The 52,259-nt window shown below is 35.0% G+C and overlaps 4 protein-coding genes, 1 long non-coding RNA gene and 2 pseudogenes across 5 annotated transcripts; 5 read left to right on the forward strand and 2 right to left on the reverse strand.

Annotated features, from left to right (window-relative positions):
• The first annotated feature begins 9,069 nt into the window (after positions 1–9,069).
• On the forward strand, positions 9,070–9,713 carry LOC145627362 (uncharacterized). The gene is made up of 3 exons (XR_014111384.1): positions 9,070–9,177; positions 9,287–9,400; positions 9,656–9,713. It is a non-coding gene; the product is annotated as an uncharacterized LOC145627362 (long non-coding RNA).
• A 6,291-nt stretch (positions 9,714–16,004) lies between these two features.
• On the reverse strand, positions 16,005–18,577 carry LOC145627363 (G-type lectin S-receptor-like serine/threonine-protein kinase At2g19130 pseudogene; annotated as a pseudogene).
• Positions 18,578–19,342: 765 nt separating this feature from the next.
• Positions 19,343–21,537, reverse strand: LOC145627364 (G-type lectin S-receptor-like serine/threonine-protein kinase At2g19130 pseudogene; annotated as a pseudogene).
• Positions 21,538–23,722: 2,185 nt separating this feature from the next.
• Positions 23,723–29,689, forward strand: LOC145627365 (uncharacterized). Its single transcript, XM_081679755.1, has 11 exons — positions 23,723–23,829; positions 23,901–23,993; positions 24,109–24,173; positions 24,648–24,702; positions 25,960–26,049; positions 26,165–26,249; positions 26,370–26,465; positions 26,932–27,116; positions 27,193–27,281; positions 29,166–29,265; positions 29,357–29,689. The coding sequence occupies exons 1-11, from the start codon at positions 23,776–23,778 to the stop codon at positions 29,399–29,401; spliced, it is 957 nt and encodes a 318-aa protein (XP_081535881.1). The 5' UTR covers positions 23,723–23,775; the 3' UTR covers positions 29,402–29,689.
• Positions 29,690–36,222: 6,533 nt separating this feature from the next.
• LOC145628230 (14-3-3 protein 9-like) lies at positions 36,223–38,996 on the forward strand. The gene is made up of 5 exons (XM_081680529.1): positions 36,223–36,295; positions 36,624–36,930; positions 37,123–37,210; positions 38,588–38,697; positions 38,801–38,996. Exons 1-5 carry the CDS (start codon positions 36,223–36,225, stop codon positions 38,955–38,957), a joined length of 735 nt encoding a protein of 244 aa, XP_081536655.1. The 3' UTR covers positions 38,958–38,996.
• A 1,198-nt stretch (positions 38,997–40,194) lies between these two features.
• Positions 40,195–44,540, forward strand: LOC145627366 (putative tetraacyldisaccharide 4'-kinase, mitochondrial). Its single transcript, XM_081679756.1, has 8 exons — positions 40,195–40,367; positions 40,515–40,638; positions 41,604–41,837; positions 42,073–42,222; positions 42,336–42,545; positions 42,899–42,958; positions 43,142–43,222; positions 43,864–44,540. Exons 1-8 carry the CDS (start codon positions 40,195–40,197, stop codon positions 44,029–44,031), a joined length of 1,200 nt encoding a protein of 399 aa, XP_081535882.1. The 3' UTR covers positions 44,032–44,540.
• Positions 44,541–47,750: 3,210 nt separating this feature from the next.
• Positions 47,751–50,911, forward strand: LOC145629392 (5'-adenylylsulfate reductase 3, chloroplastic-like). Its single transcript, XM_081681989.1, has 4 exons — positions 47,751–48,105; positions 48,214–48,576; positions 49,275–50,067; positions 50,296–50,911. The coding sequence occupies exons 2-4, from the start codon at positions 48,527–48,529 to the stop codon at positions 50,524–50,526; spliced, it is 1,074 nt and encodes a 357-aa protein (XP_081538115.1). The 5' UTR covers positions 47,751–48,105; positions 48,214–48,526; the 3' UTR covers positions 50,527–50,911.
• Positions 50,912–52,259: the final 1,348 nt, after the last annotated feature.

A 52,259-nucleotide genomic window follows, 5' to 3' on the forward strand; every position in this document is an offset into this window, starting at 1 on the left:
AGGTGATGAGGAGACTTTTGAAAGGGAAAGGTTGGATGTACACCTTCTTACTTGGTCAAAGTTAAGATTATTTTCTTAGTTTTAAATTGAACTCCTTTGAAATAGGACATGAATGTGTATGATTATTAATTATTGGTCTTATTAGCTAAATTAGTGGGGTATTTTGTACACATCCTTGCCCTATATAAGGAAGGTTTGAATTGTCTTATTTTTGCATTTGGGTCTTTTGAAGGGATATAGATGTTGAATATGAATACGTTAACGTGAAAATATTCATCTGGTTGTGTTGACGTGTTTGAAAAGAACGCGTTCAGGTTCTGAGAGTGATTTATGGGTTTGAAAAAAAAAGGTGCTCTTACCAGCAAATGAAAATAATCGAAGCCGACAACACGAGCTTGTGCATCTCCATTTCAGCAAAGAAAGAATAGGTACCATAACACTAGTTAGAAATATTGAGGGTGTGAATAGGCTCTGTTTACTTCATCTTAAAAAAAAAAAATTCAGTAAAAATAATTTCAGTTCAGTAAATATAAGTTCAATTCAGTAAAAAAATAATTTAAATTCAGTGAAAAATAATTTCAGTTTAGCAAAAATTAGGTGAAGTGAACGGGCGGAACCTTATTCACCCGATTTTCACTTATCTTATCTTATCCGAATTTACATAAACTTATATTAGTTGTAATATGAACTTGGGTAACCCATATTGAAACTTATTTTCCTTAATTTTAACTTATTTGAAATTATTAGACCTAAAATAAGTGAAGTTAAGGTGAACAAAACATGCCCTAATGCGAAGCATGAAGTATATGAAAGTGTGAATAATATGATTTGAGCTCAACACTAAAAAGAAACTAGTTAAAAATCTTATCCTAATTGCGCTGTTATTATATGTTTATGATTGAGATTTTTTTGGGGGTAGCAACGGTTTGATCATGATATTTATTGTAATATTTTTTTTTTTGTTATTCTCATTATATACTTATGTCTTATAACTCAAATACTTCGTATTATAAATTTACAATTCGAAATTAAATGTAAGAACCCAAGGCATTGTCTAAGCCACGCATAAATGCTCTAATGTAATGTGTAGATAATTAATGTTTGTTATGATTCATCCAATATCCACGTCATCATAGATTCATTGGTGTAATGAAATTAATCAAATTATGTAGCTCCCCATGTTTGTTGATGAAAATATATTTATGTTTTTGGATTCATTAAGAAAGATCATCAAAGATTTTTATTGAATGCGTCCTACGATGAAGACAAATAAGCCGACTTGATTGGGGTACTCCTCTAGGATATTTGTAATAATAAAAAAATAATAAAAAAAAAAATTGAAAGTATATATCTTCATACTACGTATTACATTTACAGATCTCATAAGAAATATCAATAGGAAGATTATTGATTTGATTTATGTATATTATTTATTTATACAAAATTACAAAGTGTATAAATATATATATATTTTTTTTAATATTTTGAGCTTCGCTCGTGAGTGTTCGTGGTGTCATAGTAGCGGCCTCAAGGTTTCAATCTTCAACATCTCACTGCATGTACGTGGTTGTCTAAACTTTTAAGTGCATGTGGAAATATGTAATAAAATCTTGCTCAATCATATAAATAAATATGATTTATCTTATGGAGTATATTATATGGAGTATAAAACTAGTTAAGAATTAATCATGCTTTTAATGAAATATTGTATTTAAGTAACTCAATATATATATATATATATATATATATATATATATATATATATATATATATATATATATATATATATATATATATATATATATACTAGCTATATATATATATACTAGCTAGTATTGTATTCAAGTAATTCAACATAGTAATAACATACCAACCATGCATAACATGAATAATAGACTCATCCCACATTTTTTTTTATATAGACATAGTCAATTTGAATTAATGCATTTAATAGTTTTTAAGGTAGTATTACCTTAGTCTTGAATCTTTTTTATTTTTTTTATTTTAAATTTTCTTTAATTTTTTTGTCTCTACACAAGTATTGAACTTACTTTATCTTAATTTACCTTAGTTATTAATTAGCCCTTATCTTTATTCATACTAATTAAGTGTCATCTCATCTTACCTTATACTGTATTACCTTATCTTATCTTGTCTTATTATTATATCTTATTCCTCTTGCCTAATCTAATTAAAACTTATTATCCTTATGTTATTTTGTTACCATTATTCGAACTTATTAGTTGAGTGAAAATGAGGCGAGATAAATATTAAATAGAGCATAAGTATACGAAATTTGAACAAATTTTAATCTTTATCTTAACTTACATAACTTTATTGTAGTTGTGAATTGAGTTTGTGATATTTCTCATCAACTCAATTTAATTATATGAAAATTTCTCAGTTTTTTAGTTAATGCGTTTTAACTTTCAAAATTATCCACATATAATACAATTTTTATATGATAGAATATAATTATGGCGAATCATGTTTAAATCTTCTCAAGAAATATACTATCATTTTTTTTTCCCGATTCACCCTTAAGGGTAATTCGGATTTGGGGATCAGTCCTTGGTTATTAGCTTATTAATTAATTATTAAACTTATGCATTTTCAAATAAGATGAATTGAGTTTGTGATATTTCTCATCAACTCAATTAAATTATATGAAAATTTCTCATTTTTTTTAGTTAATGCGTTTTTAACTTTCAACATTATCCACATATAATACTATTATTATATGATAGAACATAATTATGGCGAATCATGTTTGAATCTTTTCAAGAAATATATCAATTTTTTTTTCCCGGGTCACCCTTTGGAGTAATTCGGATTTGGGGATCAGTCCTTGGTGATTAGCTTATTAATTAATTGTTAAACTTATGCTTTGTCAAATATGACGAATAAAGTATATATCAACTACAAAATAAGCGAAGAAGTAAGAATCTTATTACCTCCATCCGTTTCATATAATTGCAACACAGGAGTATTTTTTACATTTAAAAAAAGAGAATTATTTATGAGAGATAAAAAAATTCCTTTGTTGCAATTAGTACTTTATGAAACAATGGTAGATTGGTAGTACAAAGAATGAGTGAGATGATGATCCTTTTTATTTTTTTATTTTTTAAAATTTGGTTGTTGTCAAAAGACTCACAACTCACTAGTACGTCTAATAATGGCCCAATCTTCTCTGTTATCCACTTCAGGAAGCCAACACAGCCCAATATATAGATGACCAAATTGTGATCTTAATCAACTTTCTAGGCATCCAAATTTAATCCTAGCTACAATGCCTACAAACTCTAAGGACAACAGGAGTTTGGCCTAAAATTCCAATAAGCAAGTGATCCTGAAGAAGTCTTGGTTCCCCAACGGCAACAATCCAATATAACATCAAGCCATCAACTCATCCAAAACACTCGATCCGTCGTTATTAATAGATTGTGTACAAACTCCACGACAAATTTTGACCATGTATAAGTAAAAGTTTTAAAATTTTGAAATACTCCATATCATACTGAAACTAATCTAATAAAGATCGCGATCTCACATGATAACCAATTTTCTAATATATTGGTAAGCTCACTCTACTCGTAGTATCAAAGTTTGCAAAGATTGGCCATTAAAAAAATTTGTTGCTATAAAAAAAAATATTGGAAGTACTTCGTATTATATGGAGTACAAAACACTTCTTATGCTACTTTGTGTAGATTTTAGTTTATCTTGCTAGAACAAAATCTTAGAAAATGCATCACTTCATTTTTATTTATTTATTCTAATATTATCAACTTGAGGTCTTCCAATATTGGGATTTTAGTTCCAGCTAGGTCTTCCAATACCCCTCTTCATCTTTGGTGGCAATATAATTCTTTCATTCTGACTTTCTGGCCATTGTTCTGTATCAGGAACAGGGTTAATACCAACTCTGTAAGTTTGCCTATATGTCTTGACAGAAAACCATGAACTGACATATGCATGAGGATCTAATTTGGTATCAACTAGTGCTCTGATTGCATGCCTACAAGGTATTCCTGATAGTTGCCAAGCCCCACAAGAACATACTTTCTGATTCAGACTTAAAGGGAATTGAGACCTTCCCTCATGTATCTCATACTCCCCAGGCTTAGACTTGAATGCCTTACATGTTGAGCTTGCTTTGCCAATCTTCTTTACCATTTTTGCAATTTTAGGGCAAATGTCATCCTCCTTCCAACTGATGCCATTTTCATATCTAGTTGCAAGTCTCACCATGCAAACTCTTCTTATTCCTACAAAAAAAAAAAAAAAAAAAAGTGTACATTTTTAGAGGATTAAAAAAAGGGGAAATTGAACATCATAAGAGTGAACATGTTCAAAGTAGCACAAACCTTCAAGTAGTGTAAGAACAGGTCTGCACCTGTCAATTCCTAGTGTGGAGTTGAAACTTTCCACAAAATTTGAGGTGTTTGAATCATTACAGACATTGGGATCAAACTTGTGCTTGGTCCACCTGGATTGCTCACCCAGATCAGCAAACCATTTCATCACCTCATCCCCTCCTTCTTTTTTAAGCCTTTCCATGGCTTTCCTAAAGGTGAAAAATGATGTGGCATTGCAAGCCCTCCAGAACAAGATGTACATAAGTGGTCAAGGAAAAGCTTTTTTGTAATTTATGCTCAAATGCCTACAACAATACCTCCTGTCTGCTTCAGGCCATATCTGAGTCAAAGCTAAGTCAAAACCCTAAATCAATCAAACAATGTTAGAACATATAAGATAATTAAAACGTTACATAAATAATAACAAGGCAAGTTAACATCTTACCTTTTGCCTGTCACTAATGATGGTCCAATGCTTCCTTGAGGACTCTTTCACAATGTTCAACAAATGCCAGAAGAAAAATGACCAGCTATCCTTATCTTCTTGGCCCACTATGGCATATGCAATGGGAAATATTTCATTATTTCCATCCAATCCAACTGCTGTAAGCAATATACCACCATAGTTTCCTTTTAGATGTGTACCATCCACACCAATTAAAGGTCTGCATCCCCTCAGAAACCCTTTCCACTGCCCAGTGAAAGAGATGAATAAGCTGCTAAAGAGAAGGTGTTTGTCAATGTACTCTGTCTGCCTCCAAGCAACAAAAGCTTTAGACTCTGGGTTAGTGTGTTTGACAACTTCAACATACATTGGTAACTTTGAGTATGACTTATCATGCCCTCCAAACAATACACTGATCACATAATTCTTCAACCTGTATAAAGTTGCCTGCTTCAAGTAAACTCCAAACCTCTGAAACAACAACTCATTAAGTGATTTACCAGGAATGCTTGGGTTAGCTCTAATGTCCTCCATAACCTTATTAGCAGCCCACTTAACATTACATATGGGATTATAAGTCTCCAACCCCCTACACATATGCTCACTTGGCCATATCTTTTTAATAGCCCATGTCCTACCATCAGGTAATCTGCTAGCATGCAATCTCCAACCACATGCTTCAGAGTTACATATCACAGTATACCTCCTGTTATCTGCAGCCTCAACATTGATGGCAAACCCCTCCTGAACAGCAAAGTCCTTTACAGTGTCTTTCAAGTGAACCTTCACTACAAAAAAATGTCCATACAGAAACGGAATTCTAGCGACGGAATTTTATCCGTTTCTAAATTAGAGACGGAATCAAAAAATCCGTCTCTAAATTAATTTAGAGACGGAATTTAAAAATCCGTTTCTAAATTAGAGACGGAATTAAAAATTCCTTCGCTAAATTAGCAACGGAATTGAAAATCCATCTCTAAATTAGAAACGGATTTTTTTTCCGTTACTAAATTAGCAACGGATTTTTTTTTTTCCGTTGCTGAATCTAGCAACGGATTTATTTTCCGTTGCTAAATTTAGAGACGTATTATTTTTCCGTTGCTAAGTTAGCAACGGATTTTTTTTTCCGTTGCTAAGTTAGAGACGGATTTTTTTTCCGTTGCTAATATGAGCGACAGATTTTTGATTCCGTCTCTAGATAATTTTTAAAACTAATTATGTAAAATATTACATTAGAGATGAATTATGTAAGTTAAATTCATCTCTAAACTAGAAACGGATTTTCAATCCGTCTCTAAACTAGAAACAGATGTTTAAATCCGTCACTAAATTAGAAACGGATTTTAAATTCCGTTACTAAACTAGAGACGGATTTTAAATTCCGTTTCTAATATTTCTTTCATTTATTATCAATTATGTGCGTAAAAGTAAACAAATAATATTTGGTATAGTTGGTAAGAGTTTCACTATTTGACATTGAGGTCACGGGTTCGACTCCTACTAACAGCAATCTTGCGATTGGAGATCCAAGGAGCGTTACATGGAAAGCGGAGTCGCGTTGACCCGAGTGAGGTCGAATCAAATAGCAGCTCTTTTTTAGATTCAAAATGTTTTTTTTCCGTTGTTGAATCTAGCAACGGATTTATTTTTCCGTTGCTAAGTCTAGCGACGGATTTTTTTTTTCCGTTGCTAAATCCAGCGACGGATTTTTTTTTCCGTTGCTAAGTCCAGCGAAGGATTTTTTTCCCGTCTCTAAATTCATTTAGCGACAAGGTTTTTATCAACGGAGTGATTCCGTCGATATATCCGTAGCTAGCTATGTCCAGCGACGGATTTTTAGTAATTAGTAACGGATTTCACCTGTTGCTAAAAGGCCAAATTTTTGTAGTGCTTGTCAGTAAAAATCATCCAAGGTCTTAACTCTATCCTTCCAAATCTCCTTTCTTCATACATCTCTCCATTTTTGTACAAAGTGTTAAAGTAAGCATCATCATTGTCATCATCTATGAACCTATACCATTTTCCAAGTTTCCAGTTATCTTTCACTTTAGGAACTGTCTTAAGCCCCTCTAGTTCATCTGCAGGTACTAGACCAGTTGGTATAACCTCATCACCATCAGACACATCATCATTCCTAGTTGCAATAAAGTCTGCATCAATATTGTCATATGAACCATCTCCTTCAGAATCAAATGAAACCTTCCTCCTCACCCTTGAACTTGCTCCTTTAGACTTAACATTTTCAGAGACCGTAACCTGCTGCTCAACTTCAACCACTGGAATAACAGGTAACTTTCTAACACCTTTCCTAATAGCCGTGGTTCTAGGGATTCTTCTATTAAAGACAGAGGACTCTAATGGCTTATTAACTTCTGAAGTTGCCTCACATGTGTTTACATCAGTGTGTCCAAGGGGGGAAAATCTAGGACTCCTCCTAAGAGGCAAGGTTTTGAATGCAGTGTTTGGTGAGATAGGTGATGGAGGTAATTTCTCTCCTTCCCTAAGTGGTTGTGTCTGTTTGTTTAGATTGGATTTGGAAGTGGTACCCTTGTTAGACTGACCCTTTTTTCCTTTTGCTATCTTCTCCATACTCTTCTCAAATTCTTTCCTGCCTTGAGTATACTCCTTTTCTGTTTGCTTGCTGCTCCTCTCATTATACTCTTCTATGTAATCAATCCAAGTCTCATCAATGCCTAGATAAGGTTCATCATCAGCTAAAGGGATATAAGTAATACTATTCCTCCTAGGTGTGATTTTATAAACTGCTGATTTTGGTGGTTGATTTGGGTCATCATGTATTGTAGGTGGTGGTGGAAGTGGAGGTTCATTTGCAATTGGTGGTGGTGGTGGTGGTGTACTCATTCTGCAAAATAAGAAAAATACATCTAAAATCTTACAACATGCACCAATATTCAAACAAAAAAAAAAACCACATCATAATACACCTAATAACCCTATAAATAAAGGGTGTGGACCGAAAAAGTGCGAGTTAAGCATACTATTAGGACCTAAAGTTTCACAATTTTTATGGTTTGGGACCTCTTTTTTAATTTTACATGGTTTGGGACCTCTATCTAAACTTCCGTCCAAGTTAGGTTAAAATAACCCACATGAGTTAAAAATAATGGTTCCCATGAATTAAAACCTCAAATGGCCAAAAATAATACTTTGTATGTGCAATTTTTTCGTGGGATTTGAACATCTGTTAAACTTGGCCTTGTTTGGTAAATGGCTGTTGGCGGTTGGCTGTTGGCTGGTTCACTTGGCTTGTTTGACCAGTTGGAATGTTTGGCTGTTTATAATGGCTTTTGAAATTGTCTGTTTAAGCTGGCTGTTTATAAAAGTGTTTGGTAAATTAATTGTTGGTTGTTGGATGTTTATTAGATAATTTGTGGGCCAATAAGCCAAAAGCCAACAAAAAAGCTACTCAAAGCAGCTTTTTCATTTTGGCTTAAAAGCCAGCTTTTTCGCTGACTAAAAAGCCAATTACCAAACACATTTTTTGGCTGTTTGACCACCTAAAAAAGCCAAAAGCCAAAAGCTAACCAAAAAGCCATTAAAAAGCCAATTACCAAACATGGCCTATCTCTTCTAAAGTTTTTCAATATTCATCTTTCATCTACTGTTAAAAATATTGATCTCTTACTAGCAATAAGCAATTCTACAAGTATACTACTTCTCCTTGTGTTTTTATTTCAAAAAGCATATGAATTGATTTCCTTTTTAGTGGGTTTTGACTTAAAGGGATTAATTTAAGGGTTTTGATATTGAATTACAGAAAACGAAATTAGGGGGGTAAGATACAAGTTATTTTTGCTTGGTAAATCTCAATGTTAATATTTGTAATCTACAAATTTTTGATAATGTAATACGGTTCAATGGTAAGGCCTTGATATATTTACGTAATTGAATTAATCTAAATAAATTGATAGACAGATGAAAAATAATGTATATAGAGTACAATTAATATGATGGCCTGCATCCCAATATGATTCTATACAGGCTCCATTGGTTAAGAAAATTAATCACCGACCGACCGTTAAAAGAAAACTGTCATTGGGAGAGGTTGATGGAAACATGAGATTGAGCAAGAAAGGGAGTATTTTTCGGTGTAGTAATTGTAGACAAGAAGGTCATAACAAACAAAAGTGTAATAAACCTCATGTTGCTAACAAAGAAGGTCCATCAGCACATCCCTTTAATGATCCATTTCAATCTTTACAACAAATGAAGCAGAAACTAAAAAAGAAGCAAGAGCAAAATAAGACGGCACGAGATCTTCCAACTCAAGAGTCACAAGATGAGGTATCAAGGCATAATAAGAGACATGGTCTTTATAACTATCCAGATGGATTTCAAAGACAAGCTCTAGTAAGTAATTATTTTAGTTTTCTTTTATGAGCCATGTTATTATATTATATTATATTATATTAATCATTACATGAATACCCTGATGTTCATTTCTCAATATTATTAACAGTCTAAATACACAATTGATATGCAAGCAAGCACACCATCAAGCATGACAACTCAATATCATCATGCAAAATAAAGAATCAAGATTAAGAAAGGGTGAAGATGTTTCACAAGTCAGGTACCTAAACAATTATTTCCTTGTTTTTTATTACATGCAATTTGGTATTAGTTATATATTCTTTGAGTTACTTTATGTGCAGCACAATGGGGGAATGAAATCATCTTGGAATCTTGTTATATATTACATATGTTTGCATTGCTTGGTGTAAATATATATTGTTGGGGTATAATAATTGTACTTATAATAATGATACAGAGTACTTGTGAACCTCATTCACAGATTTTAATTATTAAATTAATTTAATTTTTGTAGGGATTTTGAGCTGTTGAAGATGAGTTTTTGGTGTTGACAACAAGTTGATGGGTTTAAGCAGGAAAAATCGGTAGTATATTATTGCCTAGTATTGTGGATTTGTGGCAGTATTGTTTTTGTTTAATGTAAAAACCTTTTTTTTTTAAGGATGTTGAACTAATTCTCCTTTTATGAATAGTTAATTATATCTTGAGTTTACCTTTGGTTAAAGTAACAAAAGTTTGGATAGAGGTCCCAAACTATACAAAATTAAAAAAGAGGTCCCAAACAATAAAAATTGTGAAACTTTAGGTCCCAATAGTATGCTTAACTCGAAAAAGTGCAAAACCCATTTAACATCTTCTTCCCCAGAAAATCTCCATCTTTTTCAACAAATCTACAATGTCAGGAGAAGAAGAAGAGAATGCAACAGAGCTTAAATTGGGCGAAGATTTCGTCAAAGCAAAGTGTTTGATGAATGGAGAAGTAGCCATGATTCTAGAACACAGATTAGAACAATTACAACAAGTTTCAAATGATCCCTTAAATTAGATGCTACAAGTTTTCGAGAAATCTCTGCAATATGTTAAGCGATTCAGTCGATACAAAAACCCAGACACCTAACACATCCAATACCTCCATCAGTCAAGCATTTTATTCAATCCAACAAAAACTCAACCCATGTCAAATTAAGGAACCCAAAATTCAAAGATATTGCATAATTATACCATGTAATTAAACCAAAGTGCATAATTCACGCTCATAACTACACTAGACATTGAAAATATGCAAATAATAACTTAATCACTTAAACATAATTCACATATTCAAGAAATTCACAAAATTTCGCAACAATATACAACAATAATTCAATAAATATGCTAAAAACAGATCATAATATAGATTTTTTGAGATAAAATATCAAGAATGGTAGTGATAAATACCTTCTAATTAAAGTCGATTTCCCTTATTTGCACTCGCAATATTGGAATTTTCTCTGGATGAAAACCCTAGCTTTCGTGTTCTACAATTCAAGCGCAAGATATATATGAATGAAACAGAGTACGTGATAAATGAATGCAGAAGAAGGAAGTCTAATCATCATAATGGAAGGGGGGTTTAATTATGGCAGAAGGAGGAAAAAAGGGCTTTTAAAAAAGGCTATTGTAGTCTTTGTCATTTTTTATTAACCTTAACTTATAACATTAGAACGTTATTAACTTTTTTTTAACATATTAATCACGGTAGTTAAGAAGCCCAAACCATGGATGTACCGTTGATAATTAAAAACATAGTAATGGTACCATTGATAAAAGTCGGAACTTGAGGTGTATCAATGATAATTTCCCAAACTTTTTAATATTATTTTTTACTAATTTTGACAGTGGAGCTGTGGAGCATTATGGTATTGCAACATAATAAGAACCGTGTTTAGTCCCACCTTTCTCAAGACTAATAGAACTCATTGTCTTGATATCTATTTTAAATGTGAAATCATTAGAACTATAAACTCTGCCACAGAATCTTGTTAGGGTCTGACATACTTTTAATCACTAGATTACCATTGTCCTCCAGAATTAAGTTAAGTTCATTTAAATACAAGTCATTAGCTAACAATTGGGGCACAAAATAGCTAAATAAAAAATTAGTAAAAATCCTATGTTGCATGGCAAGCTTATTTGAGAATTAGCTTACCATTAGAGATGCTCTAATAGCTAGACATTGGAGCTCAAAATAGATATAAATCTATAATGATAATTAGCTTAAAAGCTTATGTGGCATGCAAGCTAATTGTCAAATTAGTTTGTCATTGAAGTTGCTCTTGAGTATACTTATTTCGTTAAAAGGGCTTAACCAGTTATTTACGACTAACCTTTTAACTCTAACTAGCTTTTGGGTTCGTTCTACACATGGGCTATGTATAAGTTATTATTTAGGCAAAATAACGAAAATAACTTTTATAATCTTATACGGAGTAACATTTTAACATGCATGGTAGTTATATAAAATCAAATAACTGATGATCAAATTTTTGTTATAAACTTACATTTTGCATTAAATATGAAATTAAAATCTATTCTAAAAGAAAATATTTAGTATTTTGAAAGTATGCATGGTCTTATGTCATGCAAGCAATGTCATCATAGAGTATGAGTTATCTACATATTCTTTTTTCTTGCCATTCAACTTTTCCTTATTTTTATTTGAAATTTAATTTATCTCCTTTCAGTCACCATCTTCAAGTAGCACAAATTTGGGACAACATTTTTAGAGATATTTTTATGTCAATTTAGTAGGGGAATTTAGATGATGTATAAAAATGCTTAATTAAAAATTTGTATGAGGAAACATTGGTAGATGATAACTATTGGTCAATGAATTAAATAACATATTTAATATTCAATTAAATTGAATTTGAAAGATGGAGGGAGAAGAGGAAAAGATTAAGAAATTCAAAATGCTAAATTAAAGAGGAGGTTAAAAATTATTAGAACTATTGATACATAAATGGGAGAAGATGAAAAAGTTCTACAATAACTAATGACATAAAAAGAAGGCAAAAAAAAGGAGAAGGATTATAAAGAAACGTAAAAGAAAATGTACACATGAAAAAACATTATAACGAGGTAGGAAAAATGAAGGACATGTGGCAAATGGGGTTTGTGTTTTAAAATTTTAAGTATAGATATAGATAAAGTATGGATTTTTTTGTGAAAAACTACCTTTTTTAAAAAAAAATTGTTGTAAATGACTACTTCTTTAAACAAAATGTTGTAAGGGACTACCACTTGCCGGAATCTGGCCGTTGACTCACTTTTCCGGCGTTGACCACCAACGTGCCGGTCACATGACCTTTAATTTTTTTTTCTTTTTCTTTTTTCTATGCATGCACCACCAGCATTGCCGACTTGTCGTCATCTTCTCCACCGTCCCACCACCGCACCACCTCAACCCACCACAAAACTCCCTTATAACCACTGTTACGTATCCCAAACCCAACTCAACCTCACTTGAAACCGCCTCCATCCCGTCGAATCCAACACAAACCCTCAATCGCTCCACAATTTCGTGACCCTCAAACAACAACATCAATAACTTTCTCAATTGAGGAAAGGAAGGGAATGGTTATGGTTTTCAATTCGAGGGGGTTTTGTTGAAGTTCGATCTTTGAATTGAATTGCGTACCCAACTTCTTCCCCAAGTCGGACCCCCGTTTCTTGGGCGACGCAACGTGCGATGGAGATGGTGGCGTCACGGCGAGGTTGTGTGACGCAAATGGTGCCGAATTTGACAAAATCTTGTTGGAAGAGGACACTACTAGAAATAGGCTAAATTCCGACGGAAAAATTCCGTCGGAAACACCCTGAAATCCGTCGGAAGCGGTTGTCGGAAAAGCATTTGTAGGAAAAATGAACTTTTCCGACGAAAATTCCGTCGGAAACACTATTCCGACGGAATTTTCCGCCGGAAAATTCTGTTCAGGTACAGCAACAATCCGTCGGAAAATTCCGACGGATTCAATTCCGTCGAAAATTTCCGATGGAATTTCCGTCGGAAATTGCTTTCTGAATTTAAAAAAAATACGCCGCGCCACCACCGGCACGGCGTATCACTACCTCCAACCACCAAAAAACGCAACATCAGACACAGCCACAACCACCAACCCCTAACCCGTATCAGCAGTCCAGGACCACCCCACCACCCACAACCACCAGATCTACCACCAAACCCGAAAAAATTAACAAAAACAAACAAAAAAAATTAAAATGAAAACATAAAACCCGGAAAATTCTTTGAAAACAGAACAAAAAAAAAAGAAAAAAAAAAAACAAAAAATGAAAACAGACCTACCGCCACCACCCACCTAAGACCACCGTCGAAACCCACCTAAAACCACCGCCGAAACCCGGAAAAAATTAACAAAAAAAAGAAGAAAAAAAAATTAAAATCCCAACACCCTAAACCCGAACTTCAACAGCCACCATAACCACGTATTTTAGATCTAGTAAACTTGAAACCGAAAAAAAAAACCCCGAACAAAATAAGTTGAAATTCAGACCAAAAAACTTACCACAACGATTCAAAAACTTGAAATTGGTCTGAAAATTGGTTATATAAGGCCAAATTCGACCATGAAAACGCTAGATCTAGCATTTCCATGGTCGAACTTGACCTTAAAACCATAAACGCCAGGAATGTGGTCGGGAATATGGTCGGAAAAGCTTCGTGGGCTAGCTTTGGTAATGAACAACAAATTAAAGGAGATCAAGAGAGGAGAAAAAAAGAGTAGATCGAGAAGGAGTATCCAAGTATGTAGCAAAGGAGATCGAGAGTAGCTTTGTTGTTAGGTACTGCGCCGCTGTTTGAGGTTGATGATGGAGGTGGTTGTTGCAGTGGAGGTGTTGTGTGAGGTTGATGTTGGAGGTGGTTGTTGCAGTCGCGGTGGTGGGAAGAAAGAGGGGAAAGCGCGGAGAGAAGAAAGAGCGGCGGTGGTAAGAAACAGGGAAAAGAAGAAGAGAGAAGGAAGAGGAAAGGTAAGAAGATCTGGAAGAGAAGAGAGAGAAAGGGGAAGGTGAGAGAAAGAGAAAGGGGAAGGTGAGAGGCGGAAAGAGAAAAAGGGGTAGGAGGAGCTGCTTTAGGGTTTCTTCATTAAATGTGTTTTTTGTTTTTTTTTTTAAAAGTATTTTCCGACGGGAGAAATTTTCGGTACCGACGGAAAAATCCGTCGGAAAGGGCATATATTCCGACGGATTATGATTCCGTCGGAAATTTACGACGGATTTGCGACGGAAATTTTTAATTCGTCGGAAATATCCGACGGAATATAAATCCGTCGGAAATTTCGGCTTTTCCGACGGAATTACCTGTCCGTCGGAACTAATCCGTCGGAATTCGACCCGATTCTTGTAGTGGGATTTGGGAAAGTTGGGTACTTTTGCCGAACTAGTTTATCCGATTATGGCAATGACGAGTTTGTTCTTGACTGTTTCAACGATTTTGTCTTCGAATTGAAGAATTGAGAGCTTGTCCATTGGATTGGAGTTGCAGTAATGGCGGAAACGGTGGTTGCGCCGCCGTTAGATGGAGTATTTGGGCGGGACTGAGGTGGAGGTGACGACGAGGGGGTAGGACTGTAGGAGTGGTCGAAAACTAGAAAAGGGAGGAGGAGGAGAGGGTAGGGGTGGTTGAAAACGGGGAAAAGGGCCGCCACATGGTCTAGTCAACACCGAAAAAGTAAGTCAACGACCAGATTCCGGCAAGTGGTAGTCCCTTACAATATTTTTTAAAAAAGAGGTAGTAATTTACAACAACTTTTTTTAAAAGGTAGTTTTTCACAAAAAGTTGTATATAAAAGGTAGTTTTTCACAAAAAATCCATAAAGTATAGTTAGAGACTTAATTTTTTTAGTTGATACCTTTTTATCATCACGTTTGTCAACGCATGTTTTTAACCATTAATATCTCTTGAAACAAGATCCAACATGACCACATATATATATTTTATCGTATCTATAAACCACAAAAGTGAAATAAAGCGTGTTGTGTAAATAGTGTAAAAGTCAAATGGTATTAACTAAAAAAACGAAGGAAGTATATATTACTTTCGACTTTTTTTTTTAATGTGCAACTTTGAAATTTTTTATATCTCACAAATAATACTCCAAAGTTGAAAAAGAAAAAAAAAAAAAAATAGTATAGATAGACTAATTAATTTACAAACTTACCCCCAGTTAAATCTCTCCTTTCCTCCCAAATCATAATTGATGATCAGCCTTTCATGTTCTGTGACAGAGAATGAAACCTTGATCTCCAATTTAATTTCAAGTTTGCAGAAATTAATCGAAAGGTGTTCTCCTGATTTTATCACGAATTTACACAAATTGGCTCTGTTATTATTTTGTGAGTTCACGATCAATCATTTGCGGGAGGTAATTGCAACTGGAAAATAGGGTTTATAATCGGGGATTTTACGAGATTTAGGCATTTGCTCTTGACAATTAGTTTCTGGGTATATCGAGGTAAAAGTTGAAACCTTTTTACTCTTTGTATTGAATTATGCAAATGTAATTAAGTACATTAGGTTAATTTGGTGCTCTGTTTTTCGACTGAATTTTGGTTTTGTGTTGTTGTGTAATCTTGAAATTTGATTATGCTTGTGAGGGTTTGTAAGAGGGATTTAATTGGGAGTAAGTTAGTGAATTAACTAATTAGAGTTAAAAGGTTAGCCTTAAATCACTGGTTAATCCCCTTTTAATGAAATAAGTACACTTAATAGACTTAGTTAAATCTTTATGTCCACTAGAAACTATGACAAAAAAAATGTTTTCACCAAAAAGAAAATCCAAATGTTTGAGGCCACCATTTAGAATTTCCCAAAAAATAGTGGAATACTTTTTTTTGCTACTTTGCGTAGATTTTGATTAGTTTATCTTCCTAGATCATGCATGGCCTATTACAATTTTATGAAAGAATAGTGAAATTATCATTTAAATGACTAACATACAAAATTTGTTCGATTTGGTAAGTTGGTTATCATTCAGTAATGCATGAAAGATAAGCTGTAGAATCCATTGGAATTTCTGCAACATAGTGTAAAAATCTTGGAATTGGAGGATTAACCACTTCCATGACTCCTTCAAAAATTCGTATGACATTCACCATGGACAATCTATCCTCCTCGTTTTCTTGTATACACCAGCCTGCAACTCTACAAGCTCTGATTAATTCTTCTAAGTCGACGTTTCCCTCTAGTTCACTGTCTAGCAAGCTTATAACATCTTCAGCATTAACCAATTTCTGCATGACTTGAAGTGGGAAGTAATCATTTTCCCCATTGATTCTCATAGACCAGTTTCTTCTGCCTGATATAATCTCAAAAAGCATCATTCCGTAGCTGTACACATCAGCCTTTGATGTAATGGGTGCACCTGAAATCCACTCGGGTGCAAGATAACCTCTTGTTCCTCTCATAGTTGTCAGTACTCGACTGAAGTCTCTGCATAGAAGCTTTGCAAGGCCAAAATCAGCAATCTTGGGATTATATTCGTCGTCTAGCAGTATATTCTCTGGCTTTATGTCACAGTGTATGATACATTCTCTGCACTCACTATGTAAATAGGCCAATCCTCTAGCAATACCTAGTCCAATTTGATATCTTGTTTTCCATTGTAAATTTCCGGGGTTTTTACAAAATATATGCTTATCAAGTGATCCATTAGGCATATACTCATAGATTAAAAACCTTTTTGAGCTCTCAACACAAAAACCCCAAAGGCGCACAAGATTGGAATGATGAATTGTTCCTAAGGTGCTTACCTCTGCTCGGAATTGCTTCTCTCCTTGACATTGAACCTTGAGGTCCTTAACAGCTATGTTCGCCGATGAATGTGGCAAAGTTCCTTTGTAGACAGTCCCAAACCCTCCTTCACCCAACTTACATGAAAAGTTCTTTGTTGTACTCCGGATAGCACTGTATTTCATGAGAATTAAAGAACCCTCCTCTGCCTGTAACGCTTGTACAGAGTTTCTTCTTCTGCTTTTCCAAATGAAAACCATTGTTGTGACTATTAGACTTAATCCACCTAGAGCTGCTCCTATGATTGATGAATTACTTATCGGCTTAGCCTTTCTCGCCTTAGTTGTAGCAAGTCCGGCCTTGATCCAATTAGTTGTAGCAAGTCTGACATATACATCTGTTCCTGGAGAATAATATAGGCCTAGCGGGCTATACCACATGTGGCACGCGTTAATGTGATCATCATATCGTCCATATGCTTCACAGTTGCAATCTCGCATACAAGGTCTACTGCAACCGTCTTGGCCTCCTATTGGAAGACCATTCTTCGAAGGAAGTGTCGAATTCTGAATCATTAGAAAGCCTTCTTTTGTGCCATCATAACATTGGAAAGGACTAGTGTTTACACAATCAGCTGTAGAAAAGCATGTGCAATTTTGCGAGTTGTTCTGTTGGCGGTTGTAGACTGCAAATTGATCACAGTATTTGTCAGCCAACTTCCATTTGGATGGCATCCAGACTTGGGAATCTTCAAACCACACAAATTCACTTAAAAATCCAGTGAATCCGTCTAGGACAAATCGTGTTAAAATGGAGGAGTTTGTTGGCGAATACATGAGATACGTTTCATTTTCATTTGATACACGAGAGATGGTAGTGTGATCAAGTAGAAGCATATCGGCTTTCCCATACCAATTTAACTCCATAAAACAAGAGAAAGATTTTCCTTTAAGCCGACAAGAACCGTGTTTAGTCCCACCTTTCTCAAGACTAATAGAACTCATTGTGTTGAGATCTATTTTAAATGAGAAATCATTAGAACTATAGACTTGTCGAGTGTTAGTAAGCTTATCGAACCCGACCTTGGCACCAGGTAGCCATGTATCAGTAGGGTGATCAAAACTCTGCCACAGAATTTGGTTAGGTTCTAACATACTCTTGATCACCAGATTACCATTGTCCTCGAGAACTAACTTAGTAGAGTTAAGCTCCGAGGATGATCTGCTTGACCAAATTACAATGGATTGTCCCTCGCCGTTGGTGAGTGTTAAGTTACCATTTAAAGATAGTGTAGGTGAGGATGATTTGATAGACAGGGGATTTCTGATATTTCCTGTCCAAACAATATCTTGTGCAGGAAGGTTATTGTATCGGATTACAATGTAGCAGTCTATGTACTGGCTGCTCTCGTAAATATAGCAGCCGTACAATGATCCTGGTGTATAGAAGGCAAGTTCAAAGACTCCATTTGTAGACGTTATAATGGTATTGGTATCATTGGAGTTAGATTGACCCGAGTAAATGGTATTGGTTCCAAAAGAAAGAAAGAAAAAGAGATGCAAAGTATAAACATGCAACAAAAGCTTGGTAATGATGATTTTACCCATCTTTTGTTGTGGTTTATGTTTTTAATATTTTTTTTTTAGAAACAAGGATGGATTTAAGCACTGGCAAAGAGTAGAGAGCTAAGGATAGATGTGAGTGAAGAAACTTGTTGGAAACTTGTACATTGACTAGTAAGTCAATAACAATCCATCTTTGCCAAAAAAGTCTTAGTCCTACCTTATGATTAATACTTCGTCATACCCTTAAGATTTCACCAATTTCTTTATTGATTCGTGTTTTCAAGTTTCATCATTTCTATAGAGTGTACTCCGTAGCTAAAAGAAGAATACTTTTCAAATCGGACCATATTATTGTCTGATTTCTGCGTCAACATTAGTTAAGTTGATTAGTTGAACATACTTTTGTCTTTGTATCAAGTCTCACTCTAATATCCTTTTCAATTCAGCAACCTTGTAACTTCTCCGCTTTTTTTTTTAGGCCAATCTATATAATTTCAGTCTTTGCTAAATGTCATTGACTGCATTTAATAAAAAGGAGAAAAAAAACTCATGGTAGGGGAGATGCATTTGTTTGAATATTCGCATTATGTATTTATGATATTTAGATACATTCATTATGGACAATATATGTTGCTGTAGAAAATAAATGGAAGAAGTATATTTTGTCGGAGTCATAATCTATGTATTATTGATATAGTTGCATTAGTCATATGTTAATTTGTGTAGCTTAACATAATCCTGATCTTCAGATTAAGAGGGTAGATTATTGATACACTTTAACAATCACTAAAAAAAAACTAGTACTAGTACAGCTTTATGATAGCGTCTTTTGTATGGCAGATAAGTAACTCTAACTGCAACTTTCACTCAACAAAAGAAATGCAGATGTCTGCATTTGATAAAGAAATACAACTTCGAGTCTTGTACGTATCCATTAGATTAGGAGTACGTTCAGACAAACATAGGAAAGAAACTTTGGCCTTAATTTTGCCAATTATACCAAGTAACATGGATATATATGGCCTATTACAGTTTTACAATGAATATGAAATTTTCATTCACTGTCATTTTGATGACGAGTTGGTTAGTTATCACTCAACAATACATGTATGGTAAGCTGTAGAATCCTCCGGGATTTCTGTAACATGTTGCAGAAATCTTGGAATTGGAGGGGTAGCCACTTCCACGACTCCTTCCAAAATTCGTACAACATTTATCATGGACAGTCTATCTTCCTCATTTTCTTGGATACACCAACCTGCAGCTATACAAGCCCTGATTAATTCTTCTGCATTGATAGTTTCTTTTAGTTTACTGTCTATCAAGCTTATAACATCTTCATAACTCATCAATTTCTGCATGACTTGGATAGGAAAGTAATCGTTTTCCCCATTGGTTCTTACAGACCAGTTTCTCCTGCCGGATATAATCTCAAAAAGCATCATTCCGTAGCTGTATACATCAGCCTTTGATGTAATGGGTGCACCTGAAATCCACTCGGGTGCAAGATAGCCTCTTGTTCCTCTCATCGTTGTCAGTACTCGACTGAAGTCTCTGCATAACAGTTTTGCAAGGCCAAAATCAGCAATCTTTGGATTATATTCGTCATCTAGCAGTATATTCTCCGGCTTTATGTCACAGTGTATGATACATTCCCTGCACCCGCTATGTAGATAGGCCAACCCTCTTGCAATCCCTAGTCCAATTTTGTATCTTGTTGTCCAATCCAAATTTCCGCGGCTATCACAAAATATATGCCTGTCAAGTGACCCATTAGGCATATACTCATAGACTAGAAATCTCTTTGAGGCTTCAATGCAAAAACCCAAAAGACGCACAAGATTGGAATGATGAATTGTTCCTAGGGTGCTTATTTCTGCTCTGAATTGTTTCTCTCCTTGGCCTTGGATCTTGAGATGCTTCACTGCTATACCACGCGATAAATTTGGCAAGGTTCCTTTGTAGACAAAACCAAACCCTCCTTCACCCAACTTACATGAAAAATTCTTTGTTGCACGGCGTAGAGCACTGTGTTTCATGAGAATTAATGAGCCCTCCACTGCCTGAATGGCTTTTCTGCCTCTGCTTTTCCAAATTACAACCAGCACAGTAATAATTAGACTTAATCCACCAATTGCTGCTCCTATAACTAAATATATGCTTCTTGGCTTAACCATTCTGTTGTTAGATTTAGCAAGTTTGAGGTATAGATTTGATGATCCTGAAGTATAAGCAAGACCTAGCAAGCTATACCAATTCTGACAATTTAAGTTACCGCCACCAGCATAGGCTTCACAGTCGCAATTTTGCATACAATCTAAGTTGCACATATCTTTACTACTACTGAAATATCCATCATCCGAAGGTAATGTCACATTGTGCAGCAGTAGAAAGCCATCTTTTTCGCCATCATGACATTGGAAAGGACTTGTGTTAACACATCTTGTTCTAGTAAAGCATGTACAGTGTGGCAAATGATTCTTTTTATTGTTGTAGACTGCAAATTGATCACAAAATGTGTCAGCCAACCTCCATTTGGATGGCATCCAGACATGGTAATCTTCTAACCACATATATTGAGTTAATAACCCAGTGCTTTCGTCCATCGTAATTCGTGTTAAGATGGAGGTGTCTGTCACTGAATATGTAAAATATGTCTCGTTCACATTTGACACGAGGGAGATGGAGGTGTGATCAAACAGAAGCATGTCTGCTTGGCCATTATACCAGCCTAATTCCAACATACAAGAGAGAGACATTCCTTTAAGCCTGCAAGAGCCATTCTTAAGACTAATAGAGTTCAATGTATTATTATCCATTTGAAAAGAGAAGTTACCGGATTTGTAGCCTTGCTGTTTGTTAGTAAGCTTATTGAACCCGACCTTGGCACCAGGTAACCACGTATCGGTAGGATGATCAAAACTCTGCCAGAGGATGATGTTGGGATCTGAAATAAACTTAAGCACCAGATTACCATTGTCCTCGAGGACTAATTTTGTGGAATTGTACTCTGAGGATGAACTGCTTGACCAATTCACCATGAAATAGCTCTCGCTAAAGCTGCTCTCGCCATAGTTGAATGTTAAGTTACCTTGAAGAGACAGATTAAGTTGGGGCAGTTCGCTTTCAATGTAATATTCCTCTTCCGCTGTCCACACATTAGCGTAATCAGGAAGTTTGTTATACCTTATACTAAAATAGTCAAATGCAAAAACGCCATTGCTTGAGGTTATCGTTTCGTTGATATATTCGCCGGGATAAATGGTGTCTTTTCCTAAAGCAAAAACAATGAACAAGTGCAAAATGTATAGTTGCAACAAATTCTTTCTATTGATGATTGTGCCCATCTTTTTTGGAAAAGGGGAGGGTGGATTAACACTTCAGAAAATAGAGCAGGCAGGGATGTGAGTGATAAACCTTAAGCACCGTCAAGTTATAATAAGGGGGTGTTTGGTAAGTGAGAATTGACGTGGGATTGAGAGTTTTAATCACAATATAAAAAAATAAGCCTTGTTTGGTTTGTGGGAATAGGAATAAAAAGGGGTTTGAAAATGGAATTATTTATGGGTGAACTCCCACCATTTTATTACTCCGTACCTAGGGAGGGTAGGTAATAAATGAATGAAAATGAGAATAGGGGGAAAATGATATTTTTGCCATTAATGAAAAGAATGAAATAAAACATGGTATTGATATATTTTCATGTATTCCCATCAATTAATTATCAATCTCATTCCCACCTTTTAATCCTCAAACTCACATTCCCACAATCCAAACGTCCCGTAATTGAAGAGGAGACTCTGTCATTTCATAAGTCAATTTTATTTTTAATCTACTAGTATATTGGTTAGCATTGGCGGAGCTAGGCCTAGGCTAGGTCCCACACCTTAAAAAATCAAGACTTTAAATTAGTCAAATATAATACAAAGCTCATATATGTGCTCTAGTTTCCGGCAGCCTAGTCGTTGGAACACTGCAATTTTTTCCAAAGATCATGAGTTCAATTCTTCCTACGTAGAATTTTCAAGGCATTTAATTTTGTACTGGATTGACAATCCGAGTGGTGATGAAAAGTTAGTAAAGAAAACTAGAAAAGAGAATTCATTATTCCACAAAAAAATTGACATGTAGGGAAGAATGGATGTTGTATTGCACAATTACTCCCTCTTACTACTCGACCTAGTCTTGCTTGGTTCCGTACCCTCCAATATTAATATGTTACTTTTAAAAATTAAAATAAAATATGAAGCTCCACTTAATCACGGGAAGAAACAAAATTTGTTTATAACATGACATATTGGTAAGTAAATTAACGACTTTATCCAATCATCATCACTGATGTGGGGCCCACTTTTATGGAAAAAGTTATTGATTTTACCAAAATGCTACTTTGTATGTGATAAACAATTTTTTTGTATCTTAAACATGAACTTGTATTTACCCGAAATAAAGTCCTAACTTGCTTGCACCCAAGCTATAGCTCACACAAATGCACCCGAGCTATTGCTCACTTGCTTGATAGCTAATTAGCTATAGGTCAGCCTTGCCGCAACTTTGTGTGCAACCAAGTTATCGCTCGCTCGCCTACGAGCTATAGCTTGGCCTTGTTCTCGTGTGTCGTCACCAAGAGAACGATAGCTCCCTAGGTAGCTCGGTAATAACTTCTTTCGATTTGCATTACAATTGTCGTAACTCCAATAATATTGTGCGCAACAGGCCAGGTTTAGAATGTTAATCAAAGCAATCCTTTTTAGGTTAAAAACCTTTGATACACACCATCCTAAAGAGTATAACTACCCAATTATTCAATAATGGAACAGGTTGTATTCATAAATTAAATAATGTAAGGCAAAGTGTCCAAAAGCTCTAATTTCTCTCTTTACATTTCACTTTTTCAATGTCTAACTTGATTTACGAATGTGAATATTTATGTGATAGAATATTCACTCTTTTGTTGGTGATTTACACATTTTGCGGGAGATTTACACCGACAAGTGTGATCGATATTGTGGATCATAGTATCCCAAGGGATTAAAAAAAAAACCCAAAACTACCATGTTTGTTATTTAAGATTAAACATCTCAAAGTAATGAAGTATAGTGGTAAAATGATTAAATGAATTACACATTGATAAACAAAGTATCATATAACTCAGACGAACCGGATTTACTTGTACTTAATAATTTGACAAACATATATACCGTAAATACCGTAATGAAATTAGTACTCGGCACTCCATTTCTTCAAGTGTAAAGCAGCAGAAATCAGAGTAGAATAAAAATGTCAGTAGTAGAGATCAAACTCTCTCGATCAAACCGCATTTATCGCCCTGATGTCAGTTTCTTCTTCAAATTCTCCATTTTTAATTCTTGTTTCCTTCTTTCTTCTCACTTCATATTTTCCAGGAACCACTTCAAGGTAAAATCGTCACCAAGTTTTCATCTTCTGTATCCCATTATGGTGTTCGCCTATCTGTCAATGGATCAGTCAATCTCCAGGTTTTACCCTTTTTCCCCTTAATTCTTGATTTGTTTAAATAAATTCAGAAATCCCACCAATTTAATGATTTTTTTTCCTTATTTTTTGGGGTTTAATTTGTGTTTATTATTGAAGGTTCGTGGAGGCTCAGCTGGGGTTATTGAATCTGTTGTTGGTGTTCTTAAACCCATTACAATTGTGTAAGTTTATATTTTGTCTCATAAATTTGTTAATTTTTGACCTTAAATTTGTCTAATTTCTTTGTTTACTTATTGATCAATGTGTTATTCAAGAATGTATCCTTTCTGGGTATGGAAGATGATGGTTAATTATTTTGCAATTCGTAACAATTTAGATGGATTAAACTCCCGGTCTCAGAAATTTGATACTCAATAATACTCCTTCCGTCCCAAATTAATTGCCACATTCGCCTTTTCAGTCTCCAAGACTAAATTTTGATCATAAAGTATATGGTGGGTTTTATCAATTTAACAAGTCTCACATGACTATGTTTTTACTTGTAATTTGAGAGAATTATAGGTGGAAATTTAAGCAATACATGGGATGCTCTTTGTTTATTTATTGACCTCAACAATAAAAAAGTATGTAAAACTCTAGTTTGTATTTGCAGCATATATTTTGCTCTAATTTGATGTATCTTCTTATGAAAATAGGAAAAAGAGTGTTGAAATTAGACCTTCTGGGAAGATAAGCTCAGGCACTACGGAGGTATTGTCTTTATGATTTACTACATATTTCGTATTTAAACTGTCAGATGCTGAGCAAATTAGGCAATATAGGCAATTACTGTAGTTTTCTACTTTTCTTCATCTAAAATTGAAAAGATTTTGTGTATGTATATTGATGGGTCAATCTAAAGTGGCGTCAAGGATTTTGAACTGCAACTGATATAGCGATGAAACCGTGAAAGCATGCTAGCTATTATAATATGTGTACAGTTTTGTTTACTTCCTCTAAAATGCCATGGGTGCATCATCTGTGTTTGTGTCAGATGGAATTGGAAAACCTTTCTTATTCAATCCCTTTTTAAAGTGTCTTTTTTCCTTGGTTTTGCGAATGACTGATTTTATTGGCCGGACTTTGAGCTTGACTTCTCTACCAGGGGGATTTGGCCCTGTATAACCGATTGAAAATGACTGAAGTCTTTGTTCCAAAATGGTAACAATATAAGCAATTGGATATGGTTTTGTAGTTTCTTTCTAGGATAAAGTCGCTTACTTGCCTGTTTATGCCCTCGGACTCCTGAAAAATGAAGTCTGCGCAGCTTCTTGTTTACTGATCATGTTTCACTTGTTCTGTGAGGGAACACGTTTCATGTCAGGATTCATTGTCTGTAGTCAAAGCGGATCTTTTTTTTTTTGGGGGGGGGGGGGGGGGGAGTTAGGTCTTATCATTTGCTTTATTGCTACACTGTTACTTTGTCATGAATGTCTCAAAGCCTCAATACAGATGGAGCAACAAAAGCTTTGGTCTTTTCTCCTCCAATTGAGTGTGTTATACCTTTTCCTGTAGATCTAGTTTGTTGAATCATGTCATGAACTAATTCTTGTGTTATTTTCTCATAATAATTATATAGTCTTTTCCTTAGCGTCACAATCGAAATGTTACTTGTGCTAGCAAAGAGTGAGTGAAACAGAGCTGCCTATCAAGGATGGTGGCCCTGGTGGGTTAATGAATAGACTTGAAAATAAGATGAGATAATGTGCTTTGTTTGTTTCATGATAAAAAGTTGCCAATTTATAATATTTTTTACTTTCTAATATTATATTTGCACATTGAACAATAGACTGGTTTTAAGGAAATTTTGTGGTTCTCAGTAAATTTTGTGGTTCTCAGTAAAGTTGTGTGGTTCTCAGAAAATTTTGTGGTTCTCAGTTAAGTTTTTGTGTTTACTACTTTTCCTCCTGTATCGCTCATGTCATTTTTTGGACTTGACTGACCTGATAACTATCCTTCATATGACAGATTCCTTTTTCTTTGATTTTGAAACAACCAGGAGAGAGCAAATCAGGAAAATTTTACGAAACATTTCATGGGGAAGATATAAGCATCCAGGTCTGTCACTGCTGATTTTCTTGTATAGCATTTCTTGGTGTGCCAATTATCAGCGGTTTTGTCATTGGTTACTCTGATGTGATAAAGAGTGTTCTAACTAATTTGAATCTCTCAGTATCTGCTAACTGTAGAAGTAGCACGCGGTTACCTGCACAAGTCATTGTCAGCAACATTAGAATTCATCATTGAAAGTGAAAAAGGTATCAGTACCCAACATCTTGAGCAGCTGCTTGTGTTTTCTTGTTGGAGAAGAGGGGAGGGGGGGGGGGGGGTGTTTACACATTAGCTATGCACTTAACCTGTATGTGTTCCTTATTCAGCGGAACTTCTTGAGCTGCCTATTTCGCCTGAACTCGTGCTCTTCTATATCACGCAGGATACCCAAAAGCACCCATTGCTTTCTGAACTAAAATCAGGTTTGATCACTCCCATGAATTTCTGTTTAATGCTGATATCTTGAGTATTTCATTTGATTTTTAGAGAGGCATTCTTGTTACATGACACTAGGATTCCACTGCAGTAGATTATGATTTAATGGTTTTATCTAGATACAGGGAAAGGAGTGAGAAAAGGGAATTGTATACCAAAACAATAAAAGTGAAATTGTAGGATCTGCAATCTGTAGGTTTTTCTTTGAGAATGGATTGCAGCTCTAGTATGATGCTGATACTATTGTTGCCTTTCTGTAACAACCTCTTTGTTATTGCATGGTTAAGATCCATAAGCCTGCATATTTGAGCGCTTCTCAGCCAACTGAACTGAGAATGGGAGCTTTGTTAGAAGCATCGAGATTTAGGATAATGTAATGTAATTTTGGGAGCTTTTGGTATTTCTATGTCCAACTATTGCTTCCCTATGAAAAGCTAATATACTGCTTCACAGGTGGTTTTCGTGTAAGTGGTAGAATTCCAACTCAGTGCTCATTGTCATGTGCCCTCAGAGGAGAACTGACTGTAGAAGCATCTGCATTGCCAATCCAGTCCATTGATATCCACTTGCTACGTGTGGAATCCATTCTTGTTGGAGATAGGATTGCATCAGAAACATCTTTGATTCAAACTACTCAGGTTGGTCTTTTTAACTGGCCTTGTGACTAAAGTACTTCTCTTGAATTGAATCTACTTGTTCTTCTCCTCCTAGTAGATAGCAGATGGAGATATCTCTCGAGGCCTGACTCTACCCATTTACGTCTTACTTCCAAGGCTTTTAACTTGTCCCACTGTCTTAGCCGGGTATGTTTCTTTCATTGGTAAATGTTTGACAAGGTTTGGTTTGGTTTGGTTTTTTTTTTTTTTTTTTTTTTTTTTTTTTTTTTTTTTTGTGGCTGTCATGTCACTTGTAGCATGCTGCTACTGTTGAATATTCTGCATTCATTCTTTTGAATAGTTCTAGTGCTAGTGGTGATCACATACATGAAGTGCTAAATATAGGTAAAGTAATTATGAAATCTGCTGTTGAATATTCTTGAATTGATCATTAAAATGGATAGGTAACTGGAGCAATTTTAGGAGTGGCATCTTGTCATAATTCTTTAAGTGAATTCTCAATAAGCATTAGTGCATAGTTTCAGTAATTCAGTTAGTTGCTATTCCATATTATGTTTGGCTAGTTCTAATAGATTACTTGGACAGCCTTCAGATTACCTGTTGCCAAAAAATTTAGGTAAAATATTTTTAAACTAACAGTAAGCCCTCTTTTGATGAACTAATGTATTTTATGCACAATTTAATTAACTAGCTTGGATTCATGAAGACTGGGAGCTAGTTTTGGAGGTTGATAATTTATCCCTGTTTCTTAAACTCAGCAAGAATGTTCGTGAGTGCTCTTCCCTGGGAACCATCATTGGTGACATTCAATATTTAGCTGGTTTTTGTTCTTCTCTGTCTTTTAATCATGTTAGGAGGATGGGCAATGGGGTTGCGCATAAGTTAGCAAATGTAAGTAGGGAGTTTGGTGAGATGAGAGTGTGGCTGAAGGAAGTACCTCTTAGTGTTTGTTCTGCTGTAACTTTGGATGTTTCCTAATTATTTATAATAGCTGCCCTTTTGGTTGTGTGTCAAAAAAAAAAAAAAAAAAAGGTTCACTTCCTCAGCAGAAAAGATCCTAGTAAAGTCTTTGAATATGTGTATGTATAAATTTTATATAATCTAGGATAAAGTGACACGAGGATCAGCCACTTTTAGTATGTCTCCCATTCATTCCATAGCTCAGCCCCCTAATTTCTGCATTATCATATATGATAATATAGCTGACACTATCATTCTTGCTCTCAGAACTGCATACATGTTATGCTATTTCCAGATGGGTTGACTGTTGTTTGAGGTCTGCCACCACTAGTGTTTGTTGTTTAAGAGGTTTAAAATGACACTCTAAGCTGATATTGTTAGAACTGTGATGAACAGCAGTTTGCTTAATTTTGACGAGTGCCTGGTGATCATGGGTTGACTCTTTCAAGTAGCCTCCTCAAGAAATAGGAATGGTTTTTGTGTGCTTATTGGGAAAGTCTTGCACTGGCTAGCTGGTAGCTGGCTCTTTTTAGGTTGTTAACATTAGGTGGGAAAAGCTTTACAAGTAATTGTCTACCTTTCTTTAATACGGATGACCAAACTCAAACTCCTTTTTCTGGTTTCTAATCGGACCATGGAGCTGAGTTCGGATGTGCAAAAACTATGGTTCTAGGCTTTTTTGGTTGTGCAAACTCACTCAAATTTCGCTTTCCCACATGGTTTTTCCCCTCTGCACATCTTGAATTTGAGTTTTATGCATGTCCATGACTTCACTTTAATATACCTATCTTATTAGCACCTTGTTATCAATTTGAGTGGCGATAATTAAGCTTAGTCTTTTGATGCACATGAGTTTCTCTGCTATGCTGTAACAAGTCAAGGATAGTACTGTGTAAATGATAAACAAAGCTCTTTGTTGTTGATCTCTAGTTTTCTTCTTGTTCATTCCTCAATATTTTTTCAGTTTTGCCTCCTTTATGTATCCCCATCATCAAAATCCTGTCGTAGACCAAGGAACAACTAAGTACTCACCTTCATGTTAGCATGTTGTTAGACTCTTCCTTTAGCTGTCGTAATAGAGAATAATTCTTGTATCTGACAACTTCGCAGTCCATTCTCAATTGAGTTCAAGGTCTCCATTGTCATCAACTTTCAGTCAGAGCTTAGCAAACTGCACCCCAAATCTGATCCCAGAACGCCAAGACTGTGGGTAAGTTTGTACATTACGGCTTTCCCCATGATATACAACCCTTTACCTGCATATCACTACTACTGTTTTTCTAATGTACTCGAATGTGCAGCTTGCAATGGAAACATTGCCACTTGAATTAGTTCGGACCAGGTGAAAGATTGATTGGCAATTCACCTTTTCTCTCTCTACACTTCTAGGAATGCAGTGAAAGATGGTCGGTAAATCAGGAAAATTATCGTGTTAATTAATCAGCAGTATCCATGTTCAGAATTATGTTGTATCCTTCATTTGGCAGTCACTGGCCATATAGAGCTCAAAGATGTTGGCGTTGTGTATATTGATCAGGAACATGCTATCGGAATTCTTTGTTTTATTTGATACACTACACAAGGAACATGATGAATTGATGAGTAGTGAAGTGCTCATATGCTTATTTCGATTATTGATTGAAATCGTATATTTCATTGAACTATTGAAGAACTGAAATCATATACTTCCTCCGTTCTTTATTATTTGACATGCTTTGACTTTTAGGCCCTGTTCTCTTCACCTTAAAAAAATAAGGGAAATTCTCTTTGGTAGACTTGTATTATCAAAAATTCTCAGTGGTAAAAAGCCAAAAAACGTATTATCTTTGGTAAACTATGTTTTAAAAAGTTTAATCTATGGTAACACTAAGCAAGGTTATTAGGTATATTGGGTGTAACTATGGTTAACTAAAGATGTAATTACTAATTTGACCCTAATGACAGAATTTCCCTCATAATCGATTTCCCTCCAAATCGATTTCTCTTTCCCCTATTTATGAAATCGATTATTCCCCCAAATCGATTTCCCCAAATCTTATGAACCCTAAGTTTCACGATTTCCCCAAATCGATTTCCCCAAATCTTATGAACCCTAAGTTTCACGATTTCCCCAAATTCTCGATCTTTAGGCAATGAAGAACAGTCGTTCATCTTCTTCAGTGAAGCCAATAACCATGGATGATAGGATTGCTTGGGTTAAGCATATGCGTTGCGGCTGTGTTCCCCCTCAAGTGGCTGCGGTGAAGATTTCAGATACCATGAAGAACCCTAGAAGACTATTTTTCAAGTGCAGACAATGCGATTTTTTTGCTTGGTTGAAGGAGGAGGATATAATAAGGGTTGGTGATGAATTGGAAGTTGAACAGGGTGGTATTGCTGCTGTTACTTCAAGGCTGGATGATTTGGTGAATTTCATCAAAGTAATTGTGAAGATGGCTTTAATTATGTATTTTATTTTGCTGTTTGTTGTTTCTAAGTGATGAATTAGATTGATTAGATTGATGAATAATTGCAATGTAGATGTTGGAGATGCCTTAGTTTAATGAATGAAAATTAATGTACCTTAGTTTGTTTAATGACTTATGAATGAATAAATTAAATTGGTACTTCTTTTGTTTGGCAGATCATATAAGTGTTTGCAATTTTTTTTTACTTACTAATAATGCTGATATTTCATTGATTTGCCAAAAGAAAAACATTACATCAACCCATAAGCTCAATGATTTGTCCAAAAAAAAACAGCATTTAACAATTTAAACACATACTATTGAAGTTTGACACATACAGTCAACTATGAAGCAAAAAATCATGCACTATTCTGAACAACTACTCCTAAGACACTATGATGCAGGCTGTGATGCTGAGATCCCTCCCTTAGATCTCTTTGACCTTGGTGAGACTCTTAGTGGCTGTGATGCTGAGATAGGTCCCTTAGCTCTGTTGTTCCTTGGTGACATTCTTAGTGTTTGTGATGCCACTGTTGCTGGTTCTGGTTGGCTCATAGATGCCCCTTTACCCTTCTTGCTTGGTGGGTTTTTGTTGGTCTGACCTGCAGAGCTTTCACCTAGGGCCATCTTTTGTTTACCAGTCAAGCCACCTTGGCAGGTTTGTGCATTGTGCCCCAATTGTTGGCATTTGCTGCACTTGACAGTCCTGGACCTCTTCCCTTTGGCTTGCTCACCCTCTTCCCTCCTCCTATTCCTTGCAGGTCTGCCTATTCCTCTTTTCATAGCTGGTGGGGCAATATCTGGATAAGGACTGTCCGACCATTGCTCCACATCTGGTATGGACTTGATTGAGTTGCCATAAGCCAGTTTATACCTTGTCACAGAAAACCACTCACTGATGTACAACCTAGGGTCTTCATTTGAGTGCAAAATGGCCCTCATAGCATGTTTGCAAGGCAATCCAGTAAGTTGCCAAGCATTACATACACATGTCTTCTCTCTTAGGTTGACTGGAAGCACAGAGATCTTCATCAAGTATTTCAAATTCTCCATCTCCAGACTTCAAACTTTTGCATGTCCTAGATTCTTGGCTAATAACTTGCATCCTTTTCATGATATTAGGACACACATCATCTCTCCAGTTCTCACATGCCTCTCTTCTGGTGGCCATTCTAACAATGGTGACTCTCCTAATACCTGCATTGTCAGCAATGGTAAATAGATAAGTACTCACAGTTAACAACTTAACACTAATGAATAAGTAAAGGGAATACCTTCAAGCAGAGTAAGGACTGGTCTGCATCTATCAATGCCTAAGGTAGAATTAAAGCTTTCTACAAAATTTGATTTGTTTGTGTCACACTTCACATCTGGATTGAAAGCATGCTTTGACCATCTTGATTGTGGTCCAAGTTTTGACAGCCAAACAAGAGCTAGGGAATTGGCTTTCTTCAACGCTTCCATTGCTTTTTTAAAAGTGAAGGGATTGAATGCTCCAGCAGCCTTCCAGAATAATTGGAACATCATTAGACCAGGAAATTCCACTTTGTAGTTTTTCACCAAGTGCTTGCAACAGTATCTTCTGCCTACTTTTGGCCATAATTCACTAATGGCAGGATCAATACCCTTCAGAAATCAACAAATGTATTAGTGCCTAAGTTAAACAAACATACAGAAGCAATAACAAGCATATTAGGGGCATATGAATATACCTTTTGCCTGTCACTTGTTATGCACCAATTATCACCCCTGCCACTTGGTTGTAAAGCATTCTTCAAGTGATATAGAAAGAACTTCCAGCTGTCAGCATCTTCAGCTCCTACTATTGCCCATGCTATAGGAAATATCTCATTATTTCCATCAAGAGCTACTGCAGACAATAAGACCCCACCATAGTTGCCCTTGAGATGAGCTCCATCCACTCCAATTAAGCTTCTTCATCCAGCACTCAACCCATCTATGGAAGCCTTAAATGCAATGAATATGCTACTGAACACCATGGGCCTGTCAGGTCCTACATTCTTCCATGCACAGTGTGCTAATGAATTAGGATTCAGCTGCTTGATTACATCACAGTACATAGGTAAATCCTTGTAAGAGACATCATGGCCACCATGAATCTCAACTAATGCCTTAGTCCTGACCCTGTACAATGTGCTTTGTGCCATATTGACACCATACCTTTTCCAAAGTAACTCATTCAATGCCTTGGCAGGAACATCATTGTTTGCCCTTATATCTTCAAGTAAGACTCTCTTAGCCCACTTCACATTAACCATACTATTTCTTGTCTCCAGTCCTGCACATGTATGCTCTGGGCTTTGTATACTTTTTATTGCCCAAGTGCACTGATCTGGAAGAACAGATGCATGTAATCTCCAGCCACAGTTCATATCAGAGCATCTACAACAATACCTCTTGTTGCTAGCCCACTCAACAACTACTGCAAATCCACACTGGATGCAGTAATCCCTCACAACATCCCTGAGATGTTGCTTGTCCATGAACAGTTGCCATGGCTTGAGAACTATTTTCTTAAAGCCCTCATCCTTATACACCTCTCCATTGTTATATAACTTTGTTAAGTAGTTGTCCTGTTCATTGTCACACTCAAAAATTTCATCCTCAAAGGGATCATAACTGTCTTCAATAATTGGCCCATACTCATCCCTAGCCAAGTCATCTTCAGCATCTAAACTCACATTTTCTGACTCACCACTCATGTCTTCATCAGAAACCCCTCTACTAGGACTATAGCCATCATCTTCACTGTCCCCCTCATCACCAACTAAAGGCAGAACATCAGTATCATTGTCTTCACTTAAGCTAACAGCAACCTCCCTTCTCCTATTCTGACCCCCATTTTGTTGCTCACTATCCCCCCCACTTGTACTTGTGCTAATCACAATCCCTTTTCTCTTAGCAGTAGTTCTAGGCACTCTCTTTTGAAAAAAGGCAGACACTCTTGATGAATTAGATGACTGCTTCTCACCTGAGTTACCCCTAGGTCCAAACTCACCAATATTTTGCAAAGGAGGTATCAATGACTGTGTAGATGGTTGGGCTTGGGTGTTTTGTGTGATGATATCATGGGGAACTTGGAATTGAGTTTCATTTGGGTCAGCAGTTTGATCCTCTTCATGAGGTTGATTTTGATGGTCAGTTTCCCATGGTGTTGGTGAAATGTTGAACCAATTCTCCAAGGTATTCCCTCTTCCCCTCCCTGAAGATCTACCTCTCCCTCTACTCCTACCCCTGCCTCTCCCTCTCTCAGATGTTCTCCCTCTCCCTCTTTGATTCCATCTCCCCCTCCCACTACCCTTAGTTTGAGGGTTTGCTTCCCTCTCTGCATCTAACTCAGCTTCTAACTCAACCCATGTTTGATCTGGATCATAATTTAAATGCACAGGACCAGTAACCTTGTTTGACTGTCCTATAGCCTTCACATGTCTATCAAAGTCAGCCTTGCTAACTACTAAAGCTTCCACATTCTTAGGTTGTTTATTCTTCCTAGGTGTGACTTTTTTAGTATTTTTATTTGATGGTTCAGCCACTACCTTAGCTACTGGTTCAAGTATTGGGTTAGCTACTGGTTCCACTTCTAACTCACCTACTGGTTCAGCTACTTGTTGCTTTCCCTTTGCACTCATTAATGATCTTGCAGCTGCAACAACCTTAGTGTCTTTTAGACCATCCCCAACCCAAATGTATATCTCAGTTTTTTCAGGCAAATTACCAAACATCTTCATCAAGTCAGCATCACTTAGAAGAGCTACATGTTTCATTTTATACACATACTGAAAAGTGGGGTTTTTTGGTGTTTCAATATTATTCTCCTTAGCTTTTTCCCAGTACTCTACAATCAAATCTATCAAATTAACCTTATCAACATCATCAACCACAACAGTCACATCAACACCCCTATACTGAAATTGTAGCACAACTTTATCAACCATTCTGCATCAATCAAACCAAACAACATCCAACAAATAATTGTATAAGAATGTGCCCTAAATTGCATACCAATCCAACAATAAACAAATTACCACATAATCAGAACCCTAAACAAATTAAAAATTGAACTTTAGCAATTAACATAATCAATTGAAACAAATATAACCAATACCATCAATCACATTTCACTTTCAACCCCATTAACCATAAAACAGAGCATAGCTAAACCATATATGAAAAAAAAACACATACCTGCCTTCAATGTAGTCTAAATCGTGGAATTCCCCCAAAAAGTTCGAACTTTTGATGCAGATCGTCTTACCCAGAATCGATTTCCACAACCCGCGAACTTTCTCGAACACAAAAACCCTCACACCTTCTTCAATTATCACTCAGAATATGTTAATCACCACTACTAACTACAACTAAAAACCCAGATTAATTGTTTACAAGAGCCCTAGTTTTTTTAAAAGAAAAAATCAAATTGCAAATTGAAGAGGAGTTGAGCAATCATCAATGTCGAGTGCAGAACAAAGAAGATGAAGAAGCCTCAACGTTTACAGTCAATGAATGATTTGACATTTGTGGTTGGGTAAAATTAAATGGGGGTATTTTAGGCATGACAGGTTTTTTTTAACTTACAATGCTTAACCATGGTTAAAATATACCTAATAACCTTGCTTAGTGTTACCATAGATTAAACTTTTTAAAACATAGTTTACCAAAGATAATAAGTTTTTTGGCTTTTTACCACTGAGAATTTTTGATAATACAAGTCTACCAAAGAGAATTTCCCAAAAAATAATATTAAGTAAAAATAATTTTAGTTCAGTAAAAATAAGTTCAGTTCAGTAAAATTAATTTCAGTTCAGTAAAAATAATTTAAGTTCAGTAAAAATAAGTTCAGTTCAGTAAAATTCAGTTTTCTTAAAGAAGAATTATAATAGAAAATCAGTAAAAATAATTTAAATTCAGTAAAAATAATTTCAGTTCAGTAAAATTAAGTTCAGTTCAGTAAAAATAAGTTCAGTTCAGTAAAAATAATTTCAGTTCAGCAAAATTAAGGTGAATCAATCAGGGCCTTACAATATTCACCACCCTTCTTTCACCGTCTTTTGTGAATAATATGTAAGGAAAAATATATTCATGTATGTTTTGTTGGATTCATCTCAATAAGTATTATCATAATATATAACTTTTATAATTTTTACTTTTGGAGAATTTAAGTTATTGATTTAAAGTTTTGCATTGGCGTGATAAAAGAAATAAGTCAGGTAAAAAAGAACAGAGGAAGTTGAAATAGCATCTTTAGTTGTTTCCTAAAATACGTCAACTAATTTCAAATGAAAAACTGAAATCATATATTACATTGAACTATTAAAGTAGAATGTTTCCTAAATTAAAAATACTCGTACATATTTGGATTATTCATTATAAATAAATAAAATAAAATAAAAACTACAAGACTATGTATCCTGCAAGTAACACAATTTCTAACATATCTAAACATAGACTATACTTTCCTTTTTTTTTTTTTTAAAAGAAGACTATACTTTCCTAAGATAAGTAAATGATCAAGATTATTATTTTTTTTTTTTTTTATGAAAAAATAGCTATATATATATCAGAATTGCCTTGCCTTTTCTTTCACTTTTCAATTCTTTTTCATACACTACCTCAAAATATTCAAACGTTGAATTTTACCGTGCGTTGCTCCCAAAACCTTCACGAGTACCCTAATTCTCTCGAATCTTAATCTCTCATCCATGGCTTCTTCGACCGAACGTTACAACATCATCTACCTGGCCAAGCTAGCCGGCCAAGCCGAACGCTATGATGGTATGTTCTAACTCGTCACTTTCAATTCTTTCACATAGGATAGTTTCAGCAACACTCCGTATTAATACGTAATCTTTGACTAGTTTTTGTGATTTCAATAATTTAATATAATGTGTATGTTACGAAAAATAATATTATTAATTCATTATGGTTAATGTTTTTAATATATATATCAATTAAAAATTACATCAACGTACTAAACAATAATTATTGTTCTAGGATATTTAATTGTTTATGATATACAACTTAAGTTGTGCGTTATTGTATGTCAAGCATAAAACAACTAAAATAGAATCAATTTAATGATTTCATATCTAAAATTTTGCAGATATGATAGATGCAATGAAGAAGTTGGTAAAATTTAACATCGATTTAACAGCCGAAGAGCGTAATCTCCTTTCAACGGCGTACAAGAAACTTACCGAGCCAAAGAGAGAATCATGGAAACTTCTCTCAACAACTGAGCAGGAGGAGGATACAGTATACAAAAACGAGATGTACATCAAGTGTATTCAAGATTATCGTAATATAGTCGAGTCGGATCTTGTTGAGATTTGCTACGACGCTATAACTCTAATTGATCACCTCCTTCCTTTTGCGTCTAGCTCTGAATCCTCCGTCTTTTACTTAAAGATGTGAGTATAATTTTAAAGTAATTTGCATATTATTAATAGTGATACTTAGTTAATTAAGTCTTTTAGCAATTACTCCTTAATTTATTGGTTTTTTTTTTTTTTTTTTGACGAGAATTTATTGGGTATTATTATTCTTTATTCTTTTACTTAAAGAGTTGGTTGGTTTAATTAACGAAGAGCTACGTGATGCAGGAAAGCGGATCATTACCGATATATAGCCGAAATCAAAACTGGTGATGCAAAATCATTAATCGCCGAAGAGGCATTGAGGACCTATAAGGTATATATATTTGCGTCGTAAAAATATATACTTGTATCATTATTATTTTATAGTTATTGGAAAACAATGATTTTATGTTGGATTAACTTTTCAAAAATTATATTTGCATCGTAGAAGTTAGTCCATTTTATAATATGAAAAATTGAACTGATCATATTGTTTATCATTAAAATAAGGGAATTTTGACTTTTACCACCTTCAAATAACCACTTAATTGAATTTACCACCTCCAAAAAAAAAAAAGATTTACTTTACCACCTCATAAAAAAATTAAACATCAGTTTTACCACCAATCACCTCCAACTAATGGATTCCGTCCATAAATTCGTTAGTGGGGCCTACCTTGCACACATGTCGCCATATTATTGGGTAAGCTTTAGAAAAAAAATTTAAAAAAAACAAAAAAAAAAATTAAAAAACCTCATCCATCAATTGGTGGTTGCTGCCACCGTCGAGACCCCACCACCGGACCGACTACGACCAGCCCCACCACCTGACCGCTACGACCAGCCCCCCCACCTAACCGCTACCAGCCCCCACCACCTAACCGCGACCAACGACCCCACCACCTAATAACTACCACCGCACCGCACAACCACAACCACCGCACCGCACCGCACAGCCACAACCACCGCACCGCACCGCATTGCACAACCACCACACCGATTTCGACCTCCTTTCCACCAATTTTCGACCTCAAAACCCTAGCCACCACCTAATCACTACGACCAACGACCCCACCACCTAACCGCTAACACCGCATCGCACCGCACAGCCACAGCCCCCACACCGGATTTCGACCCCCTTTTCACCAACTTCCGACCTCAAAACCCTAGCCACCAAATTCCGACCACCCATATAGCCCCCCTAATTCCGACAACTCTTAAAACCCTAGCCACCACCAAATTCCGCACTCCTAAAACCCTAACCACCACCTAATTCCGATCACCTCCCTAGGTTACACCAAATTCCGACCCCTCCCTTGCCCCCACACGAAATTCCGACCAACCATGGTGTGTTAATTTCGTTGCCGGCTGGGTTGATATGGAAATCGGGGAAGATGAAGAAGAACCGTCAAAAAGGTGGGCCCTACTAACGGATTCATGGACGGAATCCGTTAGTTGGTGGTAAAATCGAATTTTTGGAAATTTTGGTGGTGGTAAAGTAAATCTTTTTTTTTTGGAGGTGGTAAATTCAATTAAGTGGTTATTTGAAGGTGGTAAAAGTCAAAATTTCCTTAAAATAATATGGTAGTCATATTTCAAATGACTACAACAAAATTAACCATTATAATATTGATATATATTTTTTTATATCATTCGATTTTCTTTTTCGTTTTATAAGTGAATAATTGCAATTAATTAAATTTTGTTGTAGGAAGCATTGACCATAGCAGTGGCTCAATTTTCACCTATTCATTCAACACGCTTAGGCTTGGCATTAAATTTTGCCGTTTTTCACTATGAGGTTTCAAATTCTTATCAAAGGTAATTGCATAATAACTTTATAACCTTTACAATTTCTCTATGATCATGTTTGTTATAATTGCATTGTTACTTATACGTATATTTTTTAAAATATATATTTTAGGGCATATCATTTGGCAAAAGAAGCTTTTGAAGAGGCTATGTTGGAGTTGGATGATTTAGGCAGCAGGGCTCTCTCGAAAGATAGCAAGGTTATCCTCAATCTTTTGAGTGATAACATTACACTATGGAAGGGCGAGAATGGTGAAAGGAACCTTTGAAGCATTAAAAAACATTTGAAATATTTTATTTTTGTAAAACAGAAACATTTATTATTTTGTATCACAATAGCTTGATAATAATATTTGAAATATCTCTGATTTTATTTTATGTATTTATATAAAGAAAAGTGTCATCATCACTTGATTAAAATTTGTTTTGAAGACTTCAAAAAAAAAAAAAGAATATCTAATGTAATGACTACGTATATGTTAGAGTTTCTAATGTATAATTTACCTAAATAAATAAATAAATAAATATCTTAGAAAAGTATAGACTTACAATCTTAGATAAGCTAGTTAGAACAATTCAGATTCTAGAGTATTGTAGCTTATTACTAATGTTAGAAGAATCACTATTTGGTACAAATTTCATAGTATGTACAAGTGAGTCATTTACTCATTTGTTGATTTATAATAAAGCACTATTTTGTACAAATTTCATAGTATGTACAAGTGAGTCATTTACTCATTTGTTGATTAATAATAAAGCATTGTTTTGTTATACTTGAATTCAATATTTAGGGCCTGTTCTGATTTACTAAAAACAATTGAACTAAATTGATTGGAGTTGAAGTGAACTGAACTGAATTGAATAGAGATAAAATGAATTGTTTATGAGAGAAAGAAATTAGGAAGTGAACTAACTGAACTGCAATTAAGCCGAAGAGAACAAGTCAGCCCTCCTAAGACTCAAACTGTCATTTTATACCCCTTTTGTTTTTTTAAATGCATAAGTTTGACTTTTGTACTATTCACATGTCATGTTTGACTTAATTTTTTTGCTATTATAAAATAAATAATACATCATTAGATTTGTCAACATGTTTATTTTCATATTATAAAGTTGTTACAATTTTTATGAATAGACAGGTAAATATATTAATGGTTAAAGTTGTGTTTCGACAAATATATCAGTGAAAGTGATGCATTAAAAGGAAAAAAAAAAGCAAGGAATGAAGTACTTAACGATTCCACTATCACTCTATCTATGACTTCTATGTATGTGAAACTGATCAATTTGGGAGTGCTATTCCATAGTCCATACTCCATACCATACGTCCATACTCACTAGGGATTTTTGACTTTTGACTTTTGACCTTTGACTTTGAGTTTAGAAATAACTCAAACAAGGGTTCGTTTGGGTGCAGAAGTGCTTAGTTGCTTACACATACTCTTTTTGAGTCTTTTCGTTCTTTCAAAATTCACACCCAAGTCAAAATTCATTCAACGCCAAAACATGGAAAAATTGAAGAAAATAGTGAGCGAAATTGCTTATTCCCATGATTTTTCCAAACTCCCTCTACTTCATCGCTCCTTTATCCCTCTCTTTTCCATGCTTTCTTCTCTCTATTACCTCTCTGTTACTACCCGCCATCATCTTTACTTTCTGGGTATCTTCCGCAAGAAACGGTAAAATTTTCTATCTTTTTGGGTAAATTTTCAATTTATTTTCTGTAATTTCAACTTTAATATCATTAATTTCAAATGGGTATATTGAATATTTGATTAATTGATAATGTTTGTTGTTTAATTTTGATTTTGAATGTAAATTTGAAGGTTGCCAGTGCCAGTTATCAGTGTTGGGAATTTGACATGGGGTGGAAATGGGAAGACTCCAATGGTTGAGTTTCTTAGTAATTGGTTTTCTAATTCTGGGATTTCTCCTCTCATTCTTTCCAGGGTAATCTTTTACTTTTATTTATTTTCTGTCTTTTCTTTGAATCCTATTTTCCTATTCAATTGAATACTGCATTACTGTTGTGAGCTATGTTACTTGGAATCAGGAACTCGTTTGAGGCACGGGGTAGTCGGGTACGTGTTCAAGTGTCTAACTTGGCTATTTAGCGATTTTATCAGGATTGTAGTTCAAAATGGAGTGTCCAAGTGTTCTTACTCATGTGAGAGAGTGTCATTGTGTTAAGGATTCGACATGGGTACTAAATTAAATGGAAGAGCCTGAGTGACATTAGGCTGTGGGACTGGTGCAAAAATCATAGGACCTTATAAATTAGTATTCTTGGACCTTGTAGATTGATTGGAAAATTAATTAAAGAGAGGACTTTACCATGCATTATCTGTAATATTTGATTAGTTGCAAAATTTGATGATAACTAATTTGGGGATTGTATATTAGAAATTATAGTTGAGAATAAATTAAAATCTGCCGAACAAAGATATTCTGTTCTTCTCAGCTGACATGCTTCAGCTTCGAGAAGAAAGTGAAACAGTTTTGTTTTGAAATACTATGATGAGTAGGATTAGATTGAGATGCTACATCATCACCATATATATTAATCACTGTAATGGCTTTAGTAAAACTCTGAACAAACTTGCTGAATTGTTGTAGCTTTCTCTAGCAAAATCTGGCTGCATTGTAAATATAGTGCACGCTATATAAAGTTCACTTTGGACCCTATCTAGACTATAAATATTGTGCACACTATATAAAGTTGGCTTGCCATATTTTGATATACCTACTTGTTTGAGTTTAATGGTATATGAGTACATTGATCTTCCTGAAGGCGCTGAACCATATGAGCCAACTATTTGAGTCAGTTATGCATGCTTGGTAGTAATGATATTGAAACGAGATTCTGTTTTAACTTTACCAGGAATCCTTACCGTTGCATAAATTTTTGGAAACAGGGCTATGCTGGAGGGGATGAAGTTAAAATGCTTGAAAGGCATCTTTTGGGAACATCTGCAAAGGTTGGCGTTGGTGTAAATAGAGCTTTGTCTGCTACTTTGTTTCTTGAAAAATATGGTTACACAGATTCTCGTGTGAATGGTTTCTTTGAGAACTTACTCTTGGTGAACAAAGTTGGTACTAATGTCCCTTCAGACAAAATTGGTGTTGCTATTCTTGATGATGGAATGCAGGTTTTCTTTGTTCTAATTATGCTAATTTTTTTCTGCATATGCCTGTGTAGTGCTAATTTTTTTCTGCATATGCCTGTGTACCAACACTTTTGCTTTTCACAATCTTCCAATATTTTTTGGATAATGGTTTTTTTTTTTTTTTTTTTTTTTTTTTTTTTTTTTTTTTTTGCAATGGAACTTCATATTTCTTCTTTTATTTACCTTGTAATTTAATTTGACTTTGCATGGCAGACAGCATGTGTGCTTGGTACGTGATTTGGATATTGTAATGGTAAATGGAATGATGCCATGGGGGAATAATGAATTGATTCCCCTTGGACCTTTGCGGGAACCATTGTCTTCCCTGGCTAGAGCAGATATTGTTGTGATCCATCATGCTGATCTGGTATGTCAGATCAACCTTCCAATTCTTTACATTCATCAGTGTTTTCACTCCTTCTAATTGTCATTTAATATGCCAATTGTCTGCACGTTTAAGAAGTATGCCATAATATGCAGGTTTCAGAGCAAAAGCTTATTCATCTGAGACTTGGGATTCAAGAGATTAAAAACTCTCTACCTGTTTTCTGCAGTAGTATGGTTCCCTCGCACTTCTTCACTGTTTACGATGTTGGCACTAAATTACCATTGTCGGCAGTAAAAAACCGGGTCTTACTATGCCTCTCTGCTATTGGTTCTCCAAATGCTTTCGTCAAGTGTGTGGAGAAGGTATCACCTTTTCTATTTCAAGTGTCCACCCATGCTTTTAGTTTATGAATTAGCCTTTTGATTTTCTTGTTCCATTTTACACTGCCCTTGTTTTCTTGCTCCCTATGTTTTCTCTTGTTTTCTTCCGCTTTTACTTTGTCACTTTTCTTTGTTTAGTTTCTTTAACTTATCCCTTTACCTTTTCAGTTTCACTTTTCTCGGATAGTTTCCTTACAACAATCCATGTTAGCCAACCCCAAATCATTATGGGATCAATACTTTGAATTTGTTGTTTCCTTATAAAAGCTGTGCTTTCCACTCCATACCTTCCCCATATCTTGATTATAACTGTATTATGACTTTTATTGCTGCAGCTTGGACCATCATATGTTGATCAGCTTCACTACAGTGATCATTACTTGTTTCATTCCAAGGTGCAGTTTCTTTTATATCTATCAGTTATCTGCTGGGACAATAGTATTAAATTTTTAGTTTGCCTATAGGCTTGCACAACCCTTTTCATCATGACACCGTTTTATGCCCTCTTTTTATGTGCATTTAGTTTTCCTCGACTCTCGAGGTCTTATTAATTGTATCTGTATCCTCTATATGTACAGGATATCTATGTGACGACAAGGAGACTTGAGGAGCTCTATCACAAATTTGGTTCCAGACCTATTGTTGTCACAACTGAAAAGGTGAGTGTGCTGTAGGCAGTGTCTGTAGCTTTATGAGACAAACATGATAACATCATTTCTTGGATTTGGAAAAATTTATGCTGTTTCTGTAAAAAATTTGGTCGGTTTTACTATATACTCTAGTGAAAAATAGGTGTTGTTTTAGGCTATTTTTCTGTAGTGAACATAACTGCTGTTTGAATTTATATTTTACCTTTTAAAATCTCAATTGAGATCAACAAAAGATCTGTAAAGATGTACTTCGTATATAATACTCCGTAATAACTAATAAGGGCATATTTGATATCAATCGCAGGAACTATCTCCATTTTATATTTTTTCAATCCACATTTTTTATGAGAATACACCTAAAATGACCAAGTACATTTGGCTTGTACAAGAACATCTTACCGTGATATTTGGCATGAATGCTCTATACCCAACTAACCCAAGTATATCTCCCTTTGCTGTATGCATTAAGCCATTAGAATCTGAAATAGTATTATCTTGCATATCTGACCTGATTGAGGTGTTTGTATGGACATTATTATGACACATATCTGAGACTTATCTTTATCAATTGTTAGCATAAACAATGGAGCTATAGATCCATGCAATTCTGACCTGATTGAGCTGCCTTTCTGGCACTTTTGTTTAAGCAGGACTATGACCGGGACTCTGAAATTCTCTCACAGTTACGTCCGTTCGATGTTCTTGTACTCTGTTCTCAGCTACAATTGGTCTCTTTTAGTGGAAGCTCGGAGAACAAATTCAAGGAACTATTAAAGCAACTTTTGGATTCAAGATCAGGGAGACTTAAAAAGAAGTGAATAACAAAGAGCTTAAATGGAATTGGTATAATCCGTGTAACTTCATGCCCTTCCTCTCTACTCTTAATATACGGAGTTCACATTATCTTTCTTTCTTTTAAGTACAAAACTGAAGCTTTAATCCCTTAAGGATGGGGTCAGCATTTAGAGCACATTTTTTAGTATATCAAGGAATGTTGGGAAGTTTTTATAATGATAAAATTTTCTCAATACTTTGAGTATTAGTTTGTCATTATTCTTGTGGTACTACACACAAATGCAAGAATTGTTTCAATTACCTCTGATTGTAAATCTTGCTTTTCTTCAATTACATTGATTGTTAAAATGACATTCATAGTTAATCAAGCTGAAATACTCCATTCTAAAAAATTACAATCAAAACTGCATGGTATTGTACAAAACACATTTTTTTTTTTGTTTATGCTGTATATCTAGCCTTTCTCCATGTTTTTGTTGCAAGTAAATGCATCAATACGATGCCAAAATCATCATACATTTATTACTGAGCATCGGGGATACAACTTCTTCAACCTAAGCAGAGCCAAAATACGGCAAATCATTGGTGGGTTGACACAGATTGGTTTATGTGTTCCTGTTGCATGACTTGCAGATGATTGAATGTTTGGATTTTCCTTATCGTCATTGGAGCTACGTATCTCAGGTTGAGCTGTTTCCTTTTTTGCAGAATCTATAATCTCCGGTTGATTGCTCGTTGGCTTCACGGAACCTCTTCTTTCCATCGGCTTGCAAACTTCACCATTGCACTCAATATCCTTTTCCGGGTGGATGGCGTTTTCTTGTTTCGACGTAAAGCCAAAGAGACTCAGAAATGCAGGCATATTTCTTTTCTCTTTGTTTATTTTCACATTCTCCCCGTGATGATTGCAGGTTAGTAATTCACTTGTCCAATAATTAATTTGAAAGATATTAAAGATGTTACCAATGATTATTCAAAGGGACAATTCTTTTCTTTTCAATTGTTTTGAGATGAGAATAATAATCTCTTCTATAATTAATTTGAAAGATATCAAAGATGTTACCTATGTTTATTCCATTCAAGGGGGCAATATTTTGTTTTCAATTGTTTTGAGATGAGAATAATAATCTCCCCTAATCCCGGGGGATTAATTATCCTCGTAGATATATAGTCACCAATCTGCATTATAATTTTAGATTAAATTTCCTGTTTCCTGAATATATTTATGTGGTTATTTTCATCTTATAGTTTTTATATAGCTTAAAGTTGGATTAATTCTCCACGTTACTAGGAATACATATGTACATAGCTGTGAGCTGTACATCTTATCTTCCTTTTATTTTGAGCAAGGAGAAGGCCATCATAGAAGGGGAAAGTGGCATTTTCGGGAAATCCTTCCTAAAACGAGTTTGGTAATGATATTAGACCCTTGGCCTCACCTCACGCCCGTAGACTGTAGTGAAAAGCTAGCCAACTACTCTGTCTTCCTATCTTGAGTTATAAATCCTCCTTAAATAAGAGTAATTTGTTTGTTATAGTAGTTGAAATTACCAGTTTATTAGTTCACCAACTTGCAACCATAAACCCACCTACCATTAAGGCAACAAGCTCAACATATTCTATATATTTGCCTGTTAATTAATTATACTCTTCATTTTCTTAAATGAAATGTATGTTCACCTGTTAATCATAAATACTCTATTTCTATAAGTTAAATTACCCCCCTTTTGTCTGTATTTCTATACATTTGTCTATTTTTTTAGTCATGCCTACCTGTAACCTTAAGCAAAGAACATAAAATCTAAATATACAGTACAAGAATTGAAGGTCAATAAGAGCGCAAGGCTAGATAGTAGATACTAGGCTCAATTTATAACTAAAATAAGTTCTAACAAGTTTAGATTAGTGAAACTTAGATTAATAAATAGCACCCGTATTAGTTAACATAAGTTTCCTTATTGAGTGTCACTATTGTATTCATTTAAGGATCCATCATCATGTGAATATTTTCCTTGAATGAAGCAATCTAGATATACCTTGACAATGAATTTTTCTGGTGCATGGAATATTTTTTTATTGAAGAAGAATAAATGTTAAGAACATGTACATGAGACATTTTTAATAAAATTACACATAAATTCATTACCATTATTTCGTTAATCTATGATCAACTGTCTACACACAACTGACCCGTATATTCAACTCTAGAGTGACCACCTATTCATGTGATGAAGGGCCTTTCTTGTTAGCTTGAATGAAGAGAAACAAACAGCTTATTGCTCGATCAACCTTTTCTTGTTGAAAGAAAACTGAGGGAAAAGAGAGGGCTAAGCTTATCCTTCTTCTCAAAACTCCGTCTCTCACTCAATGTGCAAACATCACCATTACATACGTACTTTTTCGAGCTCGTTGGCTCAGTGAAACAACTGAAGAAATTGAAGAACGAAGCCATGAGTTTGTAACTTGGCTTTTCCTGTGTTTTTCTTGTTTGTTGTATGTTTTGCATGTAAATGAAATTCATATGATTTTATAGCATACATAATTTGACCGTGTTATTGCGGTTTGTTAGCGTTAAACTAGTCAAGTTGTTTCACGTGGAATTTATTAAAAACAATAAAGAAGTTGCAGTCAATGTAAAATGGCCCTACTTTAGCTGGCTTTTTTTAATTTTATATTTTTGTGTTTATACAAATAGCCACGACAAATTGTTCATAGTATTCAATTTGAGTAGTTCATATTTTGGTATGTTGTGGTGATGAAAGTGTGATAGGGATTTGGATATTCTTGGGTAGGGTCTTTGTTATAAATTTGTTTTCACATTTAAAATATCAAAGTAAAATCAAAACTATATTATAATTAGTCAATTTTGTTAAAATGAATGGTGGAATATTGTTGATTTTTATTAAGTAATCCCATCATAGCTTTCCTAATCAATTAAGCATCAAGACCGATAACGTATTGAACACATTTTGCACAAAAACATCCATGGCATAATAATTATAAATGAATATTATAATGTTTACAAAGACTTGATTACGTATGTTTGCTTTCTCATTTGCGAAAAAAAATTAAATACGAAGAATGAAGTATTAGAAGGTTTGTTAAGTTTAGTCAATTTTGTTAAAAAGGAAAGTTCTTTATATTTATATAATAATTCCATCATCGCTTGTCTAATCATTTAGACCGATGATGATAATGTATTGCATATACTTGGCACAAAAACACCCTCATCATATTAAATATTGGATGGTTTGCGTTGATAACAAATAGTTGTACGTGTTAGATATCAAATTGACCAGACGGACTCAATTGCTAATTGTCCTCATCATTTGTTGTACTTTTCCAACTAAAAACGAGGCTCGTGCATAGTCCACAACTCCACAACCTAAAAAATGTAATGCCCAAGCCGTGTCTACCTCATGCCTTAGCCTTGTCGCGCTCTATGCCCCTAAATGTTGTAAGAACAACTCCAATGGTAAGCTAATTGTGAAATTAGCTTGCCATGCCACCTAGGATTGCAAAGCTAATCTACCTTGTACCTAATTAATCCTATAATGGTTAAGCTAATTTTCAATAATTTTTTTTATTTATTTAATTTTTTTTTTAATTCTCACAATTTGCTAAGCTAATTAGCTTAGCTAAGCGAATAGCTTTGCCCATCTAATTTGGTAATGCAATTCCAATGGTTAACCTAATTATTTATTAGTTTCATAAATTGCAAGCTAGTCCTAATTTTTTTACACTGTTGGAGTTGCTCTAAACATGTAGGTTGGCCTAGCCAAGTCCCATCTTCCAAATTTGTGTGATTTATCAATCTACTAGTAAAAGAATAGATGGGCCTAGATTCATGATCCATGAACTTCAATCATACATTACCTTTCCAAAAGAATATTCTTGAATAATCCTCTGCTCTTCTTTGTACACAACCTTCCATGGCAGAATCTAAGCAACCCATTAAACAATTCAAAATAATCCACTCCAATTTTAACTTACATCAACTGTTTTAGAAGATAGAGAAAGAAACATGGCAATGTCATTAACTTCCTTTTTGTGCTCTATTCCTCCAACATCTTCCTCCCATAATTTTAAACTCAAAGGTAATGTTTTTATTTTTTAAAACTTCTTTCCAATTTCAATATTTTCCCATTTTATTTTGCAAAATTTCATCAAATTATTATAATATGGTACATTTCCAATCATATTAGGAGCTCAATTGGTGAATATATTTCAGCCCATAAATTTTCCAGTTGTACAATCAAAGGCCATAATTTCTTACCCAATCCAAGCAGCTTCTTTTTCTGCAACTCATGGTAATTTCTCTTAATTAAATTTTTCTACATAATTTCCCATTTTACTAGTAATTCTTCTTGTAATTAATTTCAATTGATTATCTTTTGTGGGATATTTTTTTTTATATTTTGATGGGTGGCAGAAAGTGTGAATTGTAAATTAATTGATGTGGAAGAGGATTATGAAGAATTGGCAAGAGAATTGGAAAATGCCTCCCCTCTTAAAATTATGGATAAAGCCCTTGAGAAATTTGGTAATGATATTGCCATTGCTTTCAGGTATTTTGCTTAATGTCAATGACCGCATTTATTTACCAATGAGTGTAATTTTATTGTTGATTTAGCAACTATATATGACTATATGCTACTAAGACTTTGGTTGGTTGGGTACTCGTGTCGGATATGGGTACATGTCGAGTTGAGCGGGTTGTGGGTATAATATCTTGTGAAACATTTCCATGATAGGTCCAAAAATGAAATGGTGATTTGTATAGGATATGAAAATACTTGAATGTTGAATGGTAATTGGTAATGATGTGTATTAATAACATAGTTATTCAGTTGATTCAATGATTAAGTTTGGCTTAGTTGTCCATTAATGGTTTTCTAATACAGTGATTTTTGGTAAGTTGGTAGGAACTAAATCTCAAAATAATTAATATCTTACTTGGCTGAGTAATCACTCATTAAGAGGTAGTAATTACTTGAGCCATTTTTTTTTTTAAGGATCTGAAACTATGTGAATACAGCTGAAGATCAAATGAAATGAGGAACTAGAGCTGGCAACTAGGATGTGTGACATTTGCAAGTGTTCACACTTCACAGTCCTGTATTAAGAATGTTTGCTTACTTGATTAAAGATCTTGCTAGTTGCTACATTGATTATTTGCGCGAATAATAAGTGCAAAGTAATTAATTAACCAGAAGAAATGTGGTTTTGATGCTAATGGGGATAAAATTTGCTGAATATCATGCAGTGGAGCTGAGGATGTAGCCTTGATTGAGTATGCTCGGCTAACTGGCAGATCCTTTCGGGTGTTCAGCCTAGACACTGGAAGATTAAACCCTGAAACGTACCGATTCTTTGACACTGTTGAAAAGCGCTATGGCATTCACATTGAGTACATGTTCCCTGATGCTGTTGATGTTCAACAACTAGTTAGAAGCAAGGGCTTATTCTCATTTTATGAAGATGGGCACCAAGAATGTTGTAGAGTAAGGAAAGTAAAACCTTTAGGAAGAGCTCTTAAAGAACTTAAGGCTTGGATTACTGGTCAAAGGAAGGATCAATCTCCAGGGACACGGGCATACATCCCTGTCGTGCAAATTGACCCTTCATTCGAGGGGATGGGACCTTCCTCTAGATTAGTCAAATGGAACCCTTTGGCTAATGTAGAAGGTCGAGATGTTTGGAACTTTTTACGGGCCATGGAGGTTCCTGTCAATCCTCTGCACTCACAGGGTTATGTCTCGATTGGATGTGAACCGTGCACAAGACCTGTCTTGCCTTGGCAACATGAAAGGGAAGGAAGGTGGTGGTGGGAGGATGCTAAGGCTAAAGAGTGTGGTCTTCACAATGGAAACCTTAATGACAAAAAGGTCAGGCCAATAGACTTAAACAATAATATAAATGGTGTTTTTGCTGACATTTTTGATAGTCCAAATGTAGTTTCTCTGAGTAGAGACGGGATAGAAAATCTGGTCCAATTGGAGAACCGAAAAGATCCCTGGATTGTTGTGCTATATGCTCCTTGGTGTCGGGTTTGCCAGGTAAATCTGTACTTTCTCTATAACATTTGAGAGCAAATTTTGCTAACATAGACCTCTAATACAGAGTATTTTATAGCTGTATCATATTAGAAAGAATCGTAGAATATTTATGATTGCTAAAAAGAAATCTAGCCTAGGAAAAATGTTCTCATTAAAAATGTTGTACTCCCCATTCTCGCTTCTTGTATATAAATGTGCTGATTGAGACTACATTGGGTTTCTGCATAGGCAATGGAAGGCTCGTTCGTTGAATTGGCTGAAAGATTGGTTGGGAGTGGACTCAAGGTGGGTAAATTCAGAGCAGACGGCGATCAGACGCTGTTTGCTGAGACTGAGTTACAGCTTGAGATCTTTCCAACTCTACTTTTCTTCCCTAAACATTCAACTAAGCCTGTCAAATATCCGTCTGAGAAACGTGATGTTGACTCACTGATGGCGTTTGTAAATGCTTTGCGCTAGCCTGTTTGGGGGAGTGTGAATTCATAGATAGAACTGAGGCTGAAGTGAACATTAAGGCCAAGAGTCATTCATTTGACAACCCATTTCCTGTTAGTAGGGGTGTTAAATCAAAGTTTGAACAGAGGCTGAAGTGACCAAAAGCCGAAAATCATTTCGTTCGACAATGCCCACTATTTTGTGTAGCATCATAAGCCATATTTGGTGTGAGTGTCCTTGATGTGATAGAGTCAAAAAATGGGAAATTTGGTGGTGTTTGTAGAAATATGCAAACTTCTTAGCAAATTGTGGGGCATATCTTAGGCTGCATATTGTGAAAACAAGTTCATATCCACATATAACTGGACAAAAAATAGTATATGTTGATAGTGTTGTTTTTTGGAGGCTAGATTTACAAGGGCTTCTTTGATTAATTAATGTCAATATTGTAGCATTTGATGTCAAATATTAATAACAACTGTACTAGATAGTAATAATACTCCATATAATTTATTTGTTTTTGTAAACATTAACAAAGGCTAAAGATTACCCCATTGTAGAAAAGTAAAAGTCTTCTAAATTGAGCTTTACTAGATTCACTTTTTTCTAGTACAAATTTTGATAGTCCCTTAACAAAGCTCATTCAAACTAAATTATTCATGGATTATTTATCAAAACTTGTACTTTGCAAGTTGTGCTAAGGTGAAGAAACCATGGTGAAGTCCAAAACATTCTCCATAAATCTCATTGTACTACATGAATATGAGTAAATTTTTCACATACAAATATAAGAGAAACAAGGAAAAAGAATCCCACCATTGTATATTATTTTATTTTATTTAAAAAAAAAAAAAGATATAGCGTGGATTATTTAAATAAAACATAAAAATCCGTCAATATTGATGGGTGATGCCACTGATGCAATGTGAATGGCCAAGAATGAGCAAGTGCATAATATGAATTTAAAATTGATTGAAACTTTTGAAGATGTATATGGTGATCGATAGATACACAAGTGGAGTGCAAATATGTGTGCAATTTTGCAAAACAAAAGTGCAATAATGATAAGTCCCATTTGACAAGCAAATAATACTACGAGTACCTTCGTTTCAGATTAACACATGAACGTGTCATAATATTGCGATTAATTTGTTTCAGAAAAAAATAAAAAAAATGTTGCAATTAATGTGAAACAGGGGAGTTTAAACGTGTTGCGATTAGTCAGTGCAGAGTTACATGGCATGAGGGCCATTGGCCACGAGAAGCAGCAGTATTGGCTTTAATCCTGCCTGTATTTTTGTACGAGTATTAAATTCATATCACGATACTTGGTAAGAGCTCAGAGCAGCAAAGGATCTGACAATTACTAGCGTTTTTATTTTCTTTTTTACTTTTCACTTGCTACAGATTTCATTTATAGCAAATACACGGTTTTGGCCAAGCCATTCACAGACCTCACATCTCAGATTACTTAAATTGGTCGACATACATCGCTTATCTAAATGAGTATGTAAAGTGTGTCAATTATTATGAAACGGGGGGAGTAATATAATACTCTGTAGTAGGCGCGTTGCACGTAGTAGCATAGAAATAGAAATGTGGTAGACATATGAAAGTGGGATAGAAATGGGACGGTGATGTATGACTCTTAAAAATGTCAAAGTAGAAATGTGGCATCTAATATGGGCAATAAAATTTAGATTAGACATCAACAATGGTGGGGATACAGTTAGGTCATTTACAAATGTTTCACTAGT

The sequence above is a fragment of the Chenopodium album genome, chromosome 4, assembly GCF_948465745.1.
Source record: "Chenopodium album chromosome 4, dcCheAlbu1.1, whole genome shotgun sequence".
NCBI classification, from domain to species: domain Eukaryota; kingdom Viridiplantae; phylum Streptophyta; class Magnoliopsida; order Caryophyllales; family Amaranthaceae; genus Chenopodium; species Chenopodium album.

Excerpts from the sequence above, each read along its gene's own strand:
- LOC145627365 (XM_081679755.1), top strand. The coding sequence starts at position 23,776 with ATGTCAGTAGTAGAGATCAAACTCTCTCGATCAAACCGCATTTATCGC. Across the intron at positions 26,466-26,931 it reads GCTTTCTGAACTAAAATCAG|GTGGTTTTCGTGTAAGTGGT; the intron begins GTTTGATCACTC and ends ACTGCTTCACAG. Across the intron at positions 27,282-29,165 it reads TGTCCCACTGTCTTAGCCGG|TCCATTCTCAATTGAGTTCA; the intron begins GTATGTTTCTTT and ends ACAACTTCGCAG.
- LOC145628230 (XM_081680529.1), top strand. The coding sequence starts at position 36,223 with ATGGCTTCTTCGACCGAACGTTACAACATCATCTACCTGGCCAAGCTA. Across the intron at positions 36,296-36,623 it reads CCAAGCCGAACGCTATGATG|ATATGATAGATGCAATGAAG; the intron begins GTATGTTCTAAC and ends AAAATTTTGCAG. Across the intron at positions 37,211-38,587 it reads AGGCATTGAGGACCTATAAG|GAAGCATTGACCATAGCAGT; the intron begins GTATATATATTT and ends ATTTTGTTGTAG.
- LOC145627366 (XM_081679756.1), top strand. The coding sequence starts at position 40,195 with ATGGAAAAATTGAAGAAAATAGTGAGCGAAATTGCTTATTCCCATGAT. Across the intron at positions 40,368-40,514 it reads GGTATCTTCCGCAAGAAACG|GTTGCCAGTGCCAGTTATCA; the intron begins GTAAAATTTTCT and ends GTAAATTTGAAG. Across the intron at positions 41,838-42,072 it reads TTCTTGATGATGGAATGCAG|CATGTGTGCTTGGTACGTGA; the intron begins GTTTTCTTTGTT and ends CATGGCAGACAG.
- LOC145629392 (XM_081681989.1), top strand. The coding sequence starts at position 48,527 with ATGGATAAAGCCCTTGAGAAATTTGGTAATGATATTGCCATTGCTTTC. Across the intron at positions 48,577-49,274 it reads GATATTGCCATTGCTTTCAG|TGGAGCTGAGGATGTAGCCT; the intron begins GTATTTTGCTTA and ends AATATCATGCAG. Across the intron at positions 50,068-50,295 it reads CTTGGTGTCGGGTTTGCCAG|GCAATGGAAGGCTCGTTCGT; the intron begins GTAAATCTGTAC and ends GTTTCTGCATAG.